At 34.3% G+C, this 72,089-nt stretch overlaps 1 protein-coding gene across 1 annotated transcript; it reads right to left on the reverse strand.

The window, feature by feature from the left end:
• Positions 1-845: 845 nt before the first annotated feature.
• On the reverse strand, positions 846-30,929 carry LOC143222128 (uncharacterized). Its single transcript, XM_076448127.1, has 3 exons — positions 30,613-30,929; positions 12,285-12,916; positions 846-1,153 (listed from the first exon to the last, which is right to left on the reverse strand). Exons 2-3 carry the CDS (start codon positions 12,907-12,909, stop codon positions 1,098-1,100), a joined length of 681 nt encoding a protein of 226 aa, XP_076304242.1. The 5' UTR covers positions 12,910-12,916; positions 30,613-30,929; the 3' UTR covers positions 846-1,097.
• Positions 30,930-72,089: the final 41,160 nt, after the last annotated feature.

A 72,089-nucleotide genomic window follows, 5' to 3' on the forward strand; every position in this document is an offset into this window, starting at 1 on the left:
GATGACTAGCTGCCTTCCCTCTAGTCTTACGCTGCTAAATTCGGGACGGCTAGTACAGATAGCCCTCGAGTAGCTTTGTGCGAAATTCAAAAACAAACAAAGAAAAAAACCAACCGACATTGGAGTCAAGTACAAACAAGGTATTATACGAAAATCACTTAAACATTTCTAAAGAAAAAATGTAGTTAATGAATGACATGGGTCTGCGATGGTTTTATTGTCTTGAAATATTTATAACTTCTACAGTAATTCTTGTACGCTGAATACAAAAAAGATACCGATTTTTCTCCATCGCGTACAAACTTTTTACATTACGTCATATGTAGTTTTACATAAGTGAATCCCTTTCAGTGAAATCGGTTAACATTTTGTTATGGGTTAAAATGTTGATAGCCATTAACTATAAATTTCTCTAGACCAATCGCGACGCGAGAGCCTTATCGATCGTTCTAGAACCCTAATATATTAATATAAAATGTTCATTGTGGTAAAGGAAATAATAATTTTGTCTAAGTAAAAGTTGTTTTTTCTTCCCGATTTGTAAAAAATCCTTACGTGATAGAAGAAAAATGAATATTATTTTTGAAGTATGCGTAGCTGAATTTTAAAAATCCTTTATTAAAACCAAAACAAATTTTATGAAGTTTAAATTCGCAGGTTTGTGTATTCAATAAGTTTAATTACGCAACCCTTAAACCAACTGTGAGCAATTCGGTTTTTACTTCAGTTAGTGCTTAAACACCAAAATAATTATCGTACAACGTAAATCTCAATCAACAATGCAACGTAAACTTCCATCTCAACGTAATAAAACAACGACAAATGGCATTTTATTTCAATACATATTTTATTCATTCGCTATTCACAAACTACTGGAATCACAAACATTTGTTTTACGTATTACTAAAACGGCTACATTAAGCACATCCATACAGGACGAGTATAACCAACTGTTAACTGTTAACATACATAATACTTCTTACTGACCGGATTATGATGTGTTAAAATATTTCATAAAGTTAAAGTTTTACGTAAACTTACAGGTAAGTTTGGAATTGAAATAACGATTTACAGACTAAACAACAACACTGGATGTTTTAGTCCTGAGACAGTACGTTTTCTAAGGAGTTTCGGTTCTCTGGCGTCACTGTATCTGAAAAAAAAAGTATAAAAAATAAACAATCTCAAAATATCAATTTTTGTAACAAAAAACAATAATTTACTATGTGGCCAGGTTCTTTATGTGTATGTTGTAAAAATGTTCAGTTCGTTAACTTAAATCATTTAATTATTTTCCGGGAAAAGTGTTTGTTTTGTGGTTAAAACTAATGTTGTTGTTTTTTAATATCGACACATGTCACATGATATGACTGGGTTAAAACACTAAAACACACTAAAACCTTAGAATAACTAATACATATATTGAATGTCCTTTTCAGTGGCACAGCGGTATGTCTGCGGAATTATACTGCTAGAAACTGCGTATCAGTATCTATGGTCGGAAGAGCATATTTAGCCAGTTGTATAACTTTGTGATTAACTAAAAAAAATCGTCTGTTGTGAGAAGAAAACAGAGAAAAATCAAAACCTTTTAAGCATCTATTACTAGTTTACTGTATTATAATGGAAAACAACAACAACCGATAAATACATATAAAAGGTCTCTCAAATGCTTATGGAAACGTATAAAATCTAAAAAACACATTTTTAAAAGTAATGACTTTCCAGTGAAGAACCAATACTTAATATACATTTCACGCCTCGATTCGGTTTGTCCCGTCGAGCGAAACCATTATAAAAATAATATGTCGCATCAGTTTGAGTTTGAGCTTCTGACATTCGCTCAAAGTTAACAAGCGTTATCTGTGCTAGGCATTCAAATTTTGGGTTTATCAGCTAGAGGTTAGGAAGGTTGTCAAAAACGTAGGCTTCTCAAATTCAAGAGTGGGATTTGATTGTCACTCTTAAAACACACCTATGACGCCAATTTATGGCAACGGGTCATAAACCATGGACCTTCTGCATCATAGTCCTTCTCGTTAATCACTAGGCTACGCCCGACCCTTGATGCGCCAGATAGCATACTTCGTTTAATGTGTTTGTTTGTCCTTACGAATATTCTTTCTGGTTATTTCTGGTTAGGTCATGTGATTAGGGTGATCCTCTCGTAATTTGAGGGTCACGGGTTCGAATCCCCGTCAAACCAATCATGCTCGCCCTTTCACCTTGGGGACGTTATAATGTTACAGCTAATCCTACTATTCGTTGATAAAAGAGTAGCCCAAGAATTTTCAGTGGGTGGTAATGACTAGTTGCCTCCTGGACTTACACTGCTAAATCAGAGAAGCTAGTGCAGATAGCCCTCGCGTAACTTTGTGCGAAATGCAAAACCAAATTGGTTGAATATAATTTTACAGGACTTAGCAAATACAGTCAATTCCAATTACTGTTACAGATACTTAAGCCTTTATTACTTCGCTCTTATTAAAGTAAGTCTATCTGATACGGATTGTAATTGGTACTTTTCAACTTTTTTATTTTGAATAAGTCTCAAGTTAAGTAAAAAAACTAATTATTAATAAAAAATTTAAAAACATCTGAGTTCTGTTAGCTGTGAAGGTTTATTTCTTTATATTCTCCATATTGCTACAGCTTCTCAAATACAGAATATATAATATTAACGAAACCAAAAGTATTAACAACGTGAATCTCACTCAAAAGCGCCCCCCAATGACACAGTGGAAAGTTTGCTGACTTATACCTCCAGAATTTAGTTTCGATACTCGTGGTGACCAGAGCACAGATAGACCTTTGTGTAGCTTTGTGCTTAATTACAAACAAACACATTCTAAAGCACCGATAACTGGAACTACTTATGTTTTAAAGAAATGGCTTGACTGGTTTTTCTACGGCGCCGTATTTTACATCTCATATTTTAAAATATGAAATCTACTTCACAACAAATACAAAATGTAAAAAAATCCATAACAGACACACGAGTCTTAAACAAGTCTATCACTATCCTATAAATCTTTAAAATTTACAGAGAACCTTTCGGCGGAATTATATACTGAATTACATATGTGAAATAAAAACAAATAAAAGTAACAATAACTTAAAAGTTACGTAGCTGTACAGTGGAAGCTAAAAGAGTATAATATTAAATTTCTTGGCAAAAAACTGACAGAAGTTTGAGTGGAATCAATATTCTTTTCAAAGTATTTTCAGCTTTGCACTATTTCTGAAGCTTCAGTAAAATTACAGAGCTTGTTTTATAAAAAAAGTTTTGTTAGGTCACTCGTTACAGGTTATATTTCTAGGCCTTCTTTAACACCACAAGAGAAGCCAGAAGTCAAACGTGAGAAAACTGTAATTATTCTTGAATCAGTATGAAATGTATGTTATTACTAAGGCATCGGTTTTGGGTCTCGGTTAAAAAAAAAAAATAAATAAAGTGGCTTATTCAAGGCTCTTTTGCTGTTGTTTTTAACCTGAGGTGACAACCCAGAGTTTAACTATTAAAACACCCAAGTCATTACGCATTTTAACCTTTGACCTTACTGTCTTTGAAAAGCTTGAAAGTAACCTTGAATTGTGACATACCGTTTACTAGTGTGATTCTTTTTATTAACAGTAGAGTAAATGTTTAATATTATTAATGCGTGATGTTTATAATGCATAATTTATATTGTTATAGATTGTTGTCAGCAGCTATTTGAATCCATTGTTCACCAGTTACTATTATACGTCGAAAGTAAAATAAATAGGACAGTACAAAATACGAGACCCCGTAATCTGAGGGTCGCGAGTTCCAATCATCGTTGCACCAAACATGCTCGTACGGGAGCGTTATAATGTAACGGTCAATCCCACTATTCGTTGGTAAAAGAGTAGCCCAAGAGTTGGCGGTGGGTGATGATGACTAGCTTCCGTCCCTTTAGTCTTACACTGCTAAATTAGGGACGGCTAGCGCAGGTAGCCCTCGTGTGGCTTTGCGCGATATTCAAAAACAAACAAAAAATACGAATAACTTAAAGTACTTAACTTACATACTAGTGACGTAATAAATTGTTCCAGCCTGAACACATTGCATGGGAAACACTTCCAGACACGAGGCAAAGTGTCTATTACTGGCAAAGCATGAGAATCGAATAACGCCCATACAACAAGCTGCTTGACAGAATATGTGGCCTTCACATCCAAATTGTAACACGCCAGATAATAATAGATTGACGATATTGAACTTTTGCGTTCATGTTTTTCCACACAAAGGACCTAAATGAGTCAGGAAACGACCAGGACAGCAACATGCTTTCGTTTATTGGTTCTTATTAACACTAATCTGTCTCAATCACTACAATACGTCTTGTGCTATTCTATTAGAAATGGAATTTTCACAGTTGGTGATACTCATTACAGAAAAACAAGGTTCTTTTTGAAATAATGCAATTTGTTTTCTAAATATTTCGTCGTATTCAATGGTAAAAACCTAGAAAATTCGGAAACGTATTTGTTCTCTCATCTTTCTAATTCTTTTTTATATATTATTTCATGTATTTTCCGAGTATGTATTATATATAGTGTGTACATAGTTATATGTGTAAATATATATATTAACAAGAGTACGTAGTTGTATGTGTAAATATATATATTAACAACGGTTCACAGCTGTATATATACATTTATATATATTAACAACGGTATATAGTTGTATATATGAATATATATATTAACAACGGTACACAGTTGTATATATAAATATATATATATTAATATCGAGAAAGTACATACCTAGACTTAGACACATCTCTCACTAAACGCATACAAAACTGTACCAGCAGAAAAGCAAATGAAATATTGGTCTGAAACTTTCGTGTCTTTTAAAGTTATTATTCTACAAATGTGAGTAACGGAATCCAATGTTATGTGTACTAACTTTTTTTTACTTCTTTACTTTGTGCATAGCCTAGGAGGTAGTTCTGTAAAGACACTGATTGTATAATGCACAAAACATTGAGTATCTGTATCTCAGAACGGCTGGTACGGGTATTAACACTTTTATTGTTAAGGGAAGAACAACGTTTCGACCTTCCTAGATAATTTCAGGTTAAGAAGGTATCTATATGTTACAGTTCATCTACTACTGATTGGTAATTTCTGCTTCATCCTGTATGTAAGCTTTTTAAAGAAACACCATATAGCTGTGAAAAAGCAAACGTCAGGGGGTTTGCACTAGAATTATAATGTATTTTAATTTATGTGAAATATAGAGAAATAAATGAACTTTGCAATGCCCCTACAACCTACACAGTATCTTACCTAGTATTCTACAAAAGGTTTGGGTACAATATACCAGACGTTTATTGTTTAACCAAGAAAATTAAAAGCAGAATTACGAAAAGGCCGTTTTGAGCGAATTTCTTTGTAAATCTAACATGTGGGATTTTTCATGTATTTCTATACTTGTACATCCCCAACAGTCAACAGTTAATGTCTTAAAGTACCGTTTGAACTGAATTTTTACTGTTTAAGGTGCTTTTTGCCAGAACGTTCTATTAGGGTTTTGTGACATTTCTTGCGATCTATATTACGAACTACTATCGTGGTTCATGATAATATAAAAAAACTATTCTAAAACGTATCTAAGAGTTTATTAAAAAGATATTATTTACCCACTTACATACATGTATATTCTTCTGATAAAAAAATTCCCTTTCGTTAGTTTTAGTCAACAGAAGTAATTTGTTTTAGTTTATTGTATCGGATGATTATAAGTTACAGAGTTAGCACTTATTATATCTTAAAAACTAATTGTTTTGAAGAAGTTAGATATCACTATCGGTGCACTGAGACCACTAATTTTATTCAAGCAAGATTCACCATGGTACCAGTGTTTCAAAACTTGTAACAAAAGATGTTCAGTGTATGTTCAGTCTATCAAGCCTATCTGTAAACGAATGTACATGTATTGCAAACATTACATGATGTGAAGAGTGTGCCATGATAGTTGGAATATCCTGCAAACTAACACGCACTTTATTGATGTGGAGAGTGTATCATGATATTCGAGTTAACCTTCACACTGACACGCACTTTGTTAATGTGCACAATGTACTATGATACTCGGGATATCCTGCATATTAACGTGCACTTTATTGATGTGCAGAATGTACTATGATATTCGGGATATCCTGCACACTAACACAAACTTTATTAATATAACCTATCACGTATTGTTAGCAGAGAGAGAAAAAAAGAGATATAAAATCAATGCTAGTTTAACAAAGTATTGAGAAAAATGTGTTCCATATTAGTAAAACACAGCTATAACATAAAATTTATAATTATTTGCAACCTTTCAGACAAAAGCCTTTCGTCAAGCTGTTTAAGCCTTGTTACACAGAAAAAAATGCTACGGACTAATATACCGTTGTATAGCCTAACTCACACTCACAATGAATGTAAATCACGCTAAGCCTCGTTTATTAGCCACAAACGGCACATTTTGTTTTATTTATTTACGTGCTTAAGGTGACAGATACGTACCTTAATGACAGCAGAACATTCATTTTAAGATATACAACCACATGCACAATTAACGGGTTATTATATTAATAATTTTAAAAGATAAAACCAACAACTGTAAAGGTTAGTTTCACAAACATCAAGCAAAGCTCTCTTTTATTTTTATTGCTTTGCAGTTACGAATGTGAAATGTCAGTAAAATGGTACTGTACGGTTAAAATACAACTCGTACTTCTACACAGTTAGGCCTGACATAACCTGGAGTCCGACACGAAATCTGAGGGTTGTGAATTCGACTCTTCTTCATTGAACACGCCCTCCCTTTCAGCCGTAGTGGCGTTATGATGTATGGTCATTCCTCAAAAGACAAACTATACCCGATGACGCTAAGTAAAACGATAATGTTTGTCAAAGTTCCAATGTAAAACAAATAAATTCATTTCTTTAGTAAGGACAATGTTAGTTTGCAAGCATTAAGGGCCCCTAGTGGCTCAGCGTTTCGTCTGAAGACTTATAACATTAAAAACCAACTTAATAAAAATGAACACAAAACAAGTCTTAAGAGATCAAAATATAACTTACTTCTGGAAGGTTTCTGGTTAATATTTAATGAACTTAACAAAACCGTCTGTTTTGAACTGCTAAGTAAAACATAAAAACTTATATAGTGTTATTCACCAGATGGTTCTACATTAACAAATGTATATGCAATATACTTCGACATTAACCACTATGAAGCCTTGACTTTAATGTTCCACGTTTTTGGACAAATTTACATCTGGTTGACAGTAAAATTAAACACACTCGCGGTAGACTCAGGAAGAATAATATATAACTGGCCAACATGGCCAGGTGGTTAAGGCAATTTACTCATAATCTTAGGATCACGAGTTTGAATCCCCGTCACAACAAACATGCTCGTCCTTTCAGCCGTGGTAGCATTATAATGTTGCGGTCAATCCCACTATTCGTTTGTAGAAGAGCAGCTTACAGTTGGTGGTGGATGGTGATGATTAGCTGCCTTCCCTCTAGTCTTACACTGCTAAATTAGGGAAGGCTAGCGCAGATAGCCTTCGTGTAGCTTTGCGCGAAATTAAAAAAAAAGATTAAATTACTCAAACTTTTTCCTTTACAGCACGGAAAATATAGTTTCATTGATGTAATTAACTTTTCTCACACAGCAACGAAATGAAACTTTCACAATACATTTTATGATTACAAATTATTTATTTCATTTTATTTGGAGGTGAAGTTAGCACATCACTAGAGACTAAATAAATGGTTACAACAACAACAATATTACTTATGAGAGTTTCGAACTATACCTATCAGGACATAACGTTTCCAACATCTACACCAATAAGCACCTATTATATCGGATAATTATAAGTTACAGAGTTAACACTTATTATATGTCAAAAACTAATTGTTTTGAAGAAGTTAGATATCACTTGGGATATCCTGTTTTATAATACCAATTTTTGTTGTTTTTGAACTATGTTTTAGGGTTTGATATATCAAAGGACAGAAGGTGAACGGTTAAGAAAGACAAATGAGATAACAGCGTTTACAACAGCCAAATAAGAAAACAGTGGTGTTTATAACAGCTAAATAAGATTAACAGTGGTGTTTATAACAGCTAAATAAAATAACAGTGGTGTTGATAACAGCTGAATAAAATAACAAGGTGTTTATAACAGCTAAATAAGATAACAAGGTGTTTATAACAGCTAAATAAAATAATAGTGGTGTTTATAATAGATGAGTAAGATAACTATGGTGTTTATAACAGCTAAATAAAATAATTGTGGTGTTTATAACAGATAAGTAAGATAACAATGGTGTTCATAACAGATAACTAAGATAACAGGGGTTTTATACCAGCTGAATATGATAACAGTGGTGTTTATAACAGCTAAATAAGATAACAGCGGTGTTTATAACAGCTTAGAATCATGAGAGGCTTGGATGCATATTTTCTGTTTTTGTTCGTTCGAATCAGTAGCCTCGGAGAAGTTACAGTCTGGTAAATCTCGCTCAAATGAACACTTGGTATTAAATACGTGCACGTGAATTTGTATCAATACGTTTCACTTTCGGAAGAAATGCTTTCATTCATTATGTTCGAAAGCTCAAAAACTTTTGTCAAATCTGCGATCAGGAATGTTCCTATGGAATGCTTTTACTCCGCTATCTCTCGTATAAATATGTTACAATACCTTATGACCAATGGGGGAACAAAGAAATGTTTTAATGGTTATTATATTATTGCTATGAAAGACACATTATCTTATAACTAGCAACAATTAAACTTTTGTATTCAGACGAATTTAATTTTATCAATAAATTATAAACATCAACTGTCTATCGGTTGCTGTTTATATATATTTATCTCAAATAGATGTTACATACTTTTCTTTATGGATATTGTTGTTAAGTTTGTACTGCTCATTATTAAGCATGTCCCGTCAAGGATATTCCAGAATTCCAATGGATTTTAATTGTTTATTGAACGTATTCAAAGACAGAGAACAGGAGAGAGGCCTCCATACAAGTTAGTACAATCAGAACTGGTTCATCATAACGAAGCCTAATATTGGATAATGAATAGAAGGAGAGCAGTTGTGATACAAGAAAAGGTATTCATCGTTTAAAACAAAAGGAAATTTTCCAACAAGAAGAAAATGCCTCTACTGACTACCTTTTAGGCTTGATGAGATACGAAGGCTTTATAGAATAAATAAAATTTAATGATTCAACGGTTTCGTTGTCTCCGAAGCTGAATTAAAACTAGATAGAATAGATATCTTCTGTTGGTTTTAATAGAAGGTTCAGGACAAATATTTCCATTCAGGCAAAATGAAATATTTTACTGAGTTATAGAAGTCAAATAGGGTAGTTCGGTTAATTAGAAAATTCTGTGCTACAGTTATACGAAGACTACTTTAAGAACTGGTTACAGCATTTTTTTAAAATCTCTTTCTATCTTACACAAAATCATAATTAGTATACTTGTTTGTTTGAAGTCAAGCACAAAGCAACATAATGGACAGGACATAGTTGGTCCAGTATCAAAACCCAGATTTTAATTAATGTTGTAAGTCTTCAGACATACTGCTGTGCCACTAGGGGGGGGGGGCAAAATCAAAATTAGTATATTTTTATTTCAGCTCTTATTATTTCAGAGAGCCTTATTCTTGTTAAATTCAAAAACATTTTAGTAACATGAAACTAATAAATCTAATAGGTTATTGTAAGTGTGAAGAGTAATCGAACGCAGATGAATTTCAAAGGAATTAATTAAAATAATTGTAGGTGTCCAACGAATATGCTCTATTTATTTTCCAGTATCGCCCAATATCTTATATTAATTGTCTCAAATATCTAGGAGTTAGTTTGACAAACTCTTTTCCTCTCTTATGTTTACCTTGTGCTTTAAACAGTGATAAACTAACTTTATCTAGAATTAATACATTGATTTTTTTAATCACTATGTCTCCTGCTGCAAAATAATAGGCTTAAAACTATTTCACCATTGCTCTAAGGTGTTGATTTAATCTGAAACGTCACTCAAGCTTCAAACACGAACATGAGTGAAGATTCTCCAAATTTTCCAAATTAAAAAAAGTCGTACGTTTAATTCGCAATCTTCTCATTTGTCCTCTCAGATGTAGCATTCTATAACATTCCAAAACAAATTTGCTCCTTCATGAATGGAAAACAAAGTATTCGTAGGACTTGAATGTTTCGATGTGTGACCGTAATGTATATTGAATATGAAGGAGATCTAAGGATATCAGCAAATATCAATTAATTTCCGAAGCTAACACGTAAATCTTGAATATTGAAGATAAGGGGAAGTTGTTTGAAGTGAGATATTAGATTCAAACTTTTGTAATATTGTTTCAGAAACTAAGTCAAAGTAAATAACACTATTCAGTTATAACACCATCCACATCGCTAATCCTGTCGCAAATGTAAAGTATTGATTTTAGTATTGCAATGTCATTTGTGACACAATAAACGGACATATAAATCTTACATATTATATGTCATCAATATCGAAAGCTGCAATAGCACTGAAGCGAGCATAATTCAGTGAAAAGTAGCAAAGTAGATGACAGACTGGACAACACGCTTATTTTTTGGATAGTCTGACAGTTTATCTAGCTGGATAATATATAGTAATTAATTAGTATGATCTTATAGGCATATCCTTATATTTCCTATATAGGTATTGGGTTACTGTAGGGGTAAAATGCTCTAAATATAATATTAATACAATACACATTCGAACATAATATGAGGCTTTCTATTAGCCTTTTCAAAGTTTCGTCGAAAGTTACTGATTGTATGTGAAATAATACTATAAAAGTGCTATAATTTGATAACAAATAGTGAATCACAAGATTTATTGGGCTTAACACCTTGTATAATTGTTATGGATGATTGTAATCTGCCGTCCTTGAACAGGTGGTTAAGGCATTCGACTCCTAATCCCGCGGGTCGCGGGTTCGAGTCTCTGACACTTCAAACATGCTCGCCCTTTCAGCCGTGGGGGCGTTATAATGTGACAACCAATCTCACTATTCGTTGGCAAAAGAGTAGACCAAGAGGCTAAATTAGGGACGGCTAGCGCAGGTAACGCTCGTTAGCTTTGCGCGAAATTCAAAAACAAACAATTACAGAACCTCTGGTTACGTTTTCATTCCGAGAGGGGGCCTGGCGTGGCCTAGCGCGTTAAGGCGTGCGCTTCGTAATCTGAGGGTCGCGGGTTCGCGCCCGAGTCGCGCCAAACATGCTCGCCCTCCCAGCCGTGGGGGCGTTATAATGTGACGGTCAATCCCACTATTCGTTGGTAAAAGAGTAGCCCAAGAGTTGGCGGTGGGTGGTGATGACTAGCTGCCTTCCCTCTAGTCTTACACTGCTAAATTAGGGACGGCTAGCACAGATAGCCCTCGAGTAGCTTTGTGCGAAATTCCAAAACAAACAAACAAACAAACATTCCGAGAGAGTCTTCATAAATATTTTATGTTGTAGAAGGGTCTCTATTGATGTTTGAGATTGCATGAGGGCCATTATAAATGTTTAGGCATTACAAGGGTCACTGCAAATGCTGTAACCTATTTTGAATTGTCAAATTCGTTGTTTTGGTTTTGGTATGACAAGTGCTAGTTCTATAAATGAAGGTGGTTCCTTGAAAGACCTATAACAGTGTTTTATTCCACAACTTTTATTTCACTGTGATTTTCATATCTTCATCCTTGAACTTATTCTTAATAATTAGTACATTGAAATCTAGGTAGATCAACGTTCCAGGGAAGTAAATAAAATAATCCTGTATCGATACATATATCGATAGCAAATAAAGATAAAATTCGAACTTCTTAAAAAATGTTCAGGTAATATTTGCCAAAAAAAAGCTCAAAAGGGGATCATGGCATGCACTATTATACTAATAAGTAACTAGAGAATTTCAAAGATTCGAACACTAATTTATGTCTCTATTTATGCAGACTTAAGGACCTGTATATAGACTAGTGTTTTAGTTTGTTTTTCTTTAAATATGAGTTAGAATTTAATACTAAATAATTTCATCTAAACTTGAGAACTCTTAAACGTTTTCCTTTACTTGCTGATTTAATGTAATTACATATGGTACTGCAACTAAAAAGCTTTTTAATAATTTTAAAGTTTACTCTCCATTACGTATATTGAAAGTGGTTCAAAGACTCTTAATATATCCATTAAACAAATACCTGCATCAATTATTCTCCATGATGGTCCCTCTTCATTAAATGGAGAGCCGTCTCGTTTGCCCCAGAGACCTTTCAAGTTGTTCCAGTCAGTGTTCCGTTTCCCCCACATTCCGGATAAGTTGTTCCAATCTCGTTTGCCCCACATGCCAGACAAGTTATTCCAAATGGGACTTCTTTTGCCCCACATTCCGGATAAGTTGTTCCAGTTCGATCCTCTTTTGCCCCACATTCCGGATAAGTTGTTCCAGTTCGATCCTCTTTTGCCCCACATTCCGGATAAGTCATTCCAGTTCGATCCTCTTTTGCCCCACATTCCGGATAAGTCATTCCAGTTCGATCCTCTTTTGCCCCACATTCCGGATAAGCCATTCCAATTCGATCCTCTTTTGCCCCACATTCTAGATAAGTCATTCCAGTTTGATCCTCTTTTGCCCCACATTCCGGATAAATTATTCCATCCTCGTTTGCCCCACATTCCGGAAAGATTATTCCAATCTCTCTTTTGATCGTCGTCGTTTCTTACTTCATCTAAGACAGAAGCTGCTTCGTTTGGCCTGGATTTCACTTGTGCAGTGAAGTAAAGTACAATAATTATACAAGAAGTACTAAAGGTTGAACACTGCATTTCGAACCTAAAAAGGGAATTAGAATGTAATTAAAATAAGTTCTGGCCTGGATTTCACTTGTGCAGTGAAGTAAAGTACAATAATTATACAAGAAGTACTAAAGGTTGAACACTGCATTTCGAACCTAAAAAGGGAATTAGAATGTAATTAAAATAAGTTCTGTTACACTTACATTCTACGCCTTCTCTTTCCCTTGTTATTAAATCTGGAAAACTTTTTGTAATGTGTTGTACATGCAAAATTAAAATTAATATTACTTATGGTACCTTTAAACCTTATCGGTTAAATAGCTCTCTTAACAATATCACAAACTAAATGTTTTTGTCTCTTAAAATCTGTAAAATAAAATAGTCAGTCATGTTGGTTGAGTGAAACTCAAATGACCATAGCATGTTGGAAAAATTATATATATATATAAGTATATAATATAATATAAATAGTGTCTCGTTTTGTTCGGTAGCCTTTTTGTTGTTGTTGTTGTTAACCTGAAGATGACCTATTAGTAAAAGTGTTAATACCCATACCAGCCCTTCTGAGATGTGTGTTCAGTAGTCTACTAAACATCCATTAACAAGTTATTCCAACTGGGAATTATTTTGCCCCACATACCGTATAAGTTGTTCCAGTTCGATCCTCTTTTTTGTCCCACAACAGTATATCTTCCGACTAATAACGCTAGAAAATGTGTTTCGATACCCGTAGTGGGCGAAGCCCAGACAGCCCATTGTGTAGCTTTGTGCTTAACTTCAAATAAATAAATTGTAAATCCGATGTAATATGTAACAAGATTCTATTACTCTAAAGAGAATAACTATTTTTATTTCAGATTCTAGAGGAAATTATAAGAAACATAAATGTTTTAATGATGTCTTAAAGAGTGTTTTCTTCATAACTGGATAGTAGAAAGAAAAACATTATCACAGGATTAATCATAAACAAAATTATAAACCACCACGGAGATTATATGACAAGTGTAAGTCTGTGGTGTTTTTTTGTGTACTGTGTTATCTCTTTAAACTCCATTTTATCTTAATTTACCGTCGAAAAGAAAACTTGTCTGAAAAACCGAGCTAGAAGACTGATGATCCATTTTACCCAAACAGAAAATACCAGCCAAGCAATGGCCCGGCATGGCCAGCTGGTTAAGGCACTCGACTCGTAATCTGAGTGTCGCGGGTTCGAATCCCCATCACACCAAATATGCCCACCCTTTCAGTCATAGGGGAGTTATAATGTGTCGGTCAATTCCACTATTAGTTGGTAAAAGAGTAGTCCAAGATTTGGCGGTTGGTGATGATGACTAGCTGCCTTCCCTCTAATCTTACACTGATAAATTAGGGACGGTTAGCGCAGATAGCTCTCCTGTAGCTTTGCTCGAAATTCGAAACAAGCCAAACCAGCAAAGCAACGGAAAACAACCGGCAGAAAGAAGACAACTTCGACAACAATTCAACCGACAACTAACAACCTAACTTTCCAGTTGGAACTGAAAATATTTATTTTCCCGAAACACCTCAATACAGTATCTTAAACAACTTTTTCAAAGAATTTTCACACAAAACCATCAACATAATTTCACAGAAAAGAAAACTAAAAAACAGCCTCACACGGAAAGATATTAATTCTATAAACAACCTAAAACAAGACAACAACATAAAAATTCTAAAAGCAAATAAAGGCAATGCTGTAGTTATAATGAACATAAATGAATACATTCAAAAAATGAACATCTTATTACACACAAACAAATTTAAACTAATACACAGAAATCCAACAAAGACACATGAGAACAAGTTAAACAAAATACTACTATAAATGAAAAAAACCAACACAAGCACAGAAAATATTTATTCTTACCAACGAAAGACTGACTCACGCACACCATAATTATACGACACCCCCAAACCTCACAAACCTGATTGTTTACTGCGACCGATAATGTCGACCTATGAACCATTTAACTACAACCTCGGTAAATATATAGCGTGGGCACTTTCTAAATATGTAATATCAGCCGGTTCCTTTTTCAAATACTTTTTCTAACTTTAAATCCATTCTTGACTAACTAAACCATAAAGCCTTAATGGCTAGTTTTGATGTAATTTCCCTCTTCACAGAAGTCCCAACATCTGAAGCCTGTAAGATAGCTTTAGACCTTTATGTCCAAGACCCCAACCCATTGATACATTGATAGCAACCCTTATAGAATTCACTACCACTAAAACTAACTTTATGTTTAATAAGTAAAACTACCTACAAATAAATGGCCTAAACATGAGGAATCCCGTGTCACCGGTTGTAACCAACATTTGTATGACACAGATTGAATCACAAGCGATCAATTTAGCCTTACACCCACCACTATACTGGCACAGATATGTTGACGATACATTTGCTGGATTCACATCTAAACACATGTTAAACCTCAAAGTGTTCATAAAAGTGGATAGACCTCAAACTGTTAATAAAAACTGGTTAGACTTCCAAGTGTTCACTTCGGTATTTCACTCATGAAACTCTGACGAACATGGAACATGCAACTAAGGAACACTTAGTTTTTCAACCACGTTAACTCGATACACCCTAACATTAAGTTCATCTGTGAACACGAAAAAAAAAACTAACTAAATAGCATTTCTCAACCTTAATATCACGAGTGTGTGTGTGTTTTCTTATAGCAAAGCCACATTGGGCTATTTGCTGAGCCCACCGATCGGAATCGAACCATTGATTTTAGTGTTGTAAATCCGTAGACATACCGCTGTACTAACGGGGGGCGAAGATCACGAGAACCGATACACAATTCAAAACAGAAATGCACAGAAACATCACGCATACTGTATATACTATACATTCCCTAGGACTCAGCACATGAAACAAAACGAAAACTCAACATATTAAGAAACCAGACAAACACAGCCACAAAACTATGGTACTTGATAAAATTAACGATGAAATCAACAAAATAAAAAAAAAACACTTCATCAACATCAACAAATTTACTCAAAAAAACTGTTAAAAATTATACGTACACACACCTAGATCAAAAACAAACAAACAACAATAAATCCCAAGATACAACAAAGTACAAAACTTTACACTGCTGTATATCATATATTCCCGATATTAGCCAAAAAATAAACATTTGATAAAACGTACAACAAAACGCAACATTTCAGTAAACACCAAATTCATGCAAAAAACAGGTAGAAAACAAAACTAAGGTCTATACTATGTAAAAACTACACTGACAAACACAAATCCAACATAATTTATAAAATACAGTGCAACAACTGCCACGACTTCCATATTGGAAATACAAGCAGAAAACTGGAAACTAGATTCAAAGAACAAAAAAAAAACACGTTCACACGTTTTCGAACACTGCAAATTAAAGGTGTTTCTTTATACCTATACTAATTAATAACCTAACGTATACTGCAACGCTCCCTACAATCCCGTACACGTTTATACTCGGCAACGGTCAGTTGTAAACTCTCTTTGTTAAACTGACGATGACCTAAGAAGGTCAAAACGTTGTTCTGTACTTTATTTTAATATAAGTTTTAATACCCATACCAGCCATCTTGAGAATACAAAACGTCATCTTAATAAAACTATTATTTTCAATGTATTTTAGAATTAGTTTAGTATTATAATTATGTGAAGGCAAAAACTATTAGCGTAAAATAATGTCAATTGTCTCTCAGATCACATTTATTCAAATTACTCGTGTGACCTGAAGTATAAATGACCTTTCTGTTCTATGTCTAGCATTGTCAAGATCGTTTGTGTCAGTTATCTATTTGAAATTTATTATAAAGGTTAAAGTGCTCCAAAGGGTTAATGAAAATTGGTTAGATATCAAAGCGTTCATAAAAATTAGCTATACCTCAAATTCTTCATGAAAACTGGCTAGACCTTAAATGTTCATAAAAACAAGCTAAACCTCAAAGTGTTCATAAAAGTGGATAGATCTCAAACTGTTAATAAAAACTGGTTAGACTTCCAAGTGTTCACTTCGGTATTTCACTCATGAAACTCTGATGAACATGGAAAAGATAGACCATCATCCACAACACAAATAGTTGATGGTTATCTCTTGGTTCTGGACCACCGCGATCTTACAGTGCCCATTACAAGACTGAATCATATGTTTCACTCCTGCATCAAACAACTCACCTGCAATGATGCAAAAGCTTGTTCTGGGTCAAAGAAAGTGTAAAACTATTTTCTCTAACAAACGATGTGGGTTTCACTCCGCTGCCCTGTAACAGGCGTCATGGTTACAACAATTTAGAACTAGGTCAAACCCCATTTTAATACTAGAAAGCGATGTGCATGATGCTGGTGCCCAAATACGATTTGCGTACTGATAAAGAATTCGAACAAACATGTACCACGAGCGATACAAACTACAAAGAGTGTATTCTACAACCATGTGTAATGCCATAATGTGGCACAATTGACTCTGCCTACAGACTAATGGTGGAGAGCACACACCCCTTCTATCATACTGAATTGGCTAGCACATTTCTTCTCACCAGACATTAATCCCCATCGGGTACGTATAGCATCACGACCCGTTTCAACCAAAGATTCATGATGTATCATATATGCATGTGTGTGCATGCACGTGTGTTTTATATTTAAGCAGAAAACTAAAGAAGGAGCTATCTGTGCTCTGCCCACCACGAGTATCGAAACCCAATTTCTAGAACTATAAGTCCGCACATATATTGTGTATGTGAGTTTAAACTACTTTTTTCTTTAAAGTTTTTAATCCTTTAATTCGTGAAGATTTATAAGCTTAAAGCTGATAGTTAGTTTCAGATTCGTATAAAATAATAGAAATTCCAAAAACATTAAATACAAGTAGGTTCGAAAAGGTATGTTTGATTCATCAAAAACAAAATTAGCTGTGGTTGGAATGTTACTAATAAAACGTTGCTTTATTTCAAACATTTCGATCTCGCAATGATTTACTCAAAAACAACTCCATTTGTGAACTCATTAAGTAGTGTCAGGCAAGTATAAATGGTAAAACTTATTTTTAACATTGAAAATAAACTTAAATTCACTATATAGTATCTAATGTTATTCATCAAGGGGCTGATATTGTGATAAAGTACAAATCTCAAGTGGACATACAGAGAGTTTCGGTGGTTGATTTGCTCTCTGGTGGCTCAACGGTAAGTCTACAGGTTTAAGACGCTAAAAACATTGTTTCGATATCCGTGAGAAACAGAGTAGCCCATCATGTAACTTTGTCCTTACCCAGAACCAAGCCAATATTCGACTGAGTTATGCTATTGTTTTTTTATATTTTACTTATTATTTTGTTGTTGTTTTTTAAATTTCGCACAAAGCTACTCGAGGGCTATCTGTGCTAGCCGTCCTTAATTTAGCAGTGTAAGACTAGAGGGAAGGCAGCTAGTTATCACCACCCACCGCCAACTCTTGGGCTACTCTTTCACCAACGAATAGTGGGATTGACCGTCACATTATACGCCTCCACGGCTGAAAGGGCAAGCATGTTTGGTGTGGCGGGAATTCGAACATTTAGATTACGAGTCGAACGCCTTAACCCACCTGGCCATGCCGGGCCCCTATATTTTACTAAAACCTCATATTCAAGATGGATCTTAATATAATAAGGTGTTTGTTTTCATCAAATATTAAAACAGATTATAAACAGAGACTTAACTCAGGTACGTTTTATCCAATCGATTCTCTTCTTCTCCCTAAGATTCTCCGATAACTGAAGGATAAATATGAAGAATTATAACGTTAGATTGGGTTTCGATACCCGTGATAGGAAGAGTCAACTTTGTCCTTAATAACAAATAAACAATTCAATTCCACTATAGCATTCTTTTTCATGCTACTATTTCAGGCTTTTCAGTTGTGCATGGATCAGACTTTTTTTTTAAATTAACTCATTAAGGAATATACTTAATATAGTTTTTACTTATAATGATTATAATGCGTTGTTTGTTTGTTTGTTTTAAATTTCGCCCAAAGCTACTGTCAAGCTAGCTGCGCTTGCCGTTTCTTATTTAGCAGTGTATGACTAGAGGGAAAGCAGCTAGTCAACACCACCCACCACCAGCTCTTGGTCTATTCTTTTACCAACGAATAGTGGAATTGGCCATCAAATTATAACGCTTTCATGGTTGAAATGGCGAGCGTGTTTGGTAACGAGGATTTGATCTCGCGACCCGCAGATTGCAAATCGAACGCCATAGCCACCAAGCCGAATGCACCAATTTATGATTTGAGTACTCCACATGGAAAAAGATCAACAGGGTATGAATCTACCAAAAAGCGCAATTTTAACCAAGCAGCTGGAGAATGAAATGGGTATTCATGCTATGCCATATTACAAAATACTGAATAAGTCACTGGTGTAGTTTCTGTGAACTCCTGTGTGACTGGATCATTGTTTTCGTACTCAACATGGATTATGGAAACATAGGAAGGAGTGATGCGCTTTAGATATGAAATATTTACAACGGAGCCTGTTATAATGGAAACTATATGATAAAGCTTTGATATGATAAGATGCACTGTCTTCAGGTAAAGCATGACTGGATGTGGTGCAATGTACTATAACGACGTGACCACACTTTAAAATGGTTTTAAAAAAATTAGTTCAGCCTTCGTAGCTTAATATTTGAAATAAATTACAATAACACATATTGTTTAGCTATAGATTCGGATAGCGAATCAATAGAAGTAAATTATACGAATAACTAAACACCGCAATACACACTAAAGATGCATTTATCTAATTAGAAGAGACAAATTAGATGTAATGAAAATGAAAAATAATTTTCTAATCATAGAATGAGCTATGTCTTACACAAGTAATCCGACTACTGTAACTAATCCGATTTTAACCACGCAACGTACATAGGTTTAATTACAGATATTAGAGTCAGAGGTATAAATAAAGTTAAACCTTAAGAACTAGCTGGAGTGTGTAAACAACAGCAATATAAAAGAAAGATCGCAGTAATAATAAGACGTAAACATAAAAGTAACAACAATGGTAAATGTGGTAAAAGAAAGGTCGCAGTGATAATAAGACTTAAACAAAGAAGTAATAACATTGGTAAATATAACAGTTGTAACAATTAACATAAAATAATGACATAGTATTATGTAATACCAGGGTATGAATTAATTACCTCTACCAACGAAGATGACGGAGGATATATTTTCACCCCTGTGTGTTTGTTAGCAAGATTTCTCGAAAGAAAACAGCTGAATGGATTTGGACTATGATCCCACTTTTAATGGTCAAAGTCACGAAAATCCATAAAAATTATCCCTGTTTGTTAAAACAAGAACCAATTTTTTAAAATATTCTGCCTTTATGTATAACTCAGTCAAAAATGATCATATTTTGATGAAACTTAGTGGACCTATGTAGAATATTATTTCCCAATGTTCTGTTAAAAATGGTCCGTGTCCATTGATATCGATGGGCATACGGACACATTTTCCTATCTTTTGAGGACCGAATATGATTATAGTTACTTGGCAGAGTTATGTCTCTTCGCTAAGTGTCTCTCTAGTCATAGTTTGATGTGGCTTGTTTTGAATTTCGCGCAAAGCTACACGAGGACTATCTGCGCTAGCCGTCCGTAATTTAGCAGTGTAAGACTAGAGGGAAGGCAGCTAGTCATCATAGCCAACTCTTGGGCTACTCTTTTACCAACGAATAGTGCGATTGACTGTCACATTTTAACGCCTCCACGGCTGAAAGGGCAAGCATGTTTGGTGTGGCGGGAATTCGAACATTTAGATTACGAGTCGAGTGCCTTAACCAGGCCATGCCGGGCCATTCTAGTTATAGTATGAGCTTAAACTATTGGTAGTGAACAAATGGCAGCCACCATACTGAAGGTGTTCGTTAGTATCCTAACGTGTAGAAGTGATAGTTTTGGAAATATCGTGGCACACATTAAAATTATTAATTGCGAATCGGCAGTGAAAGACGACTAAAATTTCGAGAGAAACTTCAATAAATCTGATTCTGGAAATACAATAAGGGAAACACGAAAATTAGTTTTTGTGCATCGCTCATGAAATCTTATAAGGTTGACCAAATTCTATAGCATCTATAAGCTGTGAGAATTTGTTTGTTTGTTTTTGAATTTTGCGCAAAGCTACACGAGGGCTATCTACATTAGCCGACCCTATTTTAGCAGCTATTCATCTCCACTCAACGCCAATTTTGGCCGTAACATTATAACGCTCCCCACGGCCGAAAGGGCGAGCGTGTTTTGTGTGACAGGAATTCGAAGCCGCGACCCTCGGATTACGAGTCGAGCGCCCCCTAACCACCTGGTTATGCTGGGCCAGCTGTAAAAAGTAAACATTGTGGTACGAATTAGTGGGGATATTTGTGTTAAGAAACGATAGAAACATAACTGATGATGTCTTCTTTATTGATATGTTTTGCAGACTTTTATAAAAGAAAGAACTGATCTAATACAATGTTGAATGAAAAATGAAACAAGCCTATTACTTCTGAGAAACAATTTCATTTGTTTTGAATTATCTTATATATCTGTTACTGAGGGACAACGAAAAGTGTACATTAACACACGGGATTCTATTCTTAGAGGAAAACAGAATACAGATAGTCAATTGTGTGGCTTGAAAGAGGTATTACGAATACAGAATTTATGGGTTAAGGAATCAGATAAAGGACCAAGTATTTAAAAATCAGGAACGAGCATTTTCTTAATGACGTAATCTAACAAAACTTACACTAACCAATCACTGGAATTAAAAACGTGACGTATCTCATGCGCATTTTTATGTGTATTGACATCGACTATCAGCTGCTATGTGATTATGAAACTTTAACAGAACCTTACACCGTATTGTGCACTGGAAGATAATTCCGCAAAATTGGTTGGACTCGCCAGGAAATATGACACTTTTTCACCATTCATCTCCCGATGTCACGAACATAAAACCGAACTGAAAGAAAACCGGCTCGTGTTCGTAATTTACTATAGCTCCATCCCCTTTTCCCACCTTTCCCCTGCCCCACTGGTCGGAAGCAAGCTTACTTACAAGAAAACTCGATTGAAAATCAATAGTTTCTATTGAATATATATATGTATATACATAAGAATCAATAAACGTATGTCACTCTACATCACTTTGTTCTATTCTAGATGATGTTTTATTCCCAAGAGCAACAGAACACATGTAAGCATTTTTATTCTAAACGCTCAAAGCTTTGATGTTAGAAAAACACGCACATTCAAGAATTTAATTAACACAGAGAATCAGCAATCTATAACCCAGCGCTTTCGAAAGATGCACTCGTCTTCTTCAGGAACAAACTGGTAAACGCTTTGGTTTGATTTGTTTGGAATTAAGCACAAAGCTGTACAAAAGGCTTACTGTGATCTGCCCACCACAACGATATTAAATATGGTAAGAGAAAGGTCACTGTAATAATAAGACTTAAACAAGGTAACAATAATGGTAAATGTAACAATTGTAACAATTAACATTAAATATTGACGTAACGTTATACAGTACCAAGGTCTGTTAAAGTACTTCAATTAATTACCTCCACCAACAGAAGTTATGTTTTCATCATTGTATGTTTGTCAGCAAGATTTCTCGAAAGAAAACAACTAAATGGATTTGGACTATGATCCAACTTTGGACGGTCAAGGCCACGAAAATCCAAAACAAATTCCTATCTGTTAACTCAAGAACAGATTTGTCACAATATTTTGTCTTTATAACTTAGTCTTAAACGATCAGGTATTGATAAAACTTGGTGGACATATGTATAATATTATTTCTCACTGTTTTGTTAATTAAAAACAATTAAATGATGTGAGTCCACTGTGCCACTAGGGGGCTGCAAATGCTCCAATAACATTTTGATATGATACCAAGTTGTGAAATAAAGATATTAAAATTTTTGACTAAATCATCTTCGAAATCATTAGGTTTATTCTTGGCAAAAGGTCAAGTAAACATTCTTATTTAAATCAGTTGAAGTTTAAAGACAAGAAAACAAAATTAAAACTGTCAATATACAAACATACACACACATCAGATTTAATGATACAAACATTTTATTTGGTGGCTTCATTATACGCAACGAAATCAAATTTTCAACCTCACTAACTTACTAAATACCTATAAAAATTAAAAACAGTAAGAAATATTATAATTTATGAGTGTTTTTTTTTTTTCATGATCGTTTAAGTTGCATGATCAAAACGACCGTAAGTGAATCTTTATGGCCTAATATTTTACGTTCTTCACGACTTACTAGACAGTTGACTGTTAACCTGAGACTTCCATTTGCGGAACATGAAAAGAATAATTGAGAATATTTATGCATGATAACCACGGAATATTTATGTACATAAAACACATGATCATATATCATACAGACCTTTAGCTTTAATTATAAAGAAGTAACAAAGTTGGATGTAAGATAAATAAACTGATATTTTTTCGAAATAATACAAGTGTGTGTGTTTTCTTAGAGCAAAGCCACATCGGGCTATCTGCTGAGCCCACCGCGGGGACTCGAAGCCCTGACTTTAGCGTTGTAAATGCAGAGACATATCGGTACTGTACTAGCGGTGGGCAAATTAAAATTCCCGGCTATTTGAAATAGTAATACGTAATGTACCTAACATAATACAAGGTAGACTCGTCCTCAATAATACAAGTGAATAACACTCCTGTTAACACAAAAAATAAGCATTAGTTACATACTGAGATTTAAACTTTCTAAGAGGCCTAGCATGGCCAGGTGGATAGGGGACGCTATACTCGGAATATTAGAATCGCAGGTTCGAATCCCCTTCACACAAACCATGCTCGCCTGTTCAGCCGTGGTGGCGTTATAATGTGACTGTCAATCCCACTATTCTTTGGTAAAAGAGTAGCCCAAAAGTTGGCTGTGGGTGGTGATGACTAGCTGTCTTTCCTTTAGTCTTACACTGCTAAATTAGGGACGGTTAGCGCAGATAGCCCTCGTGTATCTTTGCGCGAAATGAAAAAAAAAAACAATCAAATAAATTTTCTAAGGATATTTCCATTTTATAAAATAGGACAAACACACTTGTCTATACATGTTAAAGTTTACCGTACCACTGAAAAGAAGTAAAAGTGTTTAACAGAAAATATTCGAACAATATTTTCCATCGAGAAGAATCAAGTTTCATAGTAGGTGAAGTATGCTCAGAGAGGTTCTTTTTTCTTTCAAAAGCATATCAGTCAACAAACTACCAATAAGTAATATTTCACACGCTGACTGATTCCATGTTTTCTATTTACAAACAGTATATGTTTTAAAATTAAAAATAAAGGAGCTGTAAGAGCTGAGGTAGCTACGACTCACAGAATGTGATCCACTATAATCTGTGTTTTTGAAAATATCATCGGCCATAAACATTTTTACACCGAAGAAAAACTGGACAAAATGAAGAGTGTGATTTTTTGCTGTTTATCACTGTAGAAAGTGAGAGAAATGGGAACACATTTGTTAATGTCTCATTGTTTCGTCATAAACCACGAATTAAAACACTATTAGAACGAAAGTTATGAAAACTTGTTATCATTAACGAAAGGTTATCTTAGGACATAAATAGTTGCTTCCCTTGTATATAATGGTAAAACAAAACTCAAAAACGCCATTGTATGCATTTCTGCATCGATCCATCAAATCTTCATACCAAATTTGGTGAAGATCTGTCTACAACTTGCAAAGTACAGTGCTGTGCACAAGTTTTAGGACAAAGTAAAAAATTAGGTTTTAGGCTACTTTCAAACAACAATGGAAGGTGAAACAACAACATTTTATTCGTCTTCATATTTATTACAACAGAAACTCATTGGAAATGTTTGAGTTCACCAAACAATTAATATTTTTTGTGTACCCGTTTTGATTTAATAACAACAGTCTTTTAGATACTGTTACAACATATTTAATCAAGGTGCCCTTTGGGATTTTATTTCAAGTGTCTCTAACATACTCCTATAACGTTTCTTTTAAAGTTATTATGATTTTTCAAGTTTTTGAAATCAAGGCTCTGTGGGAGCCATTACATCATTGTAATGATTTCAGCAGCTTCTTTCTTAGCTAAGTAATTTCTACATAGGTTGGATGAGTATTTGGGGTCATTATCTTTACGGTAGTAGAATTCTTTACCATTAATACGCAAACCACTGGTTATATCATGATGGATCAGTAACTTATGGTACTTGCGCTTGTCCATTATTTCATCTACTTTGCAAATATCTCCTGTCGCCTCGCAGAAAAAACACTCCCAAACTATCACACTGCCTCCCCCATGCTTCATGGTAGATGCTGTACATTGAGGTAAGTTTAATTTACCTTTCTTCTGAAGGACGTGCAGCCTAACTTTAAACCAAGTATTTGAAAGCTCAACTCATCCGACTATAACACCTTTATTAAATAACCAACAGTCTATTTTCTGTACATTTGACAAATTTCAGTCTATTGACAATATTTGAAGAACAAAGTAAAGATATTTTAACTGCTATATAACCAAACATTCCATTCTTGTCAGTCTTTTTGATACTGTTGATGTGGACACTTTTATGTTGTTTGGTATATGGTTGTTTATCTCATGTTTGAGAACAGTAGCAGTCTTTTTTCTCTCTCAAAGACTGCATAAACGAAGATACTTAACATCAGTGTAATTTATTTTAAATGTTCTGTCTCTTACTTTCCTATTTTCAAATTTACTTGTTTCGGTCTCACGATCTATGGTGTATTTGGGGAGCATGTCAATACTGTAGCAGTTTGTCAGAGAGTCCAACTAACACCACTTAAATCTTTTATGTGAACTCTCTACTCTACTGACAATTATCTATGTTTTTGGGCTTTGGAATGACAACAAAACTTCATATATTGTATTAACCATTGTATCTATGAAGGTTTATTTGTTTAGTGCTATTCAATTGATTTCTTCTAGTATATACCAGTACTACATGCTATCTCCTTGCTAGATTCTCTCTCTATAGTTAAAACATTGTTATTTCAGACCCTAAATTTGATGAGCATGTTCATTCAAGCAGAACCCTTATGACATGCCATTGGTACAAGTATATGAGAATTCTAAAGAATGATAAGTATTCTTACCCTGGACCATATAACTGTCAGCATGGATCAGTGAAGCATTATTATAATGTTAAAATTTACATTATGTAATGGTATGGAAGAATTAGCTCAATAGAATAAAAAGAATGTGCGTGTTTTCTTATAGCAAAGTCACATCGGGCTATCTGCTGAGTCCACCAAGGAGAATCGAACCTCTGATTTTAGCGTTGTAAATCCATAAACCTACCGCTGTACCAGCGGGGACAAATAAAAAGAATGACAAAATATTGTCTTGTCCAAATACTTTTGCACAGTAAAGTAGGTATGTAAAAACACAACAGACGACTGACAGTACTATTGTATTATACAAATAAAATAACCTATAACATTTCGAAATCCTCTAATTGTTGGCTAACATGTAACGATGTCTTTATAATTATTAGTATTTTGGTTTTATAGAAACACTTTTACATATGAAGAAGATGACCAGAGAAATGATTCAGGTCCTTCACACTAAAATATTAGTTTAATTAATACTTTATAAAGTTTTTTTCGCACCTTAGTTTTATGGATTTTGAACATGAAATTTGTGTACCTATACAAATTATTAGTTATTGGAAACAGAGATCAGGTCAAACACTAACGAACAAGAAGTTTATAGGATACAAGTTTTGATACTTTGGTGCGTCCTCTTCAGTCTACAAACATATGAACTTACTGTTCGGTAATAACGAGGCTACGTCTTATAGCAGATCAATTACAAAGGTATTGTGTATCTACCTACTATCTTTTGTTTACTTGACAAAACTTGAAGATAGAAATAAACATTCTAAAACCCTCATTCTTGATATATCTCAGTTTTTATACTTGGCACACTCACACTAGAAAGTGTGTCGTGTGAAAAGATCGCTGCGGACGATAGATTAATGTGTTCTGACTTTTTAAAAAAACTACATGTTTCATTTTCGTTAATATCCTTAGAAACATAACTTATCTACTTTTAAGTTACATATCAATATTGTTTATCTCTAATCCACTTTTTGTCATTAATGTTAAAGGTGTTTTAACTGGTCATTTTGTGTCAATGTTTGAGCTCAAACTGCAGTTTCGACATCTTAATATAATGATGAAAACACTCATTATGGCAAATATAACACAAAAGTGAACTGAGTCAGCTCAGTGTAAATTGCTATTAGATATAAGTTTATCATATACAATATATATAATGACTCTATACTTTGGAAGTAAAACACAGTAGATTGAGAAACGGCCAAAATGTTTAGTATGGACAATAATTCTCATACCACTGGAAGTGTTGTATTTAGATTTCTTTTCTCCTATCATTTTTAGGTTTAAAGTATTAGGTGTTAATTACATATGTCCTCAGGAGAAAAGAAAATGTTGTCGGAAAAACAATTGTCGGTTACATTTTCACGAGTGTAAGGATATTCTAATTTGTAGAGGGCACTCTTTCCTACCTGACCATCCCAATGCACAGCGGTATGTTCGCGGATTTATAGCGCTATAAGTCGGGTTTCGATATCTGTGGTAGGCAAAGCACAGAGGCCCATTTTGTAGCTTTTCACTTAACTACGAATAAACTTTCCTACATTTTTATGCCTTTGATGTTGTTTGTTGTTCTTCGTTCTTAAGCACAAAGCTACACAAAGGGCGTTAACATTGACAATGTACAGAAAACTACTAGACATCTAGCAATTGAAAAAAATTCAACTTATCAGGAAAAACATGTCAAAAACTCAGCTCGACATGCTACTGAAGAGCTGTAAAAGACAATTGACACACTTGATATACAAAGGATTGAATATCTTGCCAGTATACCATTTTTCTCATAACTCCAAGAGACTATTTCAAATTTTGGTATGATTTAAACATAAAAGAGGACATCAAAGTTCAAACTTAACTACAGAAATAGAAATTTGAAAATTTATATGACCCACGTAACTGACTCAGATAAAGTAGCTACGAAGCACCTGCTATGGATGAAGAATGAAATGTTACCGACTGGTAAGTGACTGACTCAGATAAAGTAGATACGAAGCACTTTCTATGAGTGAAGAATGAAATGGTACTGACTGGTAAGTGACTGACTCAGATAAAGTAGGTAGGAAGCACCTTCTATGGATAAAGAATGAAATGGTATTGACTGGTGAGTGACTGACTCAGATAAAGTAGGTAGGAAGCACCTTCTATGGATAAAGAATAAAATGGTACTGACTGGTGAGTGAATGACTCAGATTAAGTAGGTAGGAAGCGCTTTCTATGGATAAAGAATGAAATGGTATTGATTGGCGAGTGACTGACTCAGATAAAGTAGGTAGGAAGCACCTTCTATGGATAAAGAATGAAATGATATTGATTGGTGAGTGACTGACTCAGATAAAGTAGGTAGGAAGCACCTATGGATAAAGAATGAAATGGTACTGACTGGTGAGTGACTGGTTCAGATAAGACACACTTTTCATGGATTACCAAAATAGGAAACAAGTTATAATTTGTAACGTTGATTAGTACAATATATCAACCAAATGATATATTTTTGTCTTTTGACTTGTTTTGTTTTGGAAACAATAAAGAAACTCGCAAGAACTGAATGAGTTGGGATTAGCTTGAGATCCCACTTGAATATTATTATTCTTTCAGTATTTCATAACTTGTTCATAAATCTCTGTTTTATCTACATTTATAATGTTTACAGTAATTTTCTATACACTGGTCGTTTAGGTCTGTAACTTAGAGAACTATAATTACCGTTACAAATAATAAGGTATAATGCTGATGTGGTAATAGTTAATGTTTAACTGTATTTGTAGCGCACTGGTATATGCCAGGAAATCTGCGTTTTTCCCACTGCTGGGAATCGAACCCTGGATTTTAGCGTGTACGTCCGCGAAGTTAAAGCTAACTCATGGGAGGGTTTGGTGGAGCGAATATTTTGAATCACAATATTAAAAAAAAAAAAGAGTCCAATACAACTTGAATTCAGAACTGAACAGGAAACGTGAAGTTTGTCTGGTTTTTGATATTTTCATTTCATATTAAATTACATGTTGATAAAAGTATCGCTATCACAGGACAACTGACTAAACAAAAGTTTAGATGTAATGGAATAAACCTACCAGACGAAAGCTACTCGTCTCATGTTCTGATATTGAAAAATGTGCAAACCATTCTCTACCGTCATTGTCGTCGTTGTTGAACTAAGCACAAAGCTATTGGTCTATTTGTGCTCTGTCAATCACGGGTATCGAAACCCGGTTTTTAGTGTTGTAAATCCACAGACATACCTCTGTGCCACTGGAGGGGCCTCTACCGTCATATCAAACAATATTTTTATAACGTCTAAAAGCACTGTAGCATTGTTTATGAGTGAAAAATAAAAATGAACGAAAGATTAAACCTTAAACAGGCTAAATAACAACACTGATAAAAATTATCAGAAGACCAATAGTGATTCTCTTGCGAATATTGAGAAAGAGTATTATGGGACTGTATAATCTATAATCTGTTGTTTATTTATTTCGTAAACTTGTATCTAAGTGCAAGATTTTTTGTACATGATGTAATTTTTCAGAACATCGAATCTCTTTTTGTGACTAGAAACACACTGAAGTGAGTATTCTAAGATCATACGTATCTTTCAGATGGTGGTTTATACAGAAAAAAAATCGTGTTGATTGCTTATTAATTCAGTTGAAGGCTCCAATATTAAAGACAAAAACTTTTACTAGAAGTCTATGGTTGGAAAAAGTATATTATGGAAACAAGTATCCATTATAAGTTTAATAATTATTTAGATTTCAATTTAAGAAAAACAGAACACGTAGACCAGCCTCTCAGCCGCTCTTTCAATGATGTGTTTTGTTTAACCTTATTGTTGTATTTCAGTATGTCTCACAATAATATTTATAACGTTTTTTCAGATGCAGAATATTCAGACGTTTGCCTTTAGAGTAACATATAAGTTTTAAGAGAACTAAGGACTGGTAGTTTTTGTACAACCTTTAGCGAAGAGAGTTTCTTTTAGATAACCTGTAAAAGATTGCTGGCAGGCATACAATAAATGCTTTGTAAATGTTACATTTAAATACGGACATAAGAATGTTATTCCTACGATCGTCAGCAAGAAATATTATTCACGATTGTATTTACTGAGATAATCACGCAACTAGGATTATATAAATCGGTGAAATATCTACAGTGTTCCTTTTGTCGCGAATAAACAGAGATAATATAAAGACAACAACAATTATAATTTTTAAAGCAAACATTTGAGAATTAAACTAAGATTAATTCTCTACTCAAATGTATCACCCTCCTGTGGCAGAGTTGTATGTCCGCGGACTTATACCACTAGAAAACCGGGCTTCGATACCCGTGGTAGGCAGAGCATAGATAGCTCTTTGTGTAGCTTTGTGCTTAATGAGAACAAACTCAAATGGGTCCAATTCATCTTACAGAGAAATTCGTATTTGTATAACTACAACGGAAAGGTAAAGTAAACACTTAACTATCGGTAAAACACTAACATAAGAATTTTTTAATCACCTACCGTCAGATCGATGAGAAGACGACAATTGATTTTAAATAGTTGGGACTCCTTCTTGTGTTAGTATGGGAGGTAGGTTGGGGTTGTTGTTTACAGACAGGGATGTGTTCCTCGTTAGTATTTCTTTTGATGAAAGTTACGGGGGACCGACCCTCTTCTTATAGTAGACTGAAGCCTACGCTGATTAGGAAATTTCTCTGCGTCAACAGCAATTTCAACTTTATTCACTTCTCTGATTGGTTAATATAATCTCGAGGAGGGGGGGTGGCGGTTTGCACTTGCAACGAAGGTTGGTTGGTCGTAACCGTGTGTCATTCCAGTCATACCGATGACGTTTTCACATGCGTTCAGAAACGGGATCTAATTTTTGCACGAACGATAGAATATTGATCCTACACTAGAGGGCGTACGTGTTCGCTCTGTTTCTTTATTTGGTAAGTTTATCCAATAAGTATCGTGTTTTACTTGTTGCTGCTTTTTGCGCTATATATTTCAGCGTATTAAACAGAATGTAGTTGTTGGGTTTTTTTATTTCTAATCAACAAAATGTAAAACGCATTACGTAACACTATTTGTGTTAAACAAACCCCCAGTAATTACCTTTGAAAACGAACTTGCGATGACGAGACACTCTAAGTTTCAGAACTTTTAGAAAGCAACTTTAAAGTTAAGTTGCTGAAACAGTTATGAATTTTTTTATGCTTTCAACACTAAGTTTCATATATTTTCAATGCATTGTCTCTTTCCTGATTTTAATACAAAAACACTGTGCGAAAAATCGAATAACTCATATATTCGTGAGGTAACGCATAAATTCTCGCTTTTACGAAGTCCCCCTCTGGTATAGACGTAAGTATACAGATTTAGAATGCTAAAAGGCCCCCTTCAGTGGCACAATGGTATGTCTGCGAACTACAATGCTAGAAACTGGGTTTCGATAGTCGTAATGGGCATAGCACAATTAGCCCACTGTGTAGCCTTGTGCATAATTACAAACACATAAGAGAACGCTAAAAACAAGGGATCGATTCCTGTTAGTGTCCATAGCAGATAGCCCAATTTAGCTTTGTTTAAAAACACAAATACACACTCACTTATACGACTAATTGTGTACTACCTATTGTATGGTTCATTCAATGGAAAAACAAAATATTTTTAGCTTTTTCAATTATTTTTAAATTGATATTAAAATGTTGTTTATGGAAAATCGATTATTTTTCGTTAACAACTCTCCTGTATTTACATTCTTTACAATTTCGATCATTTTTGTTAAATTTATGAAAAACCCACCATTATATACGTATTGTTAAAGATAACAAAACAGTTAAATTCTGACACAGCTCCGGATTTCAAAGGTGGTGAGCTGGGTTTGAATTCGTAAGTTATTTTGTCTCACCTCTATCTGTGTGTGAAACATAAGTAATAGTAATCAATTTCTTAGCGTGAATGATGGGTGATAAGGTGTTGCTACAAATTAGATTACATAAGGTTACAAAATGCAAGTTAATTTTGATATATAAGCACCCAGTAACAGAAGAGTTTTCAACTTTTTCCTATGCATGTCTGGTGGGCATATAGGGGCCCGGCATGGCCAAGCGTGTTAAGGCGTGCGACTCGTAATCTGAGGGTCACGAGTTCGCATCCACGTCGCGCCAAACATGCTCGCCCTTTTAGCCGTAGGAGCGTTATAATGTGACGATCAATCCCACTATTCGTTGGTAAAAGAGTAGCCTAAGAGTTGACGGTGGGTGATGATGACTAGCTGCCTTCTCTCTAGTCTTACACTGCTAAATTAGGGACGGCTACCACAGATAGCCCTGGAGTAGCTTTGTGCGAAATTAAAAAACAAACAAGAACAAACAGAGCACAGATAGCCCATTGTGCAGCACACACATACAAGCAAACAAAAGCCTAATAACAACATATACGGTAATACAAAATATAACTGATACAGAATTTTTCACACAAAAGCGCTGCTTCTTTAAGCCTTCAGTGGCCAAAATAACTACGTGAATAAAAACTGTGCTTATTTGTTTATTTTGAATTTCGCGAAAAGTTACACAAAGGCTATCTGCGCTAGCCGTCCCTAATTTATTCTTGATGACGAGAAGTCCACTTGAAATAAAAATGTGTCTCAGAACAGCTAGTACGGGTATTAACACATTTATTAAGAAGGAGAGAACAACGTTTCGACCTTCCTGAAGATGATCTAGGAAAGTCGAAACGTTGTTTTTCCATATCAATAAAAGTGTTAATACCTATACCAGCCGTTCTGAGATACGTCCCTAATTTAGCAGTGTGAGATTAGAAGGAAAAGAGCTAGTCATCACCACCCACCGCCAACTCTTGGGCTACTCTTTTACCAAGGAATAGTGTGATTGACTGTCACATTATAACGCTCCCACGGTTGAAAGAGGCGAACATGTTTGGTGCAAGGGGGCTCAAACCCACGACTCTGCTTATTTAAGATTACACAATACAAAGTAAAATCCGATAAGTGCCAAACAATATATATAAACAGTGTTTTTCAAAACAGTAATTTTTTGTTACTCTATATTTATAGATGCAGCCTCTAGAAGTTTAAATGAATGTTAATCTGAATCTACTGATGTTTTCTTAATGCAAAGATATGCAATGGGATATGTACGTTCTGTAACCGCGAGCAATCGAACCTCGGAATATTGAGTTTGCAATTCCATAAACTTACCACTGAACTACTGGAGATTTTAATTCAGAAGGGTTTTTTTTTTTTCTGAAAAACCTTTCTTCTTTTGTAATATCTCAGATAAAGGTAATGCACTCATACCATATTCTAGATGCATATAACGTACGTAAACAATATTACAGGTATGCATAATGCTTCTACACAATATCCAAGATACACATAACGTATGTCCATAATATCTCACATATACATAATGCATGCGCATTATCCCAGATATACAATATATAACCCAGATACACTTAATGTATGTACACACTAATTCAGATACACATAAAGTATATCCACTCTAGTCCTCTGCTGGTACAGCGTTAAGTCCACGGATTTACAACGCTAAAATCAGTGGTTCGATTTCCCTCGGTGGATTTGCTATAAGAAAACACACAGGTACACGCTAATCCAGATACACATATTACGTCTATTTTTTGTTCACCTCAAAAACTATACGATAATTTGAAAGAGCACATTATAATCTTTGCTCTAAAACAATCATTCACTATACTATTTACACAAGTTTCTTTTATTTATTGAAAAGAACATCTAAAACACGGAGGTTAAAATAATTTATTGACATACATACATACAATGATATTTTTTTACAGTCATACGTACTTATTCCATTACTTTTCATTGAAACATACGACTAAGAAAAATATTCCAGATTCTTTGCCCACTCTTCAAAACGCCGGTTTTAAGACACAAAATTACCAACAGCACATTAAATCGAGCGATATTTTTATTTTTCGATGCAACTGAGTATTTGACAATTTCCAACATTCTAAATAACTGTTTTTCATTTTAGAAGTTGGACCTTGGGACGTTTTATAACGTGAAAGAAATTATTTTTTCGAGAACATTCCGCACGTGTTTCTAGCCAGCGTCCAAATGTGGGTAATTTGACGTTGTTTTCAAAAGATTTTGTTTGTTTGTTTGTTTGAAATTTCGCGCAAAGCTACTCCAGGGCTATCTGCGCTAGTCGTTCCTAATTTAGATTAAGACTAGAGGGAAGGCAGTTAGTCATCACCACCCACCGCCAACTCTTCGGCTACTCTTTTACCAACAAATAGTGGGATTGGCCGTCACATTATAACGCCCCCACGGCTGAAAGGGCGAGCATGTTTGGCGCAACGCGGATGCGAACCCACGACCCTCAGATTACGAGTCGAACGCCTTAACCCACCTGGCCATCCCGGGCCTTTCAAAAGGGATCTCTTGCGTTTGGATATGTTTTCTCTGCCAGAACGAAATTCAGTGATCTTTTTATTTTATTGGATCCTTTAAAAACACTTAATGCGGATCAAACAATGATTCTTAGATCCGTTTGATATTTATATTTATCGTTCGATTTATTATCAATACTTTAAGAAGCACTGAATCAAAAAAAAAAATTATCTCGCAATATTAAAGTGTTTCCGTTAGTACAAGAACACTATTAAAAGCTCACGTTACGTCACACCTAGAGTTAGTTCGCCGGTCTTATAACGTTTTGTATTAGGTGTGTGTGTTTTTTTCTTATAGCAAAGTCACATTGAGCTACCTGCTGAGCCCACCAAGGGGAATCTAACGCCTGATTTTAGCGTTGTAAATCCATAGACTTACCGCTCTACTGGCAAAGGGCTGGTATTAGCTCTCATAATTAATGGGTTTGATTACTAAGTTTTAAATATATAAACAGAATTAGAGTGTCACTTGGATGACTAAACATCACCCCCTCCCAGTGGCAGAGCGATATGTCTGCAGACTTGCAACGCTAAAAAACCGAATTTCGATACCTGTGAGGGGCAGGGGACAGATAGCCCTTTGTATAACTTTGTGCTTGATTCAAAAACGTCGTAATGTCTTCCTTAATCGTGTAATATTCACAGACTGATCTGTTAGGATAATTTTGTGATGTAGTCTGTGTTTGTTTTCGTGTTTCTTTCTTGTTTCGCATGATGCATCCGCACTTTAAAAACAAGGAATATTTATAAACAAAAAATGCAGATTCCATTTTAGAATTGTTGTCCTTTTTTATACCAGTCTCAATATGGTACCTAATTATACCTCAAAATAAGCTACAGTTATATATGGCACTGATCATAGGAATGGCGATGTCTTGAAATTAGTTCTAATTACTTTTTATAAGCATTCTAAAAATATTCAATCGCACACAACCTTCGAAAGAAGCCCTCTTGTGCTATATTACACATTACTTTCTGTTTAATATTATATTTGTAAACAAACATTACATTTGTAACCTCTATAATCTAACACTTAGATTAACGACCTGTAGTGATTATAGAACTATATTTTGGAATATGCTTTCATTTATCTCTCCTTTAGCTCAGCAGTAGGTCTGCAAGATTTCGATGCACTTGGTAGGCACACTACAGTTATGCTCATTGTGTCGCTTTGCGCTTAACAACAACCAAACCGAATTAAAGCCTTGCCCTCTAGTGACACAGCGACAAGTCTGAAGAGTGACAACACTGAAAACCGCCGTGGGCAAAGCAAGGGTAGCCAATTGTGTGCCTCTACTCAACAACAAGCAAGCGAAGGTTTCAAGTAAAATTTTTATCATTTAATATAACTGCACTGTATTCCAATCCTATTTTACGAAGTTAGTTTGGGTACGTTACTTAAAGATACACACAAATATAATTGCTTAAATAAAATCAGTTAATTTGTCTTAGGTTGTTTAAAAGATAAAATGACCATTGGTCACTTTAATAATAATTAAATAATTAACCATTTTATAGACATGAGGAACAAACAGCAATAGTTAATGACGTTTCAATAAAAAACAAATCTGGCTCACAACACTTCTGTCTGACGTTAACTGGTATCAAAGCAGGTAAAATACTTGTTACTCATCCCTCGACCTTATCCGTATCAGTCACTGAGTTCAAGTTGCTTATAAAAATAAACATTATAAGAAAATTTTAGAAATAAATATGTATACATATGTATATAATATTTTTATTTGTTTGTTTAATGTTAAACGGAAAGCTGCACAATGGGCTATCTGTGCTCTGCCCGCCACTGGTATCGAAATCTAATTCTTGGTGTTATTAGACCACAGAATTGCCATTAAGACACTGGAGAAATTTCACGAAGACAAAATAATGAGCTCAAACAAACATAAAAACACATTTTGTCCTATTGTGTTATTTATTAATTCGGTAGTAAGTTTCGCCAATGGATACAAATAACAAAACACATACTCATGTACATATATATATTTACATATAAGCCTTGCTGATGAGAGGTTTTCGAACAGAAACACAGTTAAACAGAGTAGATCCGATTCATGATAACGAGAAATCCACTTGAAATCAAAATGTTTTCCAAAGACAGCTGGTATGAGTATTAACAGTTTTATCAAAATAAAATACAGAACAACGTTTTGATCTTCTTACGCCATCTTCAGGTTAACAAAGAAAGTTAACAACTGAACGGTGCGAAACACATGTCTGAGGGACGAGAGTGTAACCGTTTCTAGCGGTGTTAGTCCGGAGACATACCGCTATGCCACGGTGAGACAAAATTAGTGTAAAGACAACACAACACCTGAAACATTGGTCTTATAAAAACATACATGCACATACTGTGACACAGTGGTGACTCTGAATACTAAAACCCGGATTTCTAGTTCTGACACAGCACAGATAGCCCAGACAATTGTTTAGCTTTTTGCTTAACTACATGGAAACACACCTATAAAATATGAGTAGCCTTTAATAATACACATAATTAATCGTAGCAAACAACGGGTAATGATTATTTAGAGTGATTATCGTGGAAAATGACAATAGTTTATTAAATCATTGATTACATTGTTGAGGCTATAGGGTGGATGTTTACTAAACCTAGCTTGGTTTTCATGTTATTCTTAAACGGCCATAAAGAAACGAAAGAGATGGTACACTACATGAAAGTCTATGTTCTTTGAGTGCTAGATTAGAACTATCTTGAAAAATAATAAGTGATCACATAATCTTCTCATGAGAGAATAATTTAAAATCCCTCTCGAAGACGACAACATACGACGTTTATTATTCTTAGAAATGCTAGATCAAAAATCATCTTGGAAAAAGAAGCAGAAGAGAGATTAAGTAATAAATCTGACTCAGTCCGTAATAATTAGTTTTCAATCTCCTTATAGAGAGAGAGAAATATAACAAAACATATGAAGTGACATAGTTTTTAACACCATATTCAAGCCTTTTTGAAGAAAAAAAACAATGATGTAACACATTTTTATACTCTAAAAAGACTATAGTTAAAGCACTAGTGAAATAGAAAGAACTTCAGAGATTATTTGTTTGTTTGTTTGTTTGTTTATGAATTTCGCGCAAAGCTACACGAGGACCATCTACGTTGGCCCTCTATAATTTAGCAGTGTAGGACTAAAGAGATTAGTCCCAGAATGGATAAATAGAACAAATAAACCAGTAATTCTAAGAGTGTGTATGTTACACATGTATCATTGTATGGGAAAGTTAACAAAGTAATTTCCAAACGTTTAAAAAATATGTTTATAACTGAGTTTGTTTCATCTTTTTAAGCATATAGTAACTATTGGATTTTTTTAGGAAAAAAAAGAACAGTTTCTTACTTCTATTAGAAAAGATAAAAAGACTGATAGAGGTTTAGTGTTTTCTATAGTAATGATAATATTATAAGAATCAGCAAAACGATAAAACACTTTAGAAATTGCTTCAAAAGAACTAACACTAAAAACGTACACATTTCATAAATGACGTGTCTGGATTAATGCGTTACTGACGTTCAACGGAAAATAGAATCCACGAGAGGTTTGGTTTGGTTTGGCTCTCTGAGAAGAGTACTGTTACACATAACGATTCATTTAATATACTGAGCGTATACTATATCTTCTAGTTTCCAGGAAAGAAAATCATATCATCGTGAACACAAAATACACAATAATTGTACAACAAAAAAGATAAATGACAAATTCATTAGTGTTTCCAGGACATTATTCTCCCATTTCTTTCGATTGATCTAAAAATAAAATAAAATAAAACAGTTTGTTTGTTTGTTTTTAATTTCACGCAAAGCTATTCAAGAGCTATATGTGCTAGTCCTCCACAATCTATACAAGAGCTATATGTGCTAGTTCTCCACAATCTATACAAGAGCTATATGTGCTAGTCCTCCACAATTTAGCAGTGTAAGACTAAAGGAAAGGCAGCTCGTCATCACCACTAACCACCAACTTTTGGGCAACTCTAATACAAATGAATAGTTGTATTAAACATAACTTATAACGTTTCTACGACTGAGAGGACGATCGCGTTTGGTGGTAAGAGGATTCGAGCCCGCGACCCGCAGATTGCGAGTCTGTGGTCCTAATCACCTGGCCAGGCCAGGTCCGTAATTAAATAGGATCGCAACTAAAAACACTAACAGTCGGTATCTATGACAATAAAATTGTTTATTATTACTGAAAAACGTTTCATCTTTAAATATAAAAAAATTCACTGGTTTCAACGACTAAATACCCTTCTAACCTTACTTAGACTTCAAGTTGTACATAATAAGCATGCTTCTCTTGGCTAAACACACTTTGTGATGGAAACTGAGATAGTGTATAACACGTAAGAAAACTTTATCGATAAGAAGATTCAATTCCGCTCTTAGCAAAATATTCAGACAGCACTCAATACATGCACTTGTCTCTGGGGTAAAAAAAGAAAGAAATTCTCATTTGTGTGTGATTTACATGTTAGTTCGTGATATCTCATAAGAAGTGGACTTCCTTCTACAAATACTTAGCAAATAGTTCCGATTTGGAAGGAAGGTAATGGCTAAACACCAGATAAAGGATAAAATTACAAAAATATGAATGGCATACTGTTTGAAAAAACAACATTACATTACTAAGATACCCGTAGAGCTATTACTTTTGTAATCTACGTGTGAATTTTTTTAATTCTACCGATTATATAATTAGATCATGTCAACAGTCTTGAAATATTTACCATAGTGTGTGTCACACCATCATCTGTTGCATGAAGATGATGGAGAAACTAAGACAGTAAGATGTGACCGTGTTGTTCTTACAAACAGCTTTGTTCCAATTGTCATGTTGAGGAAGAGTGGAGTGAGGGGATCACGTCCCCTGATTCGCCGCCTGCGGACATAAATGTTGTTTACATACTTTTCAAAACTTTTTTATTACGGCAGTAAAAACTACCATAAAGATGGATAAAGATGATTAGACATGAGGCGTTTAGAAAGGTGCGAAAAAAACACAGATATACGTTCTTCTTTTTGTCTGGTCTCTGCTGGAGCGACAAACTTTCTTATCTCAAAAAAAAAAGTGGAAGAAATGCATTATCATTCTGCGTAGAGTTGAAACTTTAAATACATATAAATATTACTGAGTGAAACTTTTATTTAACTGTTATTAGTCTCGTGGTTGGATGGGATTACTGTCACGAAACTGTTTTTGTCATTCACGTGTTTTACTGTTAAGTTTCTTAGTCGATTATTGTAGAAAGAAAATCAAACATGTGTATGTATATTTACTGTCATGCTATCACGATATTTCTACAATTTGTGTTAGATACTGTATAACGTAAGTTGGCAAATATCCGTTAAAGGCTATACCTGTTTACTTTAGCATACTTAGTGCAGGCCATACGTATAAAACACATATTTCCTTTAGAATATTTAGTGGAGGCTCTATCTATAATACACCTACCTAGTTTAAAATACTTATTGAAGGCTATACGTATAATACACCAACCTAACTTAAACATCTTACTGGAGACTGTTCATTATTAACGTATCTAATTTCAAACGTCATTATTAATAGGAGTGATAGTTTAGTAGTTCTCCGTTTTCTATTGCTCAGACTGTGGTACTACAAACTAAAATATATTTTCAGTAAATGCGTCATACTAGGCCCTTACTTCACATACTAAATTTCAAAGTAGTTCAATACTCGAAATATAAAATCTTCAATATTGGTCTAATTTTTTCTATTATTTTTATCTTTGCAACGGAAGTAGAAAAATTCTATATGATAGATAAATAAATTTGATACACTGATAGAAATTTTCAACCTACAATTAAGTATCAAATTTGTTCTATATATAACCCACGTGTGCAACATTGTTCAACAAAAACCTCTCAATTTTTGGCCAAAGTCTTTGCGCTCGCCTACGCAATAAGTCACTGAGCTATAGGTCTAAACATTTTGCTAAGAGTAAAGGCGGGCCGTTTTTAGTTTCTCTCATTCGTATTAAAGAGAGCTGATTTAAAGCTGTAAGTATCGGTTAGTAGATTAACAGTTTCAGCTCAAGTTTTTAAAAGAACCAAATACGTGAGATATTTTTATTCATTGCCAAATTTAGCACAAATTTGCAAAAAATTTCTGAAATGTTCACAATTAAAGATCATTTAGCGTCAGATGATAACAGCATAAGTAACTGTACTTAATACGGCCGTACCGAGTACATACGGGTGATGGAAAGAAACTGTTAATCCAAATTTCATAGCTTTACTATAAAGAAAGTTATTAACACTATTTTAGAGAAGGAACCTACCGCCATATATTGTATAAACAATCTGGTTAGTTCTGTAAAGTGTAGTTCTGTTCTGAATAATAGGGTTGTGATCCCAAAAATAATGTTGGTTAATATCGAGTGTCACTTTCGTACGTGGTGTGGTTTTTGATGATAAAAAAGTCATGATATTTAATCAAAAACACATTGACTGTAAAATAGTTTGGCCAAAAAGGATTGAGTGTATACAACTTAAAAGGTAAAATCAACACTGGCGGCCAAATTCGTAGCTACACTTATAACACTGAAACTAACTTTACACTAGCTATTCATTTATTACTTTGCTAGGCCTCGTATTTTGTTTCACCCACCGTCGTGCCCCAAGTTGAACATAAAAACGCGGTAACTAAAGAATGGTTTGATTTGAATTTCGCGCAAAGCTACACGAGGGCTACCTGCTCTAGCCATCCCTATTTCTGCAGTATAAGATTAGAGGGAAGGCAACTAGTCATCACCACTCACCGCCAACTCTTGGGCTACTCTTTTACCAACAAATGGGGGAATTGACCGTCACATTATAACACTCCCACGGTTAAAAGGGCGAGCATGTTTGGTGCGACGGGGATTCGAACCCGCGACTCTCAGATTACGAATCGAACGCTTTTACCACCTGGCCATCCCGGTCCCGAATACTGGGACTTGACAGTCACCCTAAAACGCATCCACAGCCAAACGTGCGGAGGGTGCTTTTGCAGTAACATGATGCGCATCATGAACCCTGAGGTTGAAAGTCTGGTCACGCCGTCTATTAACTCCATCCTATATTGATTTCATTTACATATATTTGTATACGTTTATTTGTACGTACTTGTGTTATGATATGTATACGTATACTTACCGATACGTGTGTATGTGTGTGTTTGTATATATACGGTTAATATACGTATATGCCATATTTTTCTGCTGGTCTTAATTTTTATTTATAATACTACATCTTAGTAAAACGTCAAGCCAGTAGAAAAGAAAACACTGCGCATGTCCAAGAGTATATTCGCTTTGTCCTCGAAAAATAAACACGATTTGCAGCGAAGTGAAACCGGAAACCGAGAGGTTCGTGAAGACTCTTCACGTTCCGTTTCTCTGACGAGTGTGATTATTCTTGTGAAGAGAAAGAATGACAGAACCAGTACGTGAGACATTTTTTCTACTTATCAAGACGCCTCTCACGTAAAAAACACAGTTTTCCTCTGATTTATATTTCGATTTAAGTATCGGCAGAATGCGCGTTTCATTACTGTACGAAGTATCATTAAAAAAAAAAGATAATAAACAAGATAAAGAAACCGTATAATTCACTACATTTTATTCGTAGACGTGGTTCTCTTGTCAAAATCTATCATGTTTCGAATTATTTCGAAAATGCCGTGGAGTGATAATTAGTTTTAACCACCAAATCACTTTTGTTGTAAAACCTTGTTCGCAGGTGGTCAACAGGAGAGAATTTCCACACCCACCCATTCAATCCCCAAACGTATATTGCCTATAACAGCTAGCCGAGAATTAGCTTGTTTAATGATATAGTGTTCACCCCCACCCCATCACACGTGCCCGCCAGTGATCTCTGAATTTAAAATAAGCTTATGACTTCTGTTACGTAATCATCTAACACTGTTTAACTCCAAACAGCATCGTAAAATTTAATAAAAGAGTATTTTAATATTTGGTACCAACGTAACTGTAATAAGTATATTTGTGTGTCAAGCTGATACTATGTTAACCCTAACTAGTAATTGCAATAGGTCAGTTAACATACTAGATACAAATCTATATGTATTGTGTAACTTAATCTCTAATTTCTATGTTATTTAGATATTAAATACATTTTCAAGGAATATATTTTAAAGAAAATAAACATGTAATTACAATCTTGTTGCAACGTGTGTTTGTGTTTTACTTACAACAAATCCACATCGGGCTATTTGCTATGTCCACCAAGAAAAATCGAACCTCTTATTTTAGCGTTGTAAATCCGAAGACTTTCCGTTGTCCCAGCGAGGGGAGGACAATATTGCAACGATTAACATGTGGTAAAAAAAACTCATAGACCTGGACCGTGAAAGAATTAGTTGTGTAACCTGAAAAAAACAAATCAATGTTCTTTCAAAAGACGTAGCATGTCCCCCCCTACAAAAAAAAATAAGTCGCTTCATTATGTTGTTTGCTTAACAGGGTTCACACCTAAATATGCTCCATACATTCAGTTAAAGATGTGTTATAAGAGTGACAGTCAGTTCCATTATTCCATTCAAATCCAGATAAAGCCATAGCTGTCTAATATTGTTCAACTTGCTGACTTTCTTCTTGTCAGGATTTCAATATTAAGAATAGCTATGCCTGAACCACAGATATCTCTAACCTAAATTCTTAGCCAATGTACACATATATCTCAAAATATCAGCACCAATCATCAATCTTAGGTATATCTTTTGATAACTCACTAAATGCTTAATATCTGACCTCCAAAAATAAGAAAATATAAAAAAATGCTGATATTTTGTTTTGCTTTTTTTTATTATTAAGGAAGATAATTTTGTTTGACTCATTATCAGTATCATTTTTACTTGCAGCCTCTATAAAGTAAACTTCTCCAATGCTTGGGTACGAACACATATTCTTCATCTCCATACAATTTTGAACTGTCTTTATCGGAAAAACTCGTTCGTTTCCTGCATGAACTTACAAATTTGGCATCGCTTGACATCGCAAATATGACTTTGATCTGGTGTCGGTTTAAAGTTGACTTAAGCGCAAACTAAGTGTGAATGCAAAGTTTTATTTTAATAATAGGAACTTCCGTAAAAATGGATTTTAACGAATCATTAAGTAAAGGTGTATTTTCTAGTATCCATGGTAGGTTTCTTAGTTTTGAGCGACAGATAATAACCAGTGGAACACCAGAAAAATTGATTTAATTTTTTTTCAGTCGTAGTCTGTTTCAAACAATTAACGTGACGGTTATTGTTTTTACTGTCAGAGAATATTTTCTTTAATCTAACTGGTTGAATGTAATATAATGTTTGATGTGTGGAGGGTGACAGCTTGGATTATTTAAGTATTGTGGCTTCTCCGTTGGTCTTGGTCCAAACCGATATGTAGAACACCATATTTACACGTTAGATTTTTATCTAAGAAACGTATTTCAATAGTGGAGTAATCTAGAGTAAGTTTAATAAACCTGTGGATGGTATTAGCACGTCTGTAAAATAAGGTTATGAATATTATTATCCTACTCAAGTTTTTTTTGTTTTTTTATGTCATCAATGTAACGTCTCCAATACGTTGATTTGTCTGTGCAACTTTCCAAAAGCTTCGTCTCTAAATCTTCTATAAAAATGTTGGCTTTCCTTACATCATGACGTCTTCTAATTCTAAGTTGAATTTTTAATCATGATGAATTTAACACAATACTAGAAGAACTCCACTTATAAATATCTTAGTAGTCAACATCTAACAAGGAAACATTCCTATTGGTTTTCTTTTCACGTCAGTTTATACTTTACGTAAAGGTACAGTCTGTGAACAATATTTCACATTCATCACTCACCAACACTTATTGCATCATTTTTCTACGTAAAGTAGCATGTTAAAAAGATACTTTGGCAGCACAGCCGTTAGAAACTACGTATGTCTTTGAAGATAAACTCCAATGTGCAGTGGAATGAACTAAAAACAGAAAAACGAAATGTGAGCGATTTCCAATAGTTGGATATTCTTCTTTGGGAAAATAAAAACTATAATATTCTTCGGCAAATAAAAGGTGCATTTTTCTTCGGGACCCGGCATGGCCAGGTGGTTAAGACGCTCGACTCGTAATCCGAGGGTCGCGAGTTCGAATCACCATCACACCTTTAAGCCGTGGGGGCGTTATAATGTGACAGCCAATCCCACTGTTCGTTGGTAAAAGAATAGCCCAAGAGTTGACGGTGGGTGGTGATGACTAGCTACCTTCCTTCTAGTCTTGCACTGCTAAACTAGGACCAGATAGCCTTTGTGTAGCTTTGAATAAAATTCAAAAGCCAAGCCAAACCAATCTTCTTCAGGATAAATAAAGGGTGCTGTTCTTCTTCCAGAGAACAGAATGTGTAGTGTGTGTGTTTTCTTATAGTAAAGCCACATCGGGCTATCTGCTGAGTCCACCAAGGGGAAAAGAAGGTGTAATTCTGTTACTGCATAAATTCTTTTCCTTTAAACTTATTTTAAAACATTCGAATGTTTTTTCACAAATAAAATACTATTTCTGTAGTGTGTCTTTTTCCTTTTCCATGTTATTTGAATTTTTTTCTGTTTTTAAAACTATTCCAAAACAAACGAAGCATTTAAAAAAAGAAGGGGAGGGAAAAATAAAAATTTAAATCACACAAAAGTGTTGACTCTAGTCTTAATACAGTAAAGCTAGAGTACTAGAACATTTGCAAAATATTACAAGCCACATAATGTTTTTAGTGGAGTTAATCACTGCGCGCACCACTACTATAACTATATACATCACTAATACTAGCCATAAACTTGCCGCATTTCCACCAGCGTGATTAGTAGGCACATATTATATCTGTCAAATTAACGTAACACAAGCTATTACGTACCACAAAATTTATTTTACCAATAAGCTAAATCTGTCAAATATTTTTTAAATACGTATAAGTTTATTTTGCATCTTCTTTGGCTAGTTTTAGGCATGTTATTTCTTTTTTATCGATCTTCTGTAAAGTAAGTGTTTAAATTTTGTTAATTTTCAAATTATTCGGTAATTGTTACTTACTTTTCGTCCATATTTCAATATTAAAATTAAAGTGATCCATAAGTGTTTTGTTGTTGTTGTTGTTTTTCTGGTAGAGAAGAAAAGTACATCACCCAGAAGATGCGCATCCGGGTGCATAACCAAGTATTCAGGTTACGAGACCAGATTTGCTAAGAAACGCAGGATAATACTTATGAGGTGGTGGACGTTACTGAGTGACCGATTCCTTTTGGGCCAGTCGTTAGCTATTATGAAAAGCTACACTTTGAATCTAGGGAACCTCTGACCTAGCCATTTAACCCACACGCTATAAAGTGCTGTTTAAAGTAGTTTTTATTGATTGAAGGTAAACTTTGTAATTGGTTGATCCACTTTCCAATTCTCTGATGTGCTTGACATAAGTTTCAAGGAGGATCAGAGTTCGGGTTTTGATAGAAGAATTATCACGATTCAAACTTTTATTCTTCACTGTCTTTTTATTGTTCTTTGCTTCTCCAATTTAAGATTTCCATGAAAAACTTTGTGGTTAAGCATGTATAAACTTATAATGTATAATAACAGCAACTATTCCAATGTATCAAATGTATTTAATATATTAAACGATGAATATTTCTCACTCAAATTTATCGAAAGCAAATAGCAATAAGCTGCTCATCAAATAAAGAGTATATTACTCAATTTACATTTATATTTATAATTTCATTGTAAAACGTGTTATTTTATTTTCAAAATTACATTTTATTCGGTGGGACAGCGATACGTTAAGAACTTGCAATACTCAAATCCGTCATTTGGTTTCCACAATGGACATAGCAGGTAGCCCAATGTAGCTTTGCTCTTAGACAGTCAAATCAGTTTCAGTTGACAAACTCCACTAACTTTAACCAAGTTCTGAAAGCTATCATGATCAATTTTTATGTTAAAACAAGACATTCCCATTAAAGGAACTTTTCCAACTTCTTAAAGCTTTTAGAAAAGGAAGGTCTGGCATTGCCAGGTGGTTAAGGAACTCGACTCATAATTTGAGGGTTACAAGTTCGAATCTCAGTTATATCAAAATATGCTGGAATTTTCAGCCGTGGGGGCATTATAATGTTAGAACCAATCCCACTATTCGTTAGTAAAAGAGTAGCCCAAGAGTTGGCGGTCGATAGTCATGAGTAGCTGCCTTTCTTGACAAATTAGGGATGGTTAGCGCAGAGAATGCTCCTGTAGCTTTGCGCGAAATTAAGAAAAAAATAAAGAAATTTTTAGGAATAGATACATACATTCTAAATAGAATTATCACACCGTGTGATTATTGCGAAAACTGAATAAATTAGTTAAGTAAACTTTGAGTTGGAACTCAAACCAATATCTGTATTTTATGACTTAAAAAAAACATAATACCAAAAGCAGGGTTTTAAAAATAACAAATGTTTGAGATATATTGCAATTAAAATCAATGCGCATGTCATTTCAAAACATATATCGAGTTAAATACGTGTTGTCTTATGAACATCAGACGTAAAACAAAGAGGATACAAAGATTTGTTGTGAATAAAGATTTGGTTTGGTTTGTTTTGAATTTCGCCCAAAGCTACACGAGGGTTATCTGCTCTGTGAATAAAAAACGAAATTAGGGTTTACAGTCGTTTTATTCTGTTTGTTTTTTCATTACAAAATAAACTATCTACGCATTATCCATCAGAAGACTACTGTTGTTGTTTTTTTCTTTTCAGAATATTTTCGAAAATATTAATTTGTTTATGTAGAATTAACAATATCGGCAATAGGATCATTCAGTTCGAACAGTAAATAATAAAAATAAATCACCTGTGTTTCAAAACATCGACTCAGGTCTCGAAAGGACATGAAATTTTAAACAGCTATCAATCGGAACTAAACCATTACCTGAGTAATCAAATATATGTGAAAACAAACCAAGGCGTCAGTGATGTTCGAAATAACGTGCAATGAATACTTTGTCAAAGTTTATTTAAAAGAGCACATAAGAAACCAATATATCACTAATAGTTAATGTAGGATCCTAAAATGTATTTAGATAAATTTTCTAAGTAATTTTGCATAAAATGCAATTCGGATATCAATTAATGTAAATATTTCGTTTCATTAATCTGAACAACAATTTCAAATAAACGTGATCGAAGTTATTGACATTTTAACACATTCTCACACATGATTGGATTGTGTAATACAAAACCGTCATTACCTTCAGATATTTGAGTTCTATTTATTAGAAATACAATTAGTCATAATAAATTAGATTTGTACTCGTAGTTTTATTGTTTTTTATTAAATTTCGAGGGCTATTTGCACTAACCATTCTCAATTTAGAAACAACAAACTAAAGGAAAGACAGCTAGTCGGTATCACCAATCAAAATTAGATTCACTGTTACATTATAATGCTTTTACGGGTAATAGGGTAAACACATTCGGTGACGTGACTCGAACCTGAGATCTACAGAGTGAATGACGATTTCCGTAACCACCAAGATTGTCAACTTAGAGTTCAATTACTTTTTAAATGGCTTTATTCTCTGGACTTCTCACAGTTAACTACACATATGTTCTTCATTTATATTTAGCTCAAATTGTAAACATTTTCACCAAAAAGCCTTTCTGTCACGTTTAATAAAAACAACCAGATTTATCCAATTGTAATTCGCGAAAATTGTATTTTAATTTGAAAGAGCTACAGGTTGCTGAAACCAAAACGCATTTGCACCACTTATAGGCAAACATAAACATGAAAATAATACTCACTTTTTATCTGTCCTGAAAATGTACGCGTGTATATAATAGATCTGAACAAAATATTTTAAAAACTTATCAATGTTTTTTATCAAAAGGTCTAACGTAAGGTCACAGAATAACATTATAAATTAATTAATTGATAGTATTGCGTAACAAAAAACTTTAGCTTTAACTAAAATAAAGAAAAAAAGGTACACAAGTTACAATGTTAGCTTATCTCACTATAATCCATCAAATATAGGCCTCACTTAATAAAAGCTTAACTAAATGTTAGGCCTAATACAAGTGTACTTACATGTTTCTGTGTCTACTATTGAGATTATTTTGTATTATTCTAGAAGTATTGTTAATATGCTTATATAACAATACAACAAAGATACTAATTTTAACGAATACAGATTACACTTCCCCCTCACGTGACTGTTGTTTTGAAATGTTTTTTAGATTCTTATATATGGCCCAAAATACATGTATGTAACTATCAGCAACAGTGTTCATTTCCTCAAACATGATTCATTTCTTTTACTTGTCCCTTCGTTTAATCAGTAATTGGCTTCTTTTCTAAGACTGGGAACGAGAATAAAAATAAATAATTTTGTATGCTTTAAGAATAATGTGTGTTTTTTAATAAAAAACTACATAAGGCTATCTGCTGTGTTCACCGAGGGGAATCGAATCCCTGATTTTAGCATTGTAAATCCGTAGACTTACCTGTGTCCCAGCGAGGGACTCATTAAGAATAATGTACTCCTCAGGTGATTCTTGAATCTACCCAGTGTGGTCAGGGAGTTAGGGTACTCGACTCCTAATCTGAGGGTAGCGGTTTCGAATCCCCATCATCCCAAACATGCTCATCCTTTTAGCAGTGGGGACGTTATTACGTGCGAGTAATCCCACTATTTGTTGGCAAAAGAGTTAAAAGTAGATGGTGATCACTAGTTACGTGGTGTCAAGGAATCAGCCATAAAACTGATGTTTTAATTTCCTACTGGTCGTCTGGATTATGTCATTGTATGATGCACAGTCATACCTACTGTATTTACAATATTAACAACCATTCTAATAAGTATTGTTTCTTAAAACAGTAATATTTCTTCCACTAAAGTAACGGAAGTAATTATTGACAAATAAAATAATAACTCCAAGCATTTCTTTCTTTGTTGTACAATATTAACATTCAGAAGCTATTAGCTAACAGGTAATATAGATAATTACACGGTAAGTTGGTTTGGTTTATTTTGAATTTCGCGCAAAGCTACATGAGGGCTATCTGCGCTAACCGTCCCTAATTTAGCAATGTAAGACTAGTGGAAAAGCAGATAGTCATCATTACCCATCGCCAACTCTTGGGCTACTCTTTATTTTTAACAACGAATAATGGGATTGCCCTTCACATTATAACGCCTTTACGGCTAAAAGGGTGAGGATATATTTGGTGTGACGGAGATTCGAACCCACGATCCTCGGATTAAGAGTCGAGTGCCTTAACCACCAGGCTATATGTGTTTGTTTTGCACCCTAACTCCTCCAAAGCAATAGAGTCAACTTCAAACTATCTTGGCAGGTTGACGCTTTAGACAATGCTAAATATTCTAAAGGGTTTCAAGGTCAAAGTATAAAAATTGCTGGATTGTTTCTCCAACAACCATGCTTTCCTCATGGTCAATGAGATGTAGGGTGTTCAAGGGCGGGATCACCTCAAAATTTTATTTGTTAATAGGTGGAAAGCAGACTCTAAAAGACGCTTTGTTATAATTTTAATATTTTAAGATAAAGTTTATGTTCCATCTGTTACTTTAACATATATGATAAAGTTACATTATTTTAATTACGTTTAAACATTTCCCGACATCTGACAGATACTTCGACTTGTTTGTTAAAACTATATCTTACATCAGTCTACTGGAATATCACATCTGTTAACACTGATATTAACTCAACTCTAGCTTGAATTTTTATGATTATGACAATACTCTTGATTGGCTGATATATGGTTTTTGCGTCCATAGCTCTTCTAAATACTCTGTTGCGCAAGTTTGTTCACTTTTATGGACAATTTTGAAGACTTTTTTTCTCTGAAATATTATATTCAACAATCTCACTGTACGAATAGTTTTCCTTTGGAACTACTTTTTTATGTAAATATATGCCATAAGCCTACCAGTCACAATATTGCACTGCTGATTGGACGGAATTTTGTCATAAACGAAATATATAGGTATTAAACGTGTCACTATTTTCGCCATGGCTGACATCAGTGGCTATACACCATTACGTTAAAATACTCAGATCGTTCATATAAAATACGAGGGATTATCTCCATGTGGGGACTTAATTAAATCTCTAGAACTAAATGATTTGCGATGTGTCTAAATTTGTTTCAGACAGCGTAGAAATAGGCCTCAGAAGAGAAGCCAAGACGTTGTCGTCTTCTCTTTCAACAGGCAGTTGCAGTCAACTAAAAGATCTCGAGTTTACAATTTCTAAATTTACCGTTTAACTTTAAAGTTCTGTTACTTACAACCCGAACAGATTGCTTATAAACAGAAACGTTTGCTTATAACCAATTTTTTCTCACTGGGCTGTATTTATGCATTTAAAAGAAAATGTTTGTCTAAAATAATCGTATATATATAGAGAGAAAATGTTGCTGAATTTTTCATTTAATCATTTTATATCAGACACTAGTTAATTTCTTAAATTTTGAAAACTGTGAAAAAATATTTAAAATACACGTTTTTCAAAAGATATATCTATCGTACCTCCACAGTGTTACTGTTAAAGGAAGTGAGTATAAACCATGCGCGAAACGAGGGAAGGGAAGATATTTGAATTTCCGAGCTCGTCTTACAACATTAATATCTGAAATTTGTGGAAAAAAATCATTGTAAGGAAAAGTCCTGTTTATGTAACTGATTATTAATTTGTAATCTGCTCAATAACCATTATAATATACATGAAAACCTTTATTCGTTTGTTGAATTTCGCGCAAAGATACACGTGGGTTGTCTGCCCTAGGAGTTTTTAATTTTGAAGTGATAAAGCGAAGGATGCTAGTCAACACCATCTGTCGTCAACTCATGGGAATCTCTCTCACCAACGATGAGTTACACCCATTGCCACTTCACAACGCCTCCAAATCTGGAAGGGTAAGAATATGAGACAACTGTTTCCTATCCCGATTGAATTTTTGAGTTGAGCGCCCAGCAGGCCAGACCAAGTCTTACACACACAGTACTTACAACTTTTTTTAAACTTTCTGCATTGGTTCTCTTTGTTTGGCGTAATACTGACGTAGAGAATGTCGTCTGGTTTGGTACTAGTTTAGTAAAATACAACTATTATATAAAGTGACCGTTGTTTCTTACAGAATATAATTTAATTTCTAGCGTACTATTTCACAATAAACAATGGTTAAATTTTCTCCAACTATCTCTTTAATGTTTTATTTATTAACAGCCTTATAATACTAATCATACTAGCCGTACGTTACCAACTGCGAAGTAATTTTTGCGCCATTTTGTATTATATTATTAAGCTTAACATTACAGCTACCTCTGTTCATCTACACTATAGTTTAGATAGCCAAATAAAATAAAATGTTGAAAATTTACTCTTTTTATAATAAGAGAAGCTTTACTTAATGGCTACTCAGCAGAACTGAGAGTCACATTATTTTCAGAGAAGAAGGAGTCACGATATATGTGATATGTAAATTATTAATCCGAATCAGATACATTCTTACATCCGTATCACTGAGACATTTGATGCCATACTCTTAAAGTACGGCCCGGCATGGCCAGGTGGTTAAGGTACTCGGCCTGTAATCCGAAGGTCTCAGGTTTGGGGGCGTTATAATGTGATGGTTACTCCCACTATTTGTTGGTAAAAGAGTAGCCCAAGAGTTGGCGGTGGGTGGTAATAACTATTTGCATTCCCTCCAGTTTTATAGTGTTAAATTAGGGACGGCTAGCGCAAATGGCCCCTCGTGTACCTTTGCGCGAAATTCGCAATCAAAACCTTTTCAAATAATTGCATATGAACAACCTTTTAAATACTGTAAATATTCCTATATACAAAGATACTCAATGGGCTATCTGTTCTATGTCCACCAAAGAGAATCGAACACTGGATTTTTAGCATCGTTTTAGCAAAATTGTACTAGTGGTCCACGAAATATTCCTATTAATTTGTTTAATTTTAAACGTAGAGCATTACCTTTTTGTTCAATACTTAATTGCTTCGTAATAAATGCCATAGAGCTGTAGTGCAAAGTATCAATATATACAGGCTATTTTCAATATAGAATTCTCTAGCTTAGTGAGTAGAAGTGAAAAAAATAATGATTCTCTAACTTAGTGAAGTAGCAGTGAAGAAAAAATGGTGATTTTCTAACTTTAAAGTAACAGTGAAGGGAAAATAGTGATTCTCTAATTTAGTAAAGTGACAGTTAAGGGTAAGTAGTAATTCTCTAACATAATGAAGTAGCAATGAAAAGAAAGTAGTGATTCTGTAAGTTAGAGAAGTAGCAGTGAAGGGAAAATAGTGATTCTTTAGCTTAGTGAAGTAGCAGTAATGGGAAACTTGTGATTCTCCAGCTTAGCGAAGTAGTAGTGATGGAAAAATAATAATTCTATAACTTAGCAAAGTAGCAGTGAAGAGAAGATAGTGGTGATTTTCTAACTTAACGAAGCAGAAATGAAGGAAAAATAATTAGTCTTCTACTTAGTGAAGTAGCAGTAAGGGGAAAATAATGATTCTGTAAGTTAGCGAAGTAGAAGTGAAGGAAAAATAATGATTCTCAACTTAATGATGTAACAGTGAAGGGAAAATAGTGATTATCTAACTTAGTGAAGTTGCAGTGAAGGGAAAAATAGTGATTCTCAACTTAGTGAAGGTAGCAGTGAATGGTAGATAATGATTCTCTAACTTAGTAAAATAGCAGTGAATATAAAATAGAGATTCTCTAACTTAGTGAAGTAACAGTAAGGGGAAAATAGTGTTCCCTAATTTAGCGAAGTAGAAATGAAGGAAAATAATGATTCTCTAACTTTCAAAAGGTTACATATGAATCAGTCCTCAAATAATATTATGAAACGACTCAAAGTTTAAAGCATAAGAGAGTAATATACATTCATGGCTCAATTCCTGGAACATTATGAAATTGTGTTGTTTAATATTCATTGACCAAAAACTAGTTTTTATTTTTTGTGAGTCCTTGCGGAGAGTTTTGTAAGTTTGTTATGAAAGTTTAACACACATCTACTGTACATTTGTATAGTGTGTTTTCAACACACATTTACTGTACATTTGTATAGTGTGTTTTAACACACATCTACTGTACATTTGTATAGTGTGTTTTTAACACACATCTACTGTACATTTGTATAGTGTGTTTTTAACACACATCTACTGTATATTTGTATAGTGTGTTTTTAACACACATCTACTGTACATTTGTATCGTGTGTTTTTAACACACATCTACTGTACATTTGTATAGTGTGTTTTTAACACACATCTACTGTATATTTGTATAGTGTATTTTTAACACACATCTACTGTACATTTGTATCGTGTGTTTTTAACACACATCTACTGTACATTTGTATCGTGTGTTTTTAACACACATCTACTGTACATTTGTATCGTGTGTTTTTAACACACATCTACTGTACATTTGTATCGTGTGTTTTTAACACACATCTACTGTACATTTGTATAGTGTGTTTTTAACACACATCTACTGTACATTTGTATAGTGTGTTTTTAACACACATCTACTGTATATTTGTATAGTGTGTTTTTAACACACATCTACTGTACATTTGTATAGTGTGTTTTTAACACACATCTACTGTACATTTGTATCGTGTGTTTTTAGTTGTTGATACTCATCTTTTTCTGTTTCTTGTATTCTAAACTGTGACGTTCATTGGGTCCAGAGCTTTCTGAAAATATCCAACTTAATATTAGTTCTCCTTCGAAGCAAATAACTTTGTTTGTCCATTTTTTTTGTTGATGTCTAACATACCTACGAGATTATCTTTAATGGTGTGGATTTATTAAATAAACATAAGGCGTTTATGTCATAGCTAACTCTCGTTTTCCTTCTTTAATAATAGATCGAAGAACTGCAAAATTTTAAACTCTTTTCCTTTATCTCTTAATCTCGTTTGCCTTTATATATATATATTATATACCTGGTATATAAAATACAAAACCAGAACCCATACCACTTGAATGTTATTTAATACAACGTATTTCAAAACATAGTTAACTTCCTATTTCTCCGCTAATGGTCTGTATTATACCTGTAAATACATTTAAACTGGTATAGGGTAGACAGTTTGTAAGTGCCTTTATTATGTCAATATAAGCTAGAGATCGATAGCGATTTAAACATGTTGGGAGATCCTTTCTTCTTTTGGTAGCTAATTGGATAGATTTACGACAAACTGTGTTTCTCGACTCTCGAATTCCAAGATAATAGATGAATTCTAATATCTGTAAAAAAACGAATAAAACAGATAGAATAACTGTTCTAATTTATTGATTGTTGTCAGAATTATTGCTTAAACCATCTGCCCCAGAAGTTATCTCACACTTCATACCCAGAATTGTTGTCTCTCTCAACATGTACTATAATTTATTAGCTAGCTAAAAATTTATGATCTGCTGGTTGAAAACGTGGAGTAATAATGGTAAATATTGCCCTGCATTACAGTCACTTCGCATTTCTTGTATTGTACGTAAGTATAATAAATAATACAGAATTTTGTTTTCAGTGCATAAACACCATTCTCAACTAGATTTCTAAAGGTTATAAAACGATGGTTATAAAAATATCAACCACCAGAGATAGACATAATTAATTAACGCAATAAAATTTTACAACAGTTGTAAATTATAATTCTGTTGCATATTCTACGTCTATATGTTGCACAGTTTTATTACAGAAATAATGTGGGCCCGCATGGCCATGCGGTTAGGGCGCGTGACTCGTAATCCGAGAGTCGAGGGTTCAAATCCCCGTCTTAATAAAAATGCTCGCCTTTTGAGTCGTGTAAGCGTTGTGACGGTTAATCCCATTATTCATTTGTAAAAGAGTAGCGTAAGAATTGGCAATGAGTGATGATGACTAGCTGCCTTCCCTTTAGTCTTACACTGCTAAATTAGGTACGACTAGCGCAGATAGCCCTTGAGTACATTAGCGCGAAATTCACTATCCAGAACAAATGTTTCATTTTTACCATGTGTTTAGACTACCAGTTTTTAAAGAAAAAAAATAGATGTACAAAACATTTCACGTAATATTGACTTTTACTAGCACAAAGCAACGCAATGAGATATCAACAGTTTGTCCACTACAGGAAATCGAACCCCGGATTTTAGCACTGTAAAACCGAAAATTAGCCGTTACCCACTGGAAGAATGCATTGATATGAATAGATTATAAGCAACTGAAATCATTGAGAAGGAAAATTATTCCTTCCCTTTTTAATAAAATACACATCATCAAAGGAAGTGAATGCCACGAACTAATCTCCTTAATTCATTTAATTTTATATCTAGACCGTTATTTTATTTGTCACATGCTTGATCGATGCACAATAGATGTTTTTCAATATATCGATAGACGTAAACTACTATTAATAGTGTGAATTGAGTTATTTCGAATTTCGTGCAAAGCCGTCCCTAATTTAGCAGTACAAGAGTAGAGGGAAGGCAGCTTAGTCATTACCACTCAGCATCAACTCTTGGGATTGACCGTCACATAATAATGCTCTCACTACGGAAATAATCAATTGTAAAGTAGTTAACTTCACATCAAGTCCCGTATTTCAATGTGCCAGTCCGTTAACTTAGTGCTAACTCATTCAATTAAATTACTTTCATTTATAACCCAAGTGGAAGATTTTGTAAAAGAACGAACTTGATAAATGAAATATATTTCATATTCAAAATCTCCAAAATAGCGTTTTTTTATATGCCATAAAACCTACTTAAAAATTAATAGAGATCTTTGATTGTGTGTTTGGGCTTAATATTATAATTCAAAAATAGATGATCCAGTAATTTTTTATTCTGAAAGCCCGTTTGTAATGTTCAAGTTGCGTGTATTTCATTCCATGTGAGCGAGTGTGATTCCGAAACTTAAAATACATTTCTGTTTCATTTTTCTTATGTCTCGCTCATCAGATTTCAATTGTATTCCCACAAAGAATGACAACCTCCTAATACTTTATGAATTAATGCAGTAAATAAACATTTATTTCTTTATCTAAGAACGCACAGAAAATACTATTGTATAGCCTGACAGAGTAATTGTACTCACAAGAACTTTTAAGATTAATTCCATCCGTTTTTGACATAATACAAGTAGGCTTAGAAAACCAGATGACAAAAATGAATTGTTTGAAATGATATTTCTTGTACTGCCCCTTTTAAAATTTTGAAATGTTCCTCAACGTAAAATGATTAACAGCCCCAGCGCATTGCGCTATCTTTTTTCATAAAAATGTTTTTCGTGGAATTTTAAATCCTAACTACCAATTATTGTCACCAAAGAATTTTTACTGTCTACAAAACATGTACTGCCCCTACTCCATTGGTACAGTTGTATGTCTGCAGACAGCAACGCTAGAAACTGGGTTTTGATACCCCCTGGTGGACAGAGTATAAATAGCCCACTGTATAGCTTTGTAATCAACTTCAAAAAAACAAATAAACAAAAGTGTTTATGCAGCAATAATAGTATAAGTGCACGAAGACGCCGGTAGACCCTTGTATAACTTTTTGTTAAAAACTTAAACATCAAATCAAAAGACTCTTTGTTGGAATACGTCTCACATTACTACTAATTTCATTATTCTTGAAGTATAAACAGTCGTGGTAATCAATTTTATTTCTTTTTTAGTCTTTATATCTGTAATGAATCATTTCAGTCGTCAAAAAAGCTAACAATTCATTACTTCCTACCAGTTATCGGAAGATATTTCTTCATTATTAAAACAAAAAACAGATATACAAAAAGTATTTTCCACTTTACAAATGACATAACTGTTTTGTTTTGTTTATATAGGGGGTGGTTCCGTGGCTCGAGTCCTGTTAATGCTAAAAATAAATAAATCATTGTGCTCCGTACTTTGGAGACGTGGGTGAGGTATAGGTGTGACAGCCAAATCCCACTTGTCGGTGAGCTTATCCCATCAACTGATGGTAGATGGTACTGACTAGTTGCTGTTACTCCAGTTTATCACTTCTAAATTAATGACAACTAGCGCAGAAAATGAGGGCGTTAGTCAACAAAAGTTGTAATTAAACAAGATTTATAGAATCATGTTTTGTTTCATGACATAACATAGATTAAAAGCGCTTCGAAATTCAAAAGATTCAGTTTTAACTTTACTAATTATTACCATAACTTGGAAAGGTTAAAAAGAACTAGTATGCCCCAGTTTTGCAGTCTTTTCTATCGAAATTGAAATAATTCAGTTCTAGCTTTACTTATTATAAACATAACTTGGAAAGGTTTAAAAGAGCTACTAGGGCTCAATTTTACAGTTTTAGAATATATTCTGCCGAAATTATAATAATAGTTGTGTTACTTTGTCCAAGAGAACATTCCATTTTTGTAAGAATATTCGTTTAAGTATAATATAGTCACAATTCCTAAGTTAGATATATCTTAAAATATGTCTTTATAATATGAGACATTTTATTTTAGTTTCAATCTCAGAGTTTATTTCTAAAAAATACGCGTTTTGTTACTTTTGTACAAGTTTCAATGCTTTTGATGTGTTGATGTGAAATGTATTGGATCTACTGCTTCGACGCTACCTGATAGTGTGAAAGGAAAGCAACAAAAGGCTGGTGGGTAAAAGTGTCACCTATTGAACGAAGCTGAAAATTTGCCATACCGACTTGAGTTGGTGAAAAATGTGCAATTAAGGCTCAATTGAACCTGAAGAAAGCAAAATAACTCTTCATGTTTTCTTTCAACTGTGAGACTGTAATATTTGAGTCATTTTATTTTCAAAGGAAGATTTTAATGAAATAACTAAGTTTGACGGTTGATACAAACTTGTTTTAGAAACATAATAACACCATAAGAGTTCAAAGAAAGACTGAAAAACAGTCTACTTCACCTGGAAAACGTTCAACTACCTAATGACAAATATACTTCGTACCACAGGAAAATGTGTCATTATCCAAATTTGAAAGAAAGGCTTAGGTGTCACTGTTTTTTGTTCTTACTGAATTTTAATTGTAACAGAAAAGAGTCAAACATAAAAATCACGAGTTATTCTGGTCTGTATAAATTTTTGAGCATTTTTGTTTTGTTCAAATCCCACAGACACACATGTTTTACATAAAAGGGTGTGCTTTTGGATTAATCTTCTTCGAAACAGATCTGCGGTTTGTTCATACAGTTTCTTTGTACTTGCTGTAGAGTCATGTCAGAAGTTATTGAGCGTTCAACTGTTCGACTGTCCAGAGATAGTATGAATCAAACTGACACTGCCAGAACTGTGTACTCTATCCAGAATTGTAAAACACCATAGGATATACAGGAGACGTTGTTCAAGGAAAATCTCCTGGTATACAACAAAAAACTACTGCCAGAGATGACCTTGTTTTGATGAGGCTAACATGGTCAAAGTCGAAACAAGTCTTGCAGCACCTTATGACAGAAATGGCATGAACATATTCATTTCAAGGTATCCAGAAAAACTGTGAATAGGAGACTGAGAAAACAAGTTTCATTTGCAAGAAAAGTTATCTTCAAACTGATATTAACCAGAATTCACCGCTGTCACTGTTTTACTCATGCAAGACAGCATAGCAACTTACAGTTAGGACACTGGAGACATGTCATCTTTTCAGATAATCTTGTTTCTAGCTTGCTAAAACTGATGGTAGGATTCGTGTTCATCGTTTGCCTGAAGAAAAGGTGAGAGAGAACTGTCTTTCTCACAGGAAACACATACGAAGTGGTGCAGTACATATTTGGGCAGCTATTCATCATGGTGAAAAAATTGTACTTAATAACCTTCAATGAAACATCAATGGCATATCCTACAAGCATGAAATAAAGATTATGTTTTTATCATATGCTTGGTCAAGGTTTGGCAGTAAATTCATATTCCAGGATGACAATGCTACTGTCCACAGGGCGCGTATTGTACAAGATTTTTTCGACCATAGAACGTTACAAGATTGCTAGGTTGTATTCCGATTGAGAACTGTTGGGCAAAATTTAGCGAGAAAATTGTTTTTCATGACTCTAAACCAGCTACTGTAACTAAGTTGTAGCGCCTTCTAGTGATAAGTTAGGATAAAATCACGACATATTACATCAGTAACTTCACCGACATTATGCCACGTCGCCTTACGAAGGTTACTAGAGTGCAAGGAGGACCATCAAAGTACTGAATGTTTAATATGAACTAATATAAGGTCACAGATGCCAATTATAATAATTTAATGTTATGTTTTGTCATCATAGGAATTTTAATAAAGTTTTGCTGTGACAGATGAAATGTAGAATTGCACATTTCTCTGAAATGGCTGATAAAATTATTTGTTTTTCTAGCAAATTGTTCAGGATTTCCATAGAACCTGCCTGTTTGAAATAACACGTAGTTCTCAGTTTGACAGCATTAAGTGTATTTGTTTTCCATCTTAATAATAACGGTCTTATTTGTTACTAAAACATACCAACATTTGGTCAGGACTGTACATATATCGTGATCAGTGCATAAAATAAAAATCAGTTTTTGATATTAATGTGGAAACAAAAAGACAACTTCCATAGTCCCTCAGACCTTTTGTTAAGTAGCGTATAGAACATTAATCAAAGCTGGCGTTGTTCAATCAGTAGAGGACACTTTTTCTTTGGTAATGGTATAAAATATTAGCAACAAATAGTCAAATTCTTCGTACACGAAAGTTTTAAATAATTCACTTTATTAGAGTCATCTAACCGTAGGCTACTTCATGCTTGGATTTGGTCTGTTTTGAATTTTGAGCAAAGCTACACGAGGATTATTTGCTAAAGCCATCTATAATTTAGCAGTGTGAGACTAGAGAGAAGGCAGATAGTCATCACCAGTCAACGCCAACTCTTGGGCTACTCTTTTACCAAAGGTTAGTTGGATAGACCGTCACAATATAACGCTCCTTATTTGTTACACTGGCCGAGCGCGATAAGGCATGCGCTCGTAATCTGAGGGTCGCGGGTTCGCATCCGAGTCGCGCTAAACATGCTCGCCCTCCCAGCCGTGGGGGCGTTATAATGTGACGGTCAATCCCACTATTCGTTGGTAAAAGAGTAGCCCAAGCGTTGGCGGTGGGTGGTGATGAATAGCTGCCTTCCCTCTAGTCTTACACTACTAAATTAGGGACGGCTAGCACAGATAGCCCTCAAGTAGCTTTGTGCGAATTTCAAAAACAAACAAAAAACATTATTTGTTTCAAAATAATCAAATATTTTGGACAGGAGAGAAGTTAAGATTAATAAAGCCAATACGATGAGAAGATGGGAAGAAACATTTGGAATTATTCGTACAAACAAAAACTTGGTTTGGATATTAGCATGCCAAATAAAATCCGTTTGATATGAACAATTGTGTTTACCCCCAGCTCTAGTTAATAAGAGATCGCTGATCTAGAATCAAAACTTGAAGCTTAGGGTCTCGTAAGCATTTTTTTAGTTTTTCTTTCCCATTAACCAGTATTTATCTATAGCTATCAATAAGTCTTGCATTTGATCGAAAGATGGTAACGAAAGCTCCAAAAAGCAACCCAATTTTAGGTTTAAACTGAAGATGTAAGTTAGAAGAATATTACTGGTTAATTTTCTTTGATAAAACAATGTTATATTTATATATATATGTATATTTGATATGAAAATGTGTTTATTAAACCTATTCAGTATTACTTAACACTTAGCAACACTACTGTAACTGTTTTAATACAAATCGAGAAATATGTTAATCAACTATTGGGTGACGAGAAAAATATTAAACAATCTGCCCCGGCATGATCAGGCGGTTAGATCACTTGACTCACAACCTGAGGGTTACAGGTTCGAATCTCCGTCCCACCAAACATGCTTGCCCTTTTAGGCGTAGGGGCGTTCTATCTTATAGTCAATCCCATTATTTGTTAGTAAAAGGGTGGCCCAAGAGTTCACGGTGGGTGATGATAACTAGTTGCCTTCCCCTAGTCTTTCGCGGCTAAATTAGAAAGCCCTCATGTAGCTTTGCGCGAAATTCAAAACAAACGAGATTAAACAATCTATTCAAGAACCAAACCTAAAGACTGTTGGTACAGCTATATGTCTGCGGACTTACAACGTTACCAACCGGGTTTCGATACCCGAGGTGGACACAGAACAGATATCCCATTGTGTAGCTTTGTGCTTAACTTCAATCAAACTTTCGAAAGACTGTTAGTCCTCTCACTATATATTTTTCGACAACCATAACGTTATACAAGAAACATTAAGACTTTTGCTAATAAAATAGGCTGATGTTTTTTGTAAATTTCTCGAATCAATAATTCCACTGTTTTTCTTAATTCAACAACGAAACATGCAAAAGCAAATTAATTAGTATAAGGCCTGTCTTATTTCTTCTGTACCCACTACTCTTTAACGCTTATGAATAAGGCTAGATGAGATAATTATTCACTGATTTGTTTATGTGCAAAAAATAAACACTGCACTGTGTTATAAAAATGTTTAGAAAAGTGCCCCCCTCCCATAAGCAGAACGGTAAATTTGCAGACCTACAAAGAGAATGTAGACAAAGAACAGGACTTCTGGAATAATGTTCTTTGGAGAGATGAGTTCAAAACTGAATTATTTGGACACCAGAACAGAGGACATGTTTGGCGTAAACCAAATACAATATTCCAGGAAAAGAACCTCATACCAACTGTGAAGCATGGAGGTGGAAGTGTCATGATTTGGGGCTGCTTTGCTTCAGCAGGACCTGGACGGCTCACAATCATAGAATCCACCATGTATTCTACTGTGTATCAAAGGGTGCTTGAGGATTATGTGAGACCATCTGTAAGAAAGGTAAAGCTGAAGCGGACCTGGACCCTGCAACCCGACAATAACCCTAAACATACCAGTAAATCCACCAAGAACTGGCTGAAAACTAAGAAATGGAGAGTCCTGGAATGGCCGAGTCAAAGCCCAGATCTTAATCCCATTGAGATGATGTGGGGTAACTTGAAACGGGCTGTACATACAAGAAACCCCTCAAACATCTCACAGCTGAAAGAATTCTGCATCGAGGAGTGGGGCAAACTTTCTTCAGACCGATGTCAGAGACTGGTATATGGCTACAAGAAGCGTCTCACTGTAGTTATTTCAATCAAAGGGGGTAACACTAGTTATTAGGGGGTAGGGTGTCCTAACTTTTACCTCAGTTAGAATATGCATTTTTATAGACTTGCATGTACATAAGTTCTTGAAAAGTCTTTTCTTCAGTTTTAACTGTTTAGTTATATTCCTATAATCTCTCAGTGTTGTTGAAATTGAGATTAAATATGTATGTATCCAAAAATGTTACACAAATACACAGGCTTTCATAGGGTGTTCTAACTTTTTCACAGAACTGTAAACAGCCAAGTGGCCACTTAAACCAATGAAATAATAGAATATTGTATAAATTTATATAACGTTAAAATAAAATATTTTGTCCATATGTTACGATTATCCATAAATTATATACACGTAATCACATTAATTGTATACACTGTTTGTTACTGATTTTTTTGTTGTTTTCTTTCATATAAAGTCTGTTACTACAAGTGGCAATGGTACCGAGCTGTTGAAAATCGAAGCAATTAAAAATCATATTCCTGTCAGATCAGGCTACCTACTTAGAGCTAAACTAAAAACTCAAAGGTTAAACGCCAACATAAAAAACATCAATATTCACGCTTAATGTTCTTAATTTATAGCTGCTAACTAGATTGAAGAAGGATTTCAAGTTTTCCATTCACCGAATACCTGGGTTAACTGTCTCGCTTAATACACACATCTGTAACATATCACATCTCCAACCTTGAACCTTACGCTCTACATTCTGGCGCAGGAACCATCAGACTACATCCAGTTCAGAGATCGTATTAGAATGATTCATACACTTTTGTACGACAAAAAACAAAACAAAACATTACTTTCCAGTATTTGTTACAGAGAAAGATAAATTCCTGACGGGAATTCGATGAGCGATGATTTTCTGGAGGAGTTGAAAAAAAGGAATGTACAATTAGATAAATCACGTTCTACAGGCGTTGTTTGAAACTTCTAACAATTAGATAAGTCACGTTCTACAGGCGTTGTTTGAAACTTCTAACAGAAACTTTGTGCGCATTATTACTTGTCAAAACAAGATGTGGTCAGTAACCACATTGTTTCTCAAATTTCCATTCTCACACGTAAATAAATGTGTAAAGGATAACAGCCACCCAAGTTTTCATACGAAAACAAGCAGTAAATTAATTGGTATTAGAAATTTCTCAGTACATTGTTTGCTTGTTTGTTTTTGAATTTCGCACAAAACTACACCAGGGCTATCTGCACCAGCTGTCCCTAATTTAGCAGTGTCAGGCTAGAGGGAAGGCAGCTAGTCATCACTACCCACCGCCAACTATTGAACTACTCTTTCACCAACGCATGGTGGGATTAATTGTCACATTATAACGCCCCCACGGCTGAAAGGTCAAGCATGTTTGGTGTGACGGGGATTTGAACCCGCGACCCTCGGATTACGAGTCGAGTGCCTTAACTACTTGGCCATGCCGGACCGTTTCTCAGAGAACGTTTGAACATTTTAGTAAACTAGTATGTGATGCGATGATGCAAACGTCACAGGTTCCTGATGAAATTTCAGTGACAGACAGTATATTGTTTCACTGACCCAGAGATGTTATTGGAGTGAAAATGTCAAACAGAGAAAACATAAGTTAAGTACAACAAAGAGCTCTACACGTCACCTGAAGAGTTGAAGCTGTAGCCAGTGTAAATAGATATAGGAGAAAAAAATGCAACACGACCATTTATCAGAACTACAACAACCTGTTGACGATATGGCTCGTTTTCAGCTTTGGTGAAGCACTTCAGAACAACCACATGAGAGACGACACTTCACTCCAACTCACACGATTTTCATTTAGTTTTTGATTTTTAAAAATTCACATATAACAAGATAAGTTCTAGGCAAGCCTTTTTGCAATAAAGATTTAAGTTTGTTTGTTTGTTTTGAATTTCGCGCAAAGCTACACAAGGGCTATCTGCACTAGCTGTTCCTAATTTAGCAGTGTAAGACAAGATGGAAGGCAGCTAGTCATCACCACCCACCACCGACTCTTGAGCTACTTTTTTACCAATGAATAGTGGGATTGACCGTCACATTATAACGTCCCCACGGCTGAAAGGGTGAGTACGTTTGGTGCGACGGGGCTTCCAAACCCACGACCCTCAGATTAGTAGTCGAACGCCTTAACCTACCTGGCCATGCCGGGCCAAAGATTTAAGTGAAAAAATACAATTGTTTCATATCACACTATGCTAAGTGGAAATTAATTTAGGCTTAACTTGAACTATTAGTTTGTTGATATTTTATAACTACATTATTGTAATACCATTAATACATAGCTAAGATGTTTTTCACTTCAGTATAAGAATTATAGATACAAGAAAAAACCTATTCATTAATCTAAGAGGAAACTACGATGTGTTAGTCAATTTTCTCAAATCAATTTTATTCCTTTCTTACAAACAAAATCGGGTTTTGAAAAATAATATGAGCAGATGTTTATATGCAACAACCAAATTAAACACACCAGTAGCTGACAAAAAAAAATAATATAGGTTTAAGAAATAAACAACTATATGTATGTCAAGACATTACATTCCGTTAAAACATAAAGCTAAACAGAAGACTAATTTTTTCAGAGTAGTTGGAATTTTTATAACAAAACTATCTAAGCGAAGTTTAAAGTTTGTGTAAACCAAATCTGGCACAGTATTCTGGCAGTTTATTGTTAACTCAAGCGATTTTTACCAAATCTGATAGAGTGTTTGATTAAATCTAATACAGTATTACTGGACAGTTTATTGTTAACTCAAAAGATCTTTGCTCAAATCTAATACAGTATTACTGGTAGTTTATGGTTAACTCAAGTGATCTATAACCAAATCTGATACAGTATAACTGGCAGTTTATTAATAACTCAGGTGATCTTTAACCAAATCTGATACAGTATTTGATCAAATCTAATACAGTATTACTGGCAGTTTATTGTTAAATCAAAAAAACTATAACCAAATCTGATATAGTATTACTGGTAGTTTATTGTTAACTCAAAAGATCTTTGAAATTTCTGATGCAGTATTTGGTCAAACCTAATACAGTATTACAGGCAAATTTTATTTAACTCAAGTGATCCACGGCCAAATCTGATACAGTATTACTGGTAGTTTATTGTTAACTCAAAAGATTTTTGATCAAATCTGACAGTAGGCTTTATCATTACTAATCCTATTTCCTTACTACGGATGTTGTATTAACTATCTTACCTCCTAACTAGAGTAAAAATAGATTAAGATACTCTGAAAGTTGTATTGAGATTAAACACGCAACAGGACTAGTAACAGTTGTTTCTTCGTAATATATGTTAACTGATCTCTGCAAAACGTTAACGAAGGGTAAATAAACCAATTGTAGACGAACACAATATTATATAATGTAATAATATATGGATTTTTTTTCAGCTTGATGTTAAAGTTTGTAATAATGTTTTCCACCTTTCCTATTGTTTGGAAGATAACTGAAGGTACCTTTGAACTTTCTATTTTCACAACATAACAGCTGTCGCTAAGTAAAGTATCACACTGATTGTGTGGCGAGACAAAAGAATACTATCTATAGTATACACGATTTAACTTAAGAAAGACTTGTGTGGTCCAGTGATGACATGAAATGCTGCTATGAAATAAATGTTGATAAAATGAGATTTCACCACCATGACAGATGTGACTGTAAATTTCACATCTCCAGAGATGAATATCTCCAAAGTTAAGTAGTTGTTAACTTGATCGTAGTTGTTAGTTAGATCACTAACATGCGGTCAAAAGAGTCGACAATGTTGTTTCTAGAATCCTGAAAGACAGGTAGCCCAAGCCAAAGGTCAGTTATCATAATCATCTTTGGAAGTACGTTGGCCAAAGAATGGTCAAATGGCACCTCAATGCGCTGAAGACTCCAATGTTTCTTTCAAGCTCAACTCCAATTTATCGCCAAGGATGCAACCAACAGGAATTTTCTCGACCGTCTACCTGAAGATAAGTGATTCAATGGCATGATGGTAGATGAGAATAAAGGACCAAAGGCGATACCGTTTTCATAGCGTGTACCGCTTAAAAGAAAACTAACAAATACACAGAGCGATCGGATAATTAAGTGTATGAAGAAGGAAGGTTTTGGGGTATTTTATTAAAATTGTGATTGTGTTTTACCCATTTAAAAAGTGATTTAATAATTTTATTATTCAAATTTATAAATATTAATGTTGTTAATTGTTATGAGTTACTTTAATATGAAATATGATAGTTTCGCCATTTGGAGAAGTTGAAGAAATAAAATGTTTTTTCTTATTACTAATTGGAAGGGATTTCTTTTATTATTTTTACCAAAAACCAAAAGGAACCCTACCGACAATAAAAACGATTAGAACAATATAACAATAGAATCCTACCAACAATGAAAAGCATTACCACAGTATAATATCAGCCAAAAAATTCCCGCTGATAATACATAACATTACCATAATATCATGTCATTTTAGTGTAATAAAAATTCAGTACATAAAAGCTCTAGTAACTGTCATATGTCAAAACATTTTAATCTAAGTAGAAAAATATCTTCAGTATGCAAATGTAAATATAAATATTAATATTACCTCTGACGATATTTGTAATTAAAAGTAGACACATTACGAAGAAACAACTGCTATTGGACTTTTCCATATAAATAAATTGTAGATGAAAAGAGTAAGTGCATACTGAGGTTTATGATAATGAGTATATTAAGGTTATAGTAATGAGTATATTGAGTTTTATGATAATCAGTACATTTAGATTCTGATAATGAATATATTATGGTTTATGATAATGAGTATATTGAGTTTTATGATAATAAGTATATTGAGTTTTATGATAATGAATATATTAAGATTATGATAATGAGTATATTGAGTTTTATGATAATGAGTATATTAAGATTGATAATAAGTAAATTGAAGTTTATGATAATGAGTACATTTAGATTCTGATAATGAATATATTATGGTTTATGATAATGAGTATATTGAGTTTTATGATAATGAGTATATTGAGTTTTATGATAATGAATATATTAAGATTATGATAATGAGTATATTGAGTTTCATGATAATGAGTATATTAAGATTGATAATAAGTAAATTGAAGTTTATGATAATGAGTATATTGAGATTATGGTAATAAGTATATTAAGACTTAGATAATGAATATATTAAGGCTTATGATAATAAGTTTATTAAGGTTTATGATAATGAGTATGTTGAGATTATGATAATCTTTTATGTTTCTAACAAAAATAAAGTTTGATATATGCTGCACTTTTAAGAAAAACTTCATGGGGTTTAACTGAAAACATGCTTTATTCCACAGCAGATAGAGAAAAAGCGTACGTTAGAGATACAGAAATATGTTTATAGTGGTATTGTAATGAGCGAAACATAGATAGAAATATACAAAAGATACAAGCCTGAAAAAGGTAAAACACAAATGCTGAGAATTTTTGACATATAGCAACAAAATATAGCACAAGACAAATAGACTTATATAATGTAATAAAGATATAGCTCAACAAATAGTCTATAAGAAACGTATTGTCCCTTAATTAACAACTGAAAAGTGTATCAGCTTATAGTCATTTAGGTACCTAATGATATAAACCTAATTATATTTGCAAATGTAACACGAGTGACAACATATAATTTTCGTTACAAGTTACATAAAAGTCTTCAATAAGACGTTAAAGAAAAAGAAAGGCAAAACTAAACTTATGGTCTGACATTTTAAAAATTCTTTATCAGTGAACATATTTGGTGTGTACTACGGTAGATGGGAAGTCACCTGATAATGACGCAATGTTATTTTCGTATCTCTTATTTAAGTCCAATAGAACGTCAACGGTAGGTTTAGGGACTAACAACGGTAAAAATCCGTGGTTTGATAGCAGGTTTTGTTTGTTTTTGAATTTCATGCAAAGCTACTCGAGGGCTATTTGCACTATCCGTCCCTAATTTAGCAGTGTAAGACTAGAGGGAAGGCAGCTAGTTATCATCACCCACCGCCAACTCTTGGGCTACTCTTTTACCAACGAACAGTAGAATTGACCATCACATAATAACGCTTCTACAGCTGAAAGAGTGAGCATATTTAGTGTGACGAGGATTCGAATCCGCGACCCTCAGATTTCGAGTCGAGTGTCTTAACTACCTGGCCAAGCCGGGCCTTGATCGCAGATTAACCATTGTGTAGCTTTGCACTAATAAAACATCAAGAGAGACAAATGTTCTTATTGAATATTGTAAATGAACCTCAATTATGTTTAATAGCGTTTATGACATTTATATGTTCAACTAGTCGTTTTTTTCTAAGTACAGTATGGATAGGTGGTTAGAGCGCTCAGTTCGTACAATGAGGGTCGAAGGCTCGAATCACACTAAACCTGTTCGTTCTTTCAACTGTAGTGAGTTATAATGTGCCAGTCAGTTGGCGGTGAGAGGTAATGACTATTGGCTTTCCCTCTGGTCTTACACTGCTATTTTAGGGAGAGATAGAGGAGATAACCTTTGTGTAGCTTTGTTCGAAATTAAAAAAACAAACAAACTCGTCTTTTCTTTAAGTCTCGAGATTTAAGAAAAATTTTCAAAGTTACTGATGAACCTTATGCAACACGTGGGCTAAAAGAACAGGCCAGCGTTCTCAAGAATACAGAACAACTAACCATAGGGTGGACAGAAAGTCAGCTGCATCGCCGCCTAATCTGTTATTTTTGATTGAATAGCGTGGTGGTCTATCACAGATATTACGCTCCTAAACATAAAATATGGAGTAATCTTACAAGCATATCGTGGCTCAAACATTAGACCTTCTGATACGCAGCCGGGCATGTTAAGCACCAGGCCACACCCTTTTCTTTCGTTTTTTAATTTCGCGTAAAGCTGCATGAGGGCTATCTGCGCTAGCCGTCTTTAATTTAGCAGTGTAAGACTAGAAGGGAAGGTACTAGTCATCACTACCAACCGCCAAGTCTTGGGCAGAGATAACACGTGTATTCTGCCTTATATCTGTGTTATAATGAACTTCTTTCTGAAAAGTTAGGTTTCGCACGGCCCGTTTCTAGGCGAACGCAAAATCTATATGGTAAAATGAATATTAACATCGATCTATACTTTAAAATGAATAGTATTTATATCGAATGAATATGCGTGTAGGAAGTGAATTAAAAGTGGGGAGAGGGCAAGGTTTATTTGAGAGTTCAGGTAATGTACGTTATAAGTGCACCCATTGCAGCCGAGGTCAAGGGCTCACGTTAGGACGGAAGCAGCGCTTGGAATCTAGATTAAATGTTATACATTGTATTCCTTCTAATAAGAGTAATTTTCCTAATTTTGATGAATTTTTTAGTGGGAAAGACTGTAGATTGGGGACTGCCACCTTTACTTCCTACGCCACTGTTAATTAACAACGGGCTAAAACACTTTGAATTCCTCGTCAAGGAGTAACATATTTTTAAGTAGAGCTTGGAATTTCTTATTATCCTTCAACGCATCTGTCTTACGAACAAATACGAAAGAAGACCCTGTGACTTCGCTTTGCGGGACTCACTTGGTCAGCGAGCGTCTCGAGGAATCCATGATGTTGGAAAATTCGCGAAAACTTTTAACTTAAAAAACGATCTAGCTGATAACAGCAGTCGTTTAAACTCTAAATACAAATTATTAACGAGTGAACCGTTTATCACGGATCTAAATATGTCATTACTATCAATTTAGGGCATTCATCGACATTCTAGGCCGCAGTATTTTCATTGAAAACTTGACGGAAGGAAATTAATATTGTGCTACACAATAGTGTCGAACTATATGTCCTTACTTTTTAATCTACCCCCTTTTTTCACAGTAGTGGCACAACGCTTAGGAAGTTCACTTTTTTTAACCGGTTCAGTGTAGGCCATGATATTTGCATATTGACGACGATGGTGTTTAAAGTTAAGTAGGCCCAGCATGGCCAAATGGTTAACTGAGGGTCACGGGTTCGAATCCCCTTCACACCAAACATGCTCGCCCTTTCAGCTGGGGGGTTGTTATAAAATCACGATCAATCCCACTATTTGTTGATAAAAGAGTAGCCCAAGAGTTGGCGGTGGGTGGTGATGACTAGCTGCCTTCCCTCTAGTCTTACATTGCTAAATTAGGGACAGCTATCACACATAGCCCTCGGGTAACTTTGTACGAAATTCAAAACAAACCAAACCACATTGACCTCTGTTCTCAGAAAAAGCGTTTATAACAAGAGCACTTGGAGAAATAATAAGTTACACAAGGTTAAATGTGACATATTATTTTACCTAATGATTAGTTGTCCTATAAAAAAGTTAATGACCATGGATTCAATTTTGTTTTTGAACTTATTCTTTATTATTGTTGTTCACAGAATATAAAATATAGTAGCTATAACAAAGTATAGAGGGCTTCAGAAGTCATTCCCTAATGACCACTCACCACTTTGGTGATTACGAAAAGAACGTTAAGGATATAGTTCACAAATATAAGACCAAAATAAGAAATCTTAAAACCCGAGAGCTTTCAAAAGATTAACTTTTCTTTATCAGAAGAAAACTGGTAAACACAAGAGATAAACCACCGCCCAGAAAATACTTAAAGCTATAAATTAAATCATCCTGCAAATCTCTGCTTTCAAATTTCTGAAGAAGATTTCGTTTATTGTAAGTCATAATTTCGAAAGATTTTCAGCTGCACACAGTAAAATGTCTTATTATAACTCATGAAATTAGTATTAGAAAAAGTATATTTCTTCTGTATATTGTGTATAATTGTAAAGTTCACAACGAAGTGTCGTCAATTCTTGTCCTTTGGTCAGTTTCAGCAGAGATACATTTTGCTTATTTTACGTCACTAGTGTTCATCGTTAAAAAACAGATAAACAACGTTTCTTTTTGTTCGTTTGTTTTTATTATTAAACTATTAATGCTTCAATAGTACTCATAATCTGAGGGTTGCGGGTTCGAATCCCCATCTCACCAAACATATTCACCCTCTCAGCCGCGGGTTCGTTATAATGTGACAGTCAGTCCTACTATTCGTTGGTAAAAAATTAGTCCAAGAGTTGGCGGTGGGTGTTAATGACTAACTGCCTTCCCTTTAATCTCACACTGCTAAATTATGGACGGCTGGCGCAGATAGCACTCGTGTAGCTTTTCGTAAAATTAAAAAACAAACAAACATATAGTTCACTAGCTGTTTATACTTTAACTGTATCTCGTCATGATATATCTAGTTCAGTTTGTCTGTTAAATCTAGTTG

Source organism: Tachypleus tridentatus, chromosome 8, assembly GCF_004210375.1.
Source record: "Tachypleus tridentatus isolate NWPU-2018 chromosome 8, ASM421037v1, whole genome shotgun sequence".
Lineage (NCBI taxonomy): Eukaryota > Metazoa > Arthropoda > Merostomata > Xiphosura > Limulidae > Tachypleus > Tachypleus tridentatus.

Excerpts from the sequence above, each read along its gene's own strand:
- LOC143222128 (XM_076448127.1), bottom strand. The coding sequence starts at position 12,909 with ATGCAGTGTTCAACCTTTAGTACTTCTTGTATAATTATTGTACTTTAC. Across the intron at positions 1,154-12,284 it reads ATGGAGAATAATTGATGCAG|ATACAGTGACGCCAGAGAAC; the intron begins GTATTTGTTTAA and ends TTTTTTTTTCAG.